The sequence below is a fragment of the Lontra canadensis genome, unplaced genomic scaffold, assembly GCF_010015895.1.
Source record: "Lontra canadensis isolate GAN:19392208 unplaced genomic scaffold, GSC_riverotter_1.0 scaffold168, whole genome shotgun sequence".
Classification (NCBI taxonomy): Eukaryota; Metazoa; Chordata; class Mammalia; order Carnivora; family Mustelidae; genus Lontra; species Lontra canadensis.
The window spans coordinates 330,468-401,233 of record NW_022631162.1 but is presented as its reverse complement, the minus strand read 5'-3'; the positions used below and the strand labels follow the sequence as shown (position 1 = coordinate 401,233).

Genomic DNA, 70,766 nt, shown 5'->3' with positions numbered 1-70,766 from the left:
CTGTTCCCTCTGAGTTTAGGGCTTTCCAGGTTGGGTGAGCAAAATCTCACCCAGACCCAGGAGAGTGAGCAGATGGCAGGGGTAGGGACTAAGGTGTCCTCAGACAATCTGCAGACCTGGAGAGCTCATCCCTGTAGCCTTTGGCAAAAGGGGCTGGACAGACAATGGTCATTGAGGCAGGCATCTGACAGGCTTCTGTCTTATGTAGCCATCTTACCTGGAGGCTCACAGGAACTAAGAGAAGGGGAACCCATGAAGCCGTCCACACTAGGGGATGGAGGTTCTGAGATTAGCACAGGTGGGACTTCTCAAACTTTAAATCTTGTAGCCCTTCCAGAAATTTTGTGAACTTCTACCCTCTCACCTCCATGTCCCCAGGTGGAGGAGATTGCCAGAAGAATAGGAGGAGTCACGAAGGCAATGGGTAGCTTCCCTTGACAGTGGGCCTTATCTGGAGGTCCATCATGCCTGCTGGAATAGAGGGACTCTGGAGCAGATCCAGTTAAATAGGAAATAACCACCCTCTTGGGCTCTTGGGAACTTTGGCAGGGAAAGTCTGTGGGTGGCAGACTTCCTGTCTGATGTGTCGTCCCGACAATGCCCTCCTGCCCTCTACTAACCCAGGTCACTGATGCTGACATAGAAAGATTTTCAAAATCCTCTTTTCTCCTTTTTCTTTGGGGGGTGGTGTTCATGTTTCAAGATCTAGCACAGCCTGTGAAGGGTCAGCCTGGAGTCTGTGGTACATTTGGTCAGTAGATGATGGCCACAAGGAGCATCATTTCCTGGCTATATTCTGGGTCTGGCCATTAGTCTAAAGTGAGTGTGGGGAGAGCCAGGGTATACTCAGGGACTGTGAGAGGGTCCCATTTATAATAATATCCTAAACTCTCAAAGTTCTGATACCACAGGAGTTCCTGTCTCTCTGGGACTGAGATGATCAGGAAGGGCTACAAGGACAAGCACAAAAGCTCTGGTCAGGTTCCAGAAGTGGTGTGTCAGGTGGGTATTGACCAAGAAAACGAGGCCATTTGGGGATGTGGGGTACTGAAGCCCCTGTCCCAAGAGTAGAGATGTCAAGGCAGAGCTGAAGGTTTTAAGCTGATGTCCACGGCCATCACCTGCAACCGAGGAGGAAAAGGGGTTCCTGTCAGCAAGCGGCTGCTGCCCGGGAAACCACCCAGTGGTTGTAAACATAGCCCACATCTGTGTGAGGAAGTCCCCAGGGCCTCGTTTCACCCCGACAATCCAGGCCCCGGCACAACAAAACACAAGGTCAACTCAGATGGCACACGGGAGCATCTCTGCCCCAGGACAGGCAGGCCACAGGCAAAGGTGGTAGCAGAGTTCCAGAAAGCTGTGGCGTTGAAAATGGGGCTCCTACCATTGTCAATGTTCCTTGTCATGAATCTGAGCAGACTCCATTCCGTGGCCTGAGTCTGAGATCTCAGGGGACGGAACACCACGCCCCCCCCCGCCCTCGCCTCCACTGTGGTGCGCTTAGAGGTTGTCAAAGTGAAAGGTGGCGGACAACACCCAGAGGGCACGCTCTGACCAGGGCGAAGAGTCTAGGAGTCTCTGTGAGTTGGGTTCTCTCGGATTCCAAGCACAGATTCTGTGAGATCATACAGTATCGTTCTTTCTCTGTCTGACTTACTTTGCTTAATATCATGCTCTGCAAGTCCATCCATGTGGTTAAAAATAGCAAGATTTCGGGACGCCTGGGTGGCTCAGTTGGTTAAGCGGCTGCCTTCAGCTCAGGTCATGATCCCAGCGTCCTGGGATCGAGTCCCACATCGGGCTCCTTGCTCGGCGGGGAGCCTGCTTCTCTCTCTGCCTCTGCCTGCCTCTCTGTCTGCCTGTGCTCGCTCTCTTTCCCTCTCTCTCTGACAAATAAATAAATAAAATCTTAAAAAAAATAGCAAGATTTCCTTGTTTTATTTCTCTGTTTGTTTGTTCTTTGTTCTTTATGGCTGAGCACTACGGCCTGTATGTACACAGCCGTCTTCATCCACGCAGAAAGCCATGTGCGCCCACGCTGCTTCCGTGTCTTGGCTACTGTGACCAATGCTGCAGTCAATTCGGGGTGTAGACATCTTTTCCAGTCCGTGTTTTCGTTTCCTTTGGATATATTCCCAGGACTGGTTCTATTTTTAGTACGTTGAGGATCCTCTATCCTGTCTTTACCATCGGTCTCCAACAACACTAACATCTTTCGTTACTGTGGGACGTGTTGAACTCAGGACACCGGCACTGGTGCGGTCCTAGAACTTCTTCAGAGTTTACTAGCTGTCATGCATTTATTTGTCTTACTGTGGGTATGTGTCTCTGTGTGTGGCTGTGACTATGTGCAGTTTAATCATGTGTGCGACTTCCTGTAATTATTGCAACAACGAAGGTACTTAGCTGTCCCCACTGCACTGTCCAGCCGTCCACACACCTCCCCAGTCCTAAGCCTCCATTCACCTGGTCTCTACCTGTAAAACTACGCCATTGCACAAGGTGTTATACAAACGGAATTACAAGGCGCATCCCCTTTTGGGGCTGGCATTTTTTTGTTCGGCCCAACTCCTTGAGGATCATCCAAGTTTTTGCCTGCATCAATCGTCTGTTCCTTTTGTATCACAGAATGCAGCACACTTTCCTGAACCATTCAATTGTGGAAGGACGTTTGGGTAGTTTTCAAGTTTGGGTTATTATGAATAAAGCTGCTGTAAGCATTTATGTACAAGTTTCTGCTTAAAAATAAGTCTTCGTTTCTCTGCCCACGAGTGTAAGTGCTGGGGTGTATGGGAAGTCAATTTTTAATATGCACGTTTTAAATCTGCTGAGTTATTCTCTGGCGTGGACCTGCTGTTTCTAGTCCCTGGGCGTGTCCAAGGGACCTTGCCCTCCGCATCAGCAGCAGCACTGAGTGCCAGACTTGGACTTCACTTGTGGTCATTCTGGTTGGTGTGTTGGGACAGCTCACTGGTTTTGTCGGTTTTTCTCCAGTAGCTGGTGTTGTGCTCTCGTCCTGGGCTCCCTTGCCCTGTGTGTGTCCTCTCTGTTGGATGTCTTCTGTCTTACATCGGGTCTTCAGTTTTTCTAACGGTTAGTTTTGACATCTTTAAAAAACAGGGCCTAGGTACCAGTAAATTGTTAGCTATGTGGTTTGAAAATATGTTCTCCCAACCCATAGCTTAGATGTTAGGAGGATGAAGGGGCACTTGCACCCCTGCGTTCACAGCAGCAATGTCCACCATAGCCAAACTTGGGAAGCCAAACTGTTATCCTTCAGTCTTATGGAGCCATCTTACCTAATAGGGGTCTCTGCAAAGCAAATGTTTTAACTTTTTATGAGGTCTGATTTATCTATTTTCCTTCTCATGAATTTTTTTTAGTGTTTAATCTAATACATCTTTGCTTAGGAGGAGGCCCTGAAGAGTTTGTCCTTCTTTTGTAGAAGGTGTATAGCTATACCTTTTATATTTAAGTCCATGATCCGTCTTCAGTAATTTCTGTATGAGGCACGTGACTTGGGTTGAGAGTTCTGTTTTCATTTTGGTTTTGCCTATAAATATCCAATGTGCCAATGCCATTTGTTTAAAATGCTACTTTTCCCCATTGGCTGGTTTTTGCCCCTTTATCAGATGTTAACTGGATATATTTGTGTGGTTCTCTGCGTTCTTTATTCTGTTCCGCTGGTCTTTGTGTCTGTCCCTCTGACAACCCCGCGCAGTCTTGCTTACTGTAGCTACTCAGTAACTCCGAACACTGGGGAGAGAGATCACGGCCACTCTATTCTTTCCCAAAACTGTTTTGCCTATTCTAGAGCCTTTCCCTCTCCACGTACATTTAGGGTAAGCTTGTTTATGTCTACAGAAAGCTTGCTGAGCTTCTGATAGCAATTTTGTTAAACCTACAGATCAGTGTAGGAGGAATGAAATGTGTACTATACTGAATCTCCTAATCCATAAACACAATATGTCTCTCCAAGTGTGTGGGTCTTCTTGGATTCCTTTCCTTTGCGTCTTGTAATTTTTAGCATGCAGATGGTGCACCTAATTTTGTTGGATTAATATCTAAGCCTTTCACTTCTCTTTGAGGGTATTATAAATAGCATGTGCCTTATTTTTATTTCCACTTGTTTGCTGTCAGTATACAGAAATACGGTTGATTTTTGTGTGTCAGTCTTGAATCCCTCGACTGGATAGAGCTCACGTTTTATTTCTAGGAAGGGTTTTTTCTTTGTTTTTGGTGGATTCTTAGGGGGTTCTTGTATAGACAATCACGCCACCTACAGATACAGGCAGTTTTATTTCTTCCCCTTCATTCATGTGCCTTTTTATTGCTCTTGTCCTATTGTAGTGGTTATAACATCCTGTCTTATTGAACAAGAGTGCTGAGAACAGATTATCTTTGTTTTGTTCTTAATCTTAGGGAAGAAATACTTGGTACCTCACTGTTAAGTATGATGGGACCTCTCGAGTTCCCATAGATGCTCTTTACGAGGTTGGGTCTTGATTTCCACTTGTTTGAAATATATTTTGCTTTTTTTTCCTAGTTTATTCATTTTCTAATTTAAGTTCAATTAGCCAACATACAGTACAGCATTGGTTTTTGATATAAGGTTCAGTGATTCATTAGTTGCATGTAACACCGAGTGCTCATCACATCACCTACCCTCCTTAGTGCCCATCACCCAGTTGCTCCATCCCTCCACCCACCACTCTGTCTGCAACCCTTAGTTTGTTTCCTGGAGTCAGGAGTTCCTCATGGTTTGTCTCCCTCTATGATTTCTTCCCATTCAGTTTTCCCTCCCTTTCCCTATGGTCCTCTGTCCTATTCCTTATGTTTCACATAGGAGTGAAACCATCTGATACTTGTCATCCTCTGCTTGACGTATTTCACTTAACATAATCCCCTCCAGTTCCATCCATGTCGATGAAAATGGTAGGTATCCATCCTTCCTGATGGCAGAGGAATATTCCTTTGTATATGTGGACCACATCTTCTTTATCCATTCATCTGTTGAAGGACATCTCAGCTCCTTCCCCAGGTTGACTATTGTGGACATTGTTCCTATGAACATGGGGGTGAAAGTACCCCTTCATTCCACTACATCTGTATCTTTGGGGTAAATACTCAGTAGTACAATTGCTGGGCCATAGGGTAGCTCTATTTTTAACTTCTTAAGGAACTTCCATACTGTTTTCGAGGGTGACTCTACCAGCTTGCATTCCTACCCATAGGCCAAGAGGGGTTCCCTTTCTCCACATCCTCACCAACATTTGTTGCTTCCTGTCTTGTTGATTTTAGCCATTCTAAATGGTGTGAGGTGATATCTCATTGTGCTTTTGATTTGTATTTCCTTGATGGCAAGTGATGTGGAGCATTTTTACCTGTGTTTGTTGGCCTTTCGTATGTTTTCCCTGAGAAATGTCTCTTCATGTCTTCTGCCCATTTCTTGACTGGATTATTTATTTTTAGGGTGTTGAGTTGGCACGTGCTTTGTAGATCTTGGATACCAGCCCTTTATCTGAAATGTCATTTTCAAATATCTTCTCCCATTCAGTAGGTTGTCTTTTGGTTTTGTTGACTGTTTCCTTTGCTGTGCAGAAGCTGTTAATCTTGATGAAGTCCCAATAGATCATTTTTTGTTTTGTTTCCCTTGTTTTTAGAGACGTGTCTAGCAAGAAGTTGCTGCAGCAAGGATGAAGAGGTTGCTGCCTGTGTTCTCCTCTAGGATTTTGATGGATTCCTGTCTCACATTTAGGTTTTCAACCATTCTAAGTTTCTCTTTGAATATGGTATAAGAGAATGGTCCAGTTTTATTCTTCTGCATGTGGCTGTCTGATTTTCCCAGCACCATTTATTGAAGAGATGTTCTTTTCTTCCATTGGTTGTTCTTTCTCGCTTTGTTGAAGATTAGTTGACAATAGATTTGAGGGTCCATTTCTGGGCTCTCTATTCTATTCCATTGATCTATGTTTCTGTTCTTGTGCCAGCACCATACTGTCTTGATGACAACAGCTTTGTAATATAGCTTGAAATCAGGCCTTGTGATGCCCATCTTTGGTTTTCTTTCTCAACGTTCCCCTGGTGATTCAGTTTCTTTCTGGTTCCATAGAGATTTTAGGATTGTTTGCTCCAGCTCTGTGAAAAAAGTTGATGGTATTTTGATAAGGATTGCTTTGAATGTATAAATTTTATTGTTTCTTTTCTGGAAATTCATTTCTAGTTTTATTACATTATGATTGGAAAATATATTCTGTGTGACTTCAGCTATTTTATTCTTATTAAGTTTTGACTCATCATCCAGGAAAGAGTCTGGAAATAGTCTGTCATGGGAATGTTCCATGCACACTTGGAAAGACGGCACAGGCTGCTGTTGGGTGGAGGGACCTGGGAACGTCCCTCGGTCCTAGTGCTCGATGGTGTGTCCAGCGGTTCCGTATTCGCCTTTGCTCTATCAGTTGCTCAGAGTGGGGTACTGGACTCTCCAACTCGTATTGTGGATTGATTTCCATGGATTTCATTTTTTCCCTCAGCTTTGTGATTCTCGTGGTTTTAAGATACAATTTCAGATACCATGGAGCTTGTACCCTTTAGTGCTCTTTCAAAATTTCTCTGATCGTCCTTATTACCCTAGGCTTATTTCCTCAGGTGAGCTTTAAAATGAGCTTATCTTGGGACGCCTAGGCGGCTCAGTTGGTTAAGCGGCTGCCTTTGCCTCAGGTCATGATCCCAGCGTCCTGGGATCGAGTCCCACATCGGGCTCCTTGCTCAGCAGGGAGCCTGCTTCTCTCTCTGCCTCTGCCTGCCACTCTGTCTGCCTGTGCTCACTCTCCCTCTCTCTCTCTCTGACTAATAAATAAATAAAATCTTTTAAAATTTTTAAAAAAAATAAATAAAATGAGCTTATCTGGTTAAAAAGACCAAAAACAGAATTCTGCATTTTAGCAAAAACTATATCAAACTTATAGACATAAATAATTAACAAATAATTACATAAATAGCATTCATGAACAATAAATATATAAATATTTACAGTACTCAGAGTCTGAGAACAAGGTTTGCACTGCAGTGTTATTGAAGTCTTCGGTTATCTTATTCATTAGAGTTTAAAAATGTCTTATCTAAGTTGTACAATGTTTTACTTGGCTTATTGTGAGGTGAATAAGTGAGGTACCTCATCCTCACTTTTTTTTTCTGTTTACAAATGACATCTTTTATTCTATTTTGTTACTAATAGTTGGCTTTAACCCTTTCAAGGCTCTTGATTCATACTGTCAAAGGGCTTACTAGAACCATAGTACAAGGACACGTTCCTTATCCTGCTCTGAACTGACACACAGTCAGCTGAGCACGAATGAAATCCTCAAAACTGCCCCAAGTGACTTTCCATGTTCCGTTAAAAGTAAAAGTCTGGGTGCTCATGATGGCTATAAGGTTCTGGCTATGCTGTCTGACTCCCAGATACACTTTCTGTCTCTGTCTCCTACTGCTTCCCCTCATGCTGCCAGTCAATCACCATAGCTTTCTTTGCATTCCTAGGAAACGCTCAGCACTCCCCTGCCTCAGGGCCTTTGCACTGGCCATTCCTTCTGCTTTGATTACCCCCCCCACCCCCAGCCAGCAGCATGGTTCATCCCTTCATCCGATCCCATGCCGCCTTATCACTGAGGCCTGGCCTTGCCAGCTCACCCAACAAAGCAGCTCTTTCCTCATCTACTTCACCTTCTTTGTAAAACAGCATTTGTCGATATATGAAACACCATGTATTTTATTTATCTTGTTTTTCCCCCACCAGAATGTAAGCTCCATGAGGTCGAAGGCTTCACCTTGTGTTTACCATGACATCACCCATGTCCAATGGTGCCTGATCCAAGGACAAGGTCAATAAGTCTTAGTGGAAAGAATGAGTAGTATCCCTTACTGCACTGGCTTGGAAAGGGATGACCCGACAACATCTGTCAAACTCCATGCTGTCTCAGATGGTCCCTCACGGGATACCTCTGTTTTCCTTCCCATGCAGGGGGTTAGGGGGAGGGTCTGTGCCTCAAGGGGAGAAGAGGACAGTTCATAGAAAGGGACAGCAGAAGACAGTATGGCACATGCAGAGGGCATCAGACTAAATCCCCAGATGTCCAGAAGCACTGGAGAAATCACTTCCTTTTCTATCCCCACAGGAAGCAAATGTCTGGGTCCAGAACCAGCACCCAACTTCTGCATTTCTGAGGGAAGCTGCCATAGCTTCCCAGAAAGGAGAAGGATGTTCCTGTGCTCAGAGAGGCTGTGTGTGATGGGGAAGCTGGGGTCACTGTGGCCCCTCTACTTCTTCCCTCTTTACTAGAATGGAAAGTGGTCCTAGTGGTGATTAACCTGGGCTTGCTCTTTGCTCAGGGTCAGCAAACGTCCTTTTAGGCTGTCGTTCAGGGACAGAAACCACAGGCCATTAGCACTGCTTTCCCATCATGGACAAATACTGACTAAATGTTTGATGTTAAATTCAGGGTCTCTAAGAGTTCCTCACTTAATAAATCTAAACTACCTCTAAGTCCTTCATTCAACCACAAATCAAAATATGCGAAGTAGATCAAGCTAAGGTGGTGATTGTAAAAGAATGTTCATTACTGGAGTATTAATTATGCTGAAAACAAGTCACTCCATTTTAAGGGAGTGGTTAAATTACTTATTGCATATTCACAAAGTGGAATAATGTGTAGTTCCATCTGAAATAGATACATAATTTTTTATGTAGAGAGAGATACATGCTGTGTAGCTAAGTAAACAAAAAGAGATTCTAGGACCATCTGGGTGGCTCAGTTGGTCAAGTGTCTGACTGCAGCTCAAGTCATGATCTTGGAGTCCTGGGATCAGGATCCTTGCCCAGCAGAGTCTGCTTGTCCCTCTTCCTCTGACCCTCCCCAACCCAAGAACTTGCTCTCTCTCTCTCTCTCTCAAATATATAAATAAAATCTTTTAAAAAGAAAGATTACAAATAGTGTTACAGTAGGATCCTACCACATGTTTATAAAGAAATTACTATTTAAAAACCAATATTGGGGCACCTGAATGGCTCAGTCAATTGAGCGCCAACTTTGGTTTTGGTCGAGGTCATGATCTTTGAGTCCTGGGATGGAGCCCCATGTCGGGCTCCAACTCAACGGGGAGCCTGCCTGAGGTTCTCTTTCTTTCTCTCTCTTGGCCCCTCCCCCACTTGCATGCTCTCACTCTCTCTAGTAAATAAGTAAATAAATCTTTAAAAATACCTACTATTGACCAGGGTCAATTAATCTAGACATTGAAAACAAATTTTATCTTAGGAAGAGAACCATTCTTTCAAAGGAGAAGAACACTACAGTATGCTCCTTGGCTCTGTTAGGGAATGTGGCCTCCCCTCTCCCAGCTCAGCACCTCTTCCAGGGAGTGGGTGGTCCACAAGTGTGGTCGAAGTCCTTCTGAGTAATAAAATAAAAGAAGTCATAAACAATATGGAAGAATAATTATCAAAAATACTACACAATTGGGGCACCTGGGAGGCTCAGTGGGTTAAGCCTCTGCCTTCAGCTCAGGTCATGATCCCAGGGTCCTGAGATCGAGTCCCGCATCGGGCTCTCTGCTCGGCAGGGAGCCTGCTTCTCCCTCTCTCTCTGCCTGCCTCTCTGCCTACTTGTGACCTCTGTCTGTTGAATAAATAAATAAAATCTTTTAAAAAATATTATACAGTTGTTTTTCTTATTATTGGGTTACAGTTGTGGATTGTGCCTTTAGGCTGAAAATCCCTTCTGAGGGGATGGCCCTTGGTTGCCTCACTCATGAAAATTGCAGCATGTATCCAGCACTTCACATGTACAAAAAGCATCTTCACATCATTGAAAGTGTTGGGTCCTCAAAACTCCTGTAAGGTGGGCATAGGAAAGCAGTTACAATTATCACTGGGGAGTGAAGAGGTCAGCTCAGGGAGTGTCCAGGACTTACCCCAAACATCAGCATTGGTAAATACTAACCACCATCTGTGTGTGTTTTAGAATTAGTAACTCAGCTTTATTAGTATCATAACTGAACACATAAAGCTCAGTTAATTCTCATGAGCAATGAACTGTCATACCACCCAGGGGTCCCTGAGAGCGAGAAGGGATGGAGCATTTCTCTGCTCTTCCCGCCTGCTCTATGGGGTCTCATCCAACCACTGCAGTATCAGCAGGACACACAGACAGAGGGAAGGGCTCAAACTAAGTCACTCAAATTGCAGTAGATCTTGACCGTGTCTCCCAAAACAGACACTCCCATGTCCTGCTACACTGTGGCTACGGATCCAGATGAGGTACTCATCCCCAAGGCCCTTGGTTGGTGCGTGTGGTGCCTGCGGTTGCTGGAAACCCTGGACTGCCATTTCTTACTGCAGCAGCCCCACTTGAGCCTTCAGATCCCTTCCGATTCATACCATATTGTCACCAAAATAACATGACAGGAAGTACTTCAGGAAGCATTGACTAGAAGTTCACTTTCTTTCTACCTTTGTCTTGTACCAGCATCCTCTCTGCAGATTGTGTCAGTGGCACACACATGTGCATCCCTAACTGCTGGTCCTAGTGCAGGGCAGGGATTCTCCAGGATGAAGCAAGGTGTGCGAAAGACCTGCCAGTGTGTATCGGTAGCTCTGTACAGAATCTGAGGAGAAAGGGGAAGTCTCTGCTGGCACAGGTCTCAAAAGCTCAAGGAGAATAATTTACTCTTTCTTTTCACCCTCCACCTACTACCGACCTTTGTGCATCTAAGTAATTGAGAAAAACTTTTCTAGATCTGGTGATCTAGATCTAGATCTTGATCACATCTTCTGTACCAACTGGTACATATGATCCCCTTTAAAAGTTTTACAGAGGAAAATGGTGGAGAACCATTGAGAGTCACTCCTGGTTTGGGTGCCTGGGTGGTTCAGTTGATTAAGTGTCTTCCTTTGACTCACGCCATGATCTCGGCATCCTGGGACTGAGGCCCACATGGGGCTACTGCTTGTGTGCTCTCTCTCTCTCTCAAAATAAATAGATAAAATATTTAATATTTTAAAATATTGAGAGAGTCAATCCTGGTTCTTCACTTACCATCTTGTTAGAGTTTCCAAGGTGACAGCTCACTCACTGTCACCTGGTGATGCTCTAGGCTGCTCCCTGGGCATTGGGAGCTACCAAGCCTTATCAAAGCGAATCCACAAATAATTCTTTTGAATGGTGACTCTTGTTGGGATGAATTGGTCTGGGGCCTCTCCCTTCTCTCATATGTTGAATCTTGTGTGCCTGCATTTCCCAGAGTGAGCACTTTATTTTTCAAATCCTGGAACTGCATCCTCTACACGCAGCTTTGATCATGATTTTGACTGGAATCAGGTTAGGTATTTATGACATCCTCTGTTACCTCACTTACCCGTGCACTGCTTCAAACAGCTTTGTGTATTTTGACATTTACTTTTCTCTTGGGGGGATATTTCTAAAATGGGATTACTGAACCAGAAAGAATTTGAACAGATCTTTCCACATAGTGTGAAATTATTTTTCTGAGAAACTACCATTTTTCAATGCTACTAGCAATATACTTGTTTCCAAAAGACTTACTATTATTGCAATGTATCCTTTATGTGTATTTTTGTTAATGTAACTGCATTGCCTAAGAAAATACTGAAATATAAATATACATGCCTCCTTGTTCCTCTGCCTAAGTAATTCACAGCCTGCTCTGCTCAGCATCCAGCACTGACAGAGATAATGGAATGGAGAAGCCCAGAGCAGAGGGACTGATTTATAGAGAGAAGGCGCAGAGGTAGCTATAGAAAAAATTTCTCTGAAAAAAAAAAGAGAAGGTTAGAGATAGAAGAGATGAAGAGAGAGGAGAGCCAGGGGAACCAGCATTGGAAGACATATTTGTTCAAGTTTTAGAAGTAATAGATGCTATGCTGAGTGCAATTTTATGGGAAAAAGTTGTAAAAATGAAATATTGAGAAAATTTGGCTTTGTATTTTGGATGCAACTTCTTTTTACATATACTTAGGAAAATGATAAACTTCACCATGACTTCATAGTCTTTGGCCTGTGGTAAAAACAAAAAAGGAATATATCCTTATCAAGTTATAATGATCTTCGAAATACCCACTCAAAATTGAAAGGAAATTCACTGAAAAAGTTAAATTAAATTAAAAAACTAAAAACAAAGCTAAGTTGTATTTATTCTTATCTTTTGAGTTATATCAGCATGACATTCTGTAGAACTGGAAGATACTACTGCAATATATCAATAAAATGAGGGTAAGATTAGAAAAAAAAAAGATACTGTAGAGAACACTGTGATATTAATAACACCCAATGGGGAAATAATAGTTTTGACCCCTTGGTGTATCAGATGGGGAACCAGAGCTATGGTGTTAAGTGAGTTGATTCATATGAAGTCTAAAGTGACTCTTCCATAGGTCAGACTTGGCTTTTTGACTCAGCTTCCAAAGAAATACAAATTTCCTTTTTTAAAAATTTAAATTCAATGAGCCAACATACAGTATACCATCAGTTTCAGATGTAGTATTCAACAACTTATCAGTGAAGCATAACAACCAGGGCTCATCACGTCATGTGCCCTCCTTAATGCCCATCACCCAGTTAACCCATCTCCCCCACTCCCTTTCTGCAACCTTCAGCTTGTTTCCCAGGGTCAGGGTCTCTCATGGCTGTCTCCCTCTCTGATCTCTTCCCATTCAGTTTTCCATCTCTTCCCCTATGGTCCTCTGCACTGTTTCTTATATTCCACATAGGAGTGAAATCATTTGATACTTGTCATCCTCTGCTTGATTTATTTCACTTGGCATAATCCCCTCCAGTTCCACCCATGTCAATGAAAATGGTAGGTATCCATCCTTTCTGATGGCAGAGGACTATTCCTTTGTATATATGGACCACATCTTCTTTATCCATTCATCTGTTGAAGGACATCTCAGCTCCTTCCCCAGGTTGGCTATTGTGGACAGTATTGCTATGAACATGGGGGTGAAAGTACCCCTTCATTCCACTACATCTGTATCTTTGGGGTAAATACCCAGTAGTGCAATTGCTGGACCATAGGGTAGTTCTATTTTTTAACTTCTTAAGGAACCTCCATACTGTTTTCGACGGTGACTCTACCAGCTTGCATTCCTACCGACAGGGCAAGAGGGGTTCCCTTTCTCCACATCCTCACCAACATTTGTTGCTTCCTGTCTTATTGATTTTAGCCATTCCAAATGGCTAAGGTGGTAGCCATTCCTAAGGTAAGGTGGTATCTCGTTGTGCTTTTGATTTGTATTTCCTTGATGGCAAGTGATGTGGAGCATTTTTACCTGTGTTTATTGGCCATTTGTATGTCTTCCCTGAGAAATGTCTCTTCATGTCTTCTGCCCATTTCTTGACTGGATTATTTATTTTTAGGGTGTTAAGTTGGCATGTGCTTTATAGATCTTGGATACCAGCCCTTTATCTGAAATGTCATTTTCAAATATCTTCTCCCATTCAGTAGGTTGTCTTGGTTTTGTTGACTGTTCCCTTTGCTGTGCAGAAGCTGTTAATCTTGATGAAGTCCCAATAGATCATTTTTGGTTTTGTTTCCCTTGTTTTTAGAGATGTGTCTAGCAATATGTTATTGTGGCTGGGTTGAAGAGGTTGCTGCCTGTGTTCTCCTCTAGGATTTTGATGGATTCCTGTCTCACATTTAGGTTTTTCATATATTTTGAGTTTGTGTGTGTGTGTGGTGTAAGAGAATGGTCCAGTTTTATTCTTCTGCATGTGGCTATCTGATTTTCCCAGCACCATTTATTGAAGAGATGGTCTTTTTTTCCATTGGTTGTTCTTTCCTGCTTTGTTGAAGATTAGTTGACAATAGAGTTGAGGGTCCATTTCTGGGCTCTCTAGTCTGTTCCATTGATCTATGTGTCTGTTCTTGTGCCAGTACCATGCTGTCTTGATGACAACAGCTTTGTAATAGAGCTTGAAGTCAGGCATTGTGATGCCACCAGCTTTGGTTCTCTTTTTTAACATTCCTCTGGCTATTCAGTGTCTTGTTCCATATAAATTTTAGGATTATTTGTTCCAGCTCTTGAAAAACGCCATTGGTATTTTGATCGGGATAGCATTGAAGGTGTAGATTGCTCTGGGTAGCATAGACATTATAACAATGTTTATTTTTCCAATCCATGAGCACAGAATATTTTTCCATCTCTTTGTGTTTTCCTCAATTTCTTTCATGAGTGTTCTATAGCTTTAGAGTACAGATCCTTTACCTCTTTGGTAAGGTTTATTCTTAAGTATCTGATGGTTTTTGGTGCAATTATAAATGGGATGAGTCCTTAATTTCTCTTTCTTCAGTCTCATGTTTAGTATATGGAAATGCAACAATTTCTGTGCATTGATTTTGTATCCTACCATGTTGCTGAGCTGCTGTATTTTGGGGTGGAGTCTTTTGGGGTTTCCACATAAAGAATCATGTCATCTGAGAAGAATGAGTGCTTGACCTCTTCTTTTCCAATTTGAATGTCCTTTATTTCTTTTTGTTGTCTGATTGCTGAGAGTAGGACTTCTAGTACTGGTTGAATGATAGTGGTAAGAGTAGGCATCCCTGTTGTGTTCTGACCTTAGGGGAAAACCTCTCAGTTTATTCCCTTTGAGAATGATATTCGCTGTGGGATTTTCATAGCTGGCTTTTATGATACTGAGATATGTTCCCTCTATCTCTACACTTCAAAGAGTTTTAATCAAGAAAGGATGTAATATTTTGTCAAATGCTTTTTCTGCTTCAATGGAGAGCATTATAGTGTTCTTGTCTTTTCTTTTATTGACGTAATCTATCACATTGATTGATGTGCAAATGTTGAACCACCCTTCCATCCCCAGAATAAACCCCACCTGGTCTTGGTGAATAATCCTTCTATTGTAGTGTTGGATCCTATTGGCTAGTGTCTTGATGAGTATTTTGGCATCCATGTTCATCAGAGGTGTTGGTCTTAATTATCCTTTTTGAGGAGCCTTTGCCTGCTTTGGGGATCAAGGTAATGCTGTTCTCATAGAATGAGTTTGGAAGTTTTCTTTCCATTTTTATTTTTTGAAAGAGTTTCAGTAGATTTAGTAGTAGGTAGTAGTAGTAGGTACTATTACTTTAGTAGTAGGTATTATTTCTTCTTTAAATGTTTGGTAGATTACCCCTGGAAAGCAATCAGGTCTTGGACCCTTGCTTTTTAAGAGGTTTTTATTACTGATTTAATTTCCTCGCTGGTTATTGGTCTGTTCAGATTTTCTATTTTTTCCTGTTTCAGTTTTGATAGTTTATGAGTTTCCAGGAATGCATCCATTTCTCCCAGATTGCACAATTTCTTAACATATATTTGCTCATAGTATGTTACTAAAATTGTCTGTAGTTCTTGGTATTGATCATGATGTCTCCCCTTTCATTCATGATTTTATCAATTTGGGTCTTTTCTCTTTTCATTTGAATAAGTCTGACCAGAGGTTTATTGATCTTACTAATTCTTTTGAAGTGCCAGCTAGTTTCATTGATCTGTCCTACTGTTCTTCTGGATTCAATTTCATTTTTTTTCCTTTCTAATCTTTCTTATTTCTCTTCTCCTGCTTGGTCTAGGCTTCATTTGCTGTTCTTTCTCCAGCTTCTTTAGGTCTAAGGTTATCTTGTGTATTTGAGATTTTTCTAATTTTTTGAAGGAAGCTTTGCAATGTGCTTCCCTCTTAGGACCATCTTTGCTGTATCCCAAAGGGTTTGAACAGGTGTGTTTTAGTTTCCATGAATTCTTAAAATTCTTCTTCTATTTCCTGGTTGACCCATTCATTCTTTAGTAGGATGTGCTTAACCTCTAACTGAGTTCCTTTCAAATTTCCTCTTGTGATTGAGTTCAAGTTTCACAGCATGGTGGTCTGAAAGTGCAGGGAAAAATCCCAGTCTTTCGATCTCTGTTGAAACCTGATTTGTGACTCAGTATGTGATCTATTCTGGAGAAACTTCCATGTGCATTCAAGAAAGATGAATATTCTGTTGATTTAAGATGGAATGTTGTGTATGTATCTGTGAAGTCCATTTGATCTGGTGTGTTATTCAAAACCTTGTTTTTTTGTTGATCTTCTGCTTAAATGATCTGTCCATTCCTGCGAGTGGGGCATTGTAGTCCCCTACTATTAGTGTATCGTTATCAATGTCTTTCTTCACTTTAGTTATTAATTGGTTTATATAATTGGCTGCTCCCATACTAGGGGCATAAATATTTACAATGCCTAGATCGTCTTGTTGGATAGACCCCTTTAGTATGATATTGTGTTCCTCTTCATCTCTTACTACAGTCTTTGGTTTAAAATCTAATTTGTCTGATAAGAAGATAGCTGCCCCAGCTTTCTTCTGAGGCACATGAGTGTGGTAAATTGTTTTCCATCCCCTGACTTTCACTCTGGAGGTGACTTTGGGTCTAAAATGAGTCTCTTATAGACAGCATATGGATGGATGTTGCTTTTTTATCCAATCTGATAGCTTGTGTCTTTTGATTGAAACATTTAGTCCATTTATATTCCAAGTAAATATTTAAAGATATGAATTTAGTGCCATTGTGTTGCCTGTTAAGTCCCTGTTTCTGTAGATTGTCTCTCTTTCTTTCTGGTCCATGTTATTCTTGGGCTCTTTCTTTACTTACAAGATCTCCCTTAATATTTCTTGCAGGACCAGCTTGGTGGTCACATATTGTTTCAGTTCCCATTGTCCTGGAAGCTCATTGTCTCTCCTTCCATTCTAAATGACAGCCTTGCTGTATAAAGTATTCTAGGATGCATGTTCTTCTCATTTAGTACCCTGAATATATCATGCCAGCCCTTTCTGGCATGACAGTTCTCTGTGGATAAGTCTGATGTTTGTCTGATGTTCCTTCCACTGTAGGTAAGGAGGCTTTTGTGTCAAGCTGCTCCCAGGATTCTCTCTTTTTCTCTAAAATTTTCAAGCTTCCTTATTATATAACAGGTTGTTGAATTATTTTTATTAATTTTGGGAAGGGTCTGCTCTACCTCTTGGACATCAATGCTTATTTCCTTCCTCAGATTAGGGAAGTTTTCAGCTATTATTTGCTCAAATATACTTTCTGGCCTTCTCTCTCTCTCTCTCTCTCTCTCTCTCTCTTCACCCTCAGGCACCCAAATAATTCTGACATCGGCATATTTCATGGCATCATTAATTTCAGGAAGCCTCTCTTCATAGGCTATTAGTTGTTTTTCTCTCTTTTCCTCAACTTCCTTCCTTTCCATCAGTGTGTCTACTAGATCACTTAGTCTCTCTACTTCCTCATTCACCCTATTAGAACATCTAATTTAGACTGCCTCAGTTATAACATTTTTTTTAATTATGGCCTGATTAGAGCTCATTTCTGCCCTAAGAGATTCTCTAGTGTCTTTGCTTTTTCAAGCCCTTCTATTAACTTTACAATTGTTATCCTGAATTCCATCTCCAACATCTTACTTATATCCATATTGATTAGATCTGTAGCAGGGAACATTAACTCTGGTTCTTTCTTTTGTTGTGAATTCCTCCTTCTAGTAATTTTGCCCAGAGAATAAAGGGTGAGCAAATGAGCAGAATCAAAAATATCAAGCATGACCCAAGCAATACACACTAGACAAATCTGAAGCAGTCAGATACCAAAATGGAAAAGTAAACAGAAACAAAATAAAACAAAAAAGGGGGAGGGGAGAAGAGAATATAATCTGACAGGATGGAGAAAACAGGGTGATCCACTTGTTCTTGAGTGTATTTTGGTCTCTGTGTTAAAAGACAGTAAATCCCAAAATTGCAAAGAAAGCATAACTTATGTATATATAAAAATAAAATTGGGTAGATTTTAAAAATGCCAAAAATGAAGCATATATCTATAAATGTAGATGTAAAAAATAAAAGTTAAAAAGCGGCTCAAAAACAAAGAGCTGTTAAAATAAGAAACTAGTTGAAAAGGGTAAAAGGAAAAAAAAAAGAAATGGAAAATTTGAGACTGAAAGATAAACGAATCATGAGAAAAGTGGTGTCTGTACCCGCTCTGCTTCTTAAAGGGGATTGCTGCATGTCACTCAGTAGTGTCTTTTACAGGGTCACTCCCCTAAGAGCTAGTACTGGGTCGTGGGCTCCCCGTACTACCCCTCCTGGGTGATGGTGGATTGTCCCTGCATTCCAGATGTTGCAAAGTGCCCCGGCAATGAGCAGTCACCTGATCCGGCCCAGCTCATAGTTTATGGCTAACTGAGCTGAGAGCCCTCCTATGCTCATTGACTGTAAACTAGTTTTCCTGTTCCACTGCTTGGAACCTCTACCAGTTCAGGCATCCCCATCATTTCTGTGATTCCTGGGATCCTGAGACCACACTGACCCATCCAGAATTCTGTGCATTTCATCCCCTTCGGCCCCTTTCAGGCAGGGATGTCTCTCACTGAAGCAGATTTCTAAGGGTTCAGATTTGCCTTCCAGGGCTATATCACTTTCCAGTAGCTGGCTTATGGAGGTTACCTCTCCCCTCTGTTTAACTTCTGACGTCTCCTGTCAGATTCACTTCTGTGTCTCCTATCTTGCAGAAAGGGGTCGCTTTTCTACTTGTAGAGTTTCAGATATTTCCTTTTCTTATATCTCATGCTGAATTCACAGGTGTTCAGAATGGTTTAACAGTTTCCTGGCTAAATTAGAGGGGCCAGATGAAATGAGATCCCCTACTCTTCAGCCATCTTGCCTCCTCCCCCAAAAAATACTATTTTCTAATTAATTAGAGCCTTTCCTAGAAAGAGAGATGTTTTTGGTAGCCTTTCACTCTTCCTGTCATGTAAAACAGGGCCTCCTGGGGGACTGTGTGGCCCTTGTGTGCACCATCAAACAAGTTTCAAACCTCAGTTCCAGGTCATGCGCTGCCAGCAACAAAAGAAATTCATGGTGGGGAGATGGTAGAGATAGAACATGAGCTATTGTAAGATCCCTCCCTGCTTCCCCAAGCTTCCAGGTTGAGCAACCTGGGAGGTAAAGATATATTAGGGATTAAGTGAGGCTCTGCAAGTTCTAGTTGATGCCCACAAAGTCCCCCATGAGTGTCAAAGACTTGGTAACAAAGAGAGAGTTCCCAGGATGTGGGAAGGGAAGGAGACCCTAGCAAAGATCAGAGAAGAGCGACATCTGGTGGCACCAGGATTGGAAGAGGAAATGGACCCTCTTCCTCACTCTTCAAGAGAGAGTCAATTATCATATGGTTTCACTTATTTGTGGTGCATAACAAATAGCATGGAGGACAAGGGGAGTTAGAGAGGAGAAGGGAGTTGAGGGAAATTGGAAGGGGAGGTGAACCATGAGAGACTATGGACTCTGAAAAACAATCTGAGGGTTTGAAGGGGCGGGGGGTGGGAGGTTGGGGGAACCAGGTGGTGGGTATTGGAGAGGGCACAGATTGCATAGAGCACTGGGTGTGGTGCAAAAACAATGAATACTGTTACACTGAAAATAAACAAACAAACAAAAAAGAGGCAAACAGAGTCAGACACCCACAACACAGCAGCCAGCTAGTCCTCTTAACATATTTCCCATCAGGACTGTTACAAACTTCCAAAATATAAGGTTCCCTAAACCAAATTTTGGCCAACAATTGTGCTCAGCCAGAGAACACCAACCTGAAGAGTGGCAGAGAGCAGCCGTGAGAAACCAGTCAGAGCAAGGTAACATCAAGGACAAGGATGAACTTTGAAGTTGAAGGGACCCTGAGAGACCCAATTAAATGTTTTAAACCTTGATAAATGATCACAATAATTTCCCTGAGTAAAAATTTGGCAGGGACTAAAGCTAAAGTGTTAAGTATTCAGTCTCTGCCTCATCCTTGCCCTCTGTGGGAAATCCCTTGTTTGTGCTGCTCAGTTGTACGGATCATATAATCCAAGAAGATTATATTAGATCAGTATGATCCAACGTGAGTTTTGGAGTGTATTTGAAGGTGGATTGAGGACACATAAAAGACTTTGCAGATACTTATGGTTAAATATTGTTAATGTATTTGGTAACAACGTCAACAAATACTAAAAAAGCAAAAAACAATACAAGTTTTTGCTAATGAAAGTTTATCACATATTTTTAAAGGGAGGATTAGAGCTTAATTAAATTTTCTACACACTTCCAACTGTGCTTATATATGTAAGTTCCAGTAAACTGTCTGACTAATGAATTTTTTCATGTACTTAAGTAATCACAAATCAAATAAATTACACTTAGAAATATGATGCCTATTATGCTCTCTGCAGTGTTTACAAACAGTACCATTCTCTTACAACTTTCAACTTAAAGCCACCATCCTATGGGGCAAATTCCTCCTCCATAATTGAGTGGTCTGGTTGATTTAATCGATCACGCAAGAAAAAAGATGGGGTGTTATGATTTCTCTAAATGAATAGTTTGGGAAGTATCCAGAGTATCATCAAGATGGGCTAGCAGGATCCCATGCTGCCGCTTATAATGCTTGCCCTGTGTTTACTCAAAGAAGTTTCCTGTCAAAGGTTTAGAGCTCTGACTCACTTATTTAGGACACTTGGTTCTCTAGAGTCCCTGCTCCCTGGTGTTTAATGCGTCTGGCAAGGTGGCTGCTGATTGCACATCACTGGCCACGCTTATAAGTGCAGAGATACTGTTTATGCTCTGAATTGAATTAGGTGATCCTATGGATTCCATTTTTATATTATCAGACAGAAAAATGAGAGCTTGTGTACATCATTAAATGGAGGGAAATTGAGGACCATAATGAGGAGATAAACAACACACTATGAGGCATCACTTCAAGATTATCAGATTTAACCCATGGAATATTAGGGAAAAGGTGTTGTTTTCAAGAAAAAATGCCAGTAATTTAAAATATTTGGAGTTCTTTCCTTAGAATATAATGAAAATTCTTCTTTCCCAATTAGAAAAAATTTTAGAGAATTATGTGCCAAACACATACTAGAGCTCAAATAAATGTTGACTTTTTTTCCTCAAAACACCTCACACAATTCTATATCAATTATTGATTACACATTTTAAAAGTGGCACTCTTGTGGTTAATTTACTAGGGACTTAAATATCCAAATTATCTTAAAATTACAAATATTCAAAGTACCAAATATACAATGATGATTTCTCAACATAGTAGAGAAATATTAAAAATATGCATTTTCTTTATTTTGCCATATCAGTTCTTACTTCTTTTTTTAAAAAACAGAGCTAAATCCCCTGATTCATGAAAAAAACAATTTTAGCATTTTGATGTAATTTGAAGTTGCTAAATATTAGGAATTTGATTAATTGCTAGTTACAGAAACCTGAATGATGGTGGCTTTACGGTGTTAAGAATTTGTTTTCACTTCACTTGAAAAACATCTATTCCTGCAAAAATGGAATCTTCACAAAGAGGGTCCCAAAGTCCGATCAGTCACGCAGGGTCCCTTCCACTCCAGGTTTCACCTTTCACCCACGGTGTTATCTTCCTCCTACTGAATTTGACACTTTTGTCATTTTCATTGTCCTGGGCTCTTCCCACCTTTCTTTTCTGTTATTCTTAGCACATGGTTTCCATCCTAAAGGCTGTCTCCTCAAGATTGCAGCCACAATATTCCTGTGGGAAGTAGGAAGAAGGAAGAAGAACAGCAAGGCTTCCATGTTGGGTTAGCCTCATCCCTGTTGAAGGTTATTCTAAACAGCTTCTGTCTACACACTATCACCTGGAATGCAACCACATGGCCACTCCTACCTGCAAATGAGCAGGAGGGAAACCAATGTTCATCTGTTACATCACTGCCCCCTGCTGTTACTAGACAGGCAGGGGATAGACTCTTTGGTGGACACACCTGCCTTTGCCACACCTGCCGACCACCTTGGCTTTATGGCATGGGGGTACTGATTATGTATGTCAAACACCTGAGGTTACAGACATCTAGGGTTATCTTTTTCAAAACTGTGAAAACTGAGTTGATCTCTGTTTTGTAGTCTCCATGACAGTAAAGACTTCTATTCACACCCTATAAATGGGTTAGTCTTGCTACTCACTGTCCCCAGATGCAAATTACATCTTGACAAATTTTTCAAGCCTGGTTTGAGCCTATGACCCTTTCCTCGTCAGGTCTCCATCATGTGTCATTGCCAGTAGATAGGCTTTAGTTATTTGTATTCCAAAACCTCTTCGTAGTGTTAGGTGGCAGGAGCACAGCAGGCATAGATATTTGTATAGCATTGATTGTTATCAGCATATCTTTTATTTTTAAAGATCTTTTTCCTTTTTTATTTTTTTAAAGATTATTTATTTATTTATTTATTTGAGAGAGAGAGAGAGATCACAAGTAGGCAGAGAGGCAGGCAGAGAGAGAGGAGGAAGCAGGCTCCCTGCTGAGCAGAGAGCCCGATGCGGGGCTCGATCCCAGGACCCTGAGATCATGACCTGAGCTGAAGGCAGAGGCTTAACCCACTGAGCCACCCAGGTGCCCCAAAGATCTTTTTCCTTTTTTAAATGTTGGCTCCAACAAACCATAAGAGATTCTTAATCTCACAAAACAAACTGAGGGTTGCCAGGAGGAGGGTGGTAGGGAGAGCGTGGTGGGGTTATGGACATTGGGGAAGGTATGTGCTATGGTGAGTGCTATGAAGTGTGTAAACCTGGCGATTCACAGACCTGTACTCCTGGAGCTAATAATACATTATATGTTAATAAAAATTTAAAAAAAAATTTTAAAGGAGAAAAAAATGTTGGCTCTGTGCCCAGGGTAAAGTCCAACACAGGGCTTGAACTCATGACCGTGAGATCAAAACCTGAGCTGAGATCAAGTGTTGGATGCTTAACCAAATGAGCCACCCATGCATTCCTGTAATCAGCATATCTTACACACCAGCTTCTGGATCTGAAGTCAGAGCTTCTAAGTTTTTTCTAATGAAGACAGGGGATTTGAAAGTACCCAAAGGTAAGATACAGAAGAGCGCTCTGGAAGGTAAGAGGAGGGACAAAGAGAATTAAGAAATTGGGATAGGAAGGCTTCAGTGAAATCAGAAAACTGAAGATTGGTGAAACAACTGAAAGAGTTTGGGGTAAAAAGATGCTATGATAAATTTTCAAGAGTGATCTCTAAGGTAGAATTTCAGGGAAAGTTTTACTGTGTGCTCTATGTTGCAATATCCATCACATCTTACCACTCTGGTCACCTCCTCCAGAGATGGTCAATAAGGTTTGTGCTACTGTTCAATTCTTCTGAATTTCTATATTTTTTGCAAGTGCCACATTGCCAGAATGGGTATTGAGAGAAAGCAGAGATCTAATCTATTGGAATTCAGTAATGTCATGAATTATGATACTCAATATCTGCTCTAGGGAATTCAGTGAGAACACAGTTGTAGGTGGTGGACCCTACACTTCCAGATAAGTTGTGGGAAATTCAAGACTCATGCCTGCTTTGTGGTCAGAGCTCTGGGAACACTAGGTTGACAGAAATTCTCCATTCCACCAATGCGTAGAAGTAGGTTAGACATGGCCACATGGGGAATGGAGAAACAAAAAGTCCATCCACCAGCAAGCATTTATTGAGGATGTATTATAGTTCAGGTATTCTGTACACTGAGAACAGAGGTGAGCAAGATAGATAACATGCCTTCTCCTAAGGAACTTGTATTTAGTGAGCTCGAGGAAGCGTATCACATCTCCTGCAGGGGCTACATTTGAGACAGGGAGGCGAAGTGCATGGAATGATAACCTCAGACTATTAGAGGTATGGACACATTAAGAGACACCAATATGGAGGGATGACCTTGCCTGAAGGTCAAATGGCATGATCCAGACATCTACAAAGACAGAAAGTCTCTACTGAGAACCAGATCCCCACCATGTGCCTTTCTGCCCTCTGTCCTGCACACACATCATCCCGGCATCCTTCTCAGGGATCAGGGGGGAGGGGGAAACTGGATCAATGAGAAAACTCTGAAAGACCCGAAATTAACCTGCATTGGCAAGATTGAAGTCTATTTGTTGATTTGGCAATAGGCAGAATGGAGACTAGAGATGGAAATTAAATTTAATTATAAAACTTATGAGAAAATTGTCATTGTTGTATACCTGGTTTCTGACTTATTATATTTCCATTCAGTATATTTGGTTACAAATATAATTGAATCAGGATCATCTAAAAATCTCTTTGGTGTCAGTATGTGGCATGGTAATTAAGATTAGTTTTTGATTGGCATTAAAATATATTCTAGGAGGGTCACCTGGGTGGCTCAGTTAGTTGGGTGCTTGCCTTTGGCTCAGGGTATGATCCTAGGGTCCTGAGATTGAGCCCTACGTTGGGCTCCTTGTTCAAACGGGGAACCTGCTTCTCCTTCTCCCTCCCCTTCTGGTTGCTGCTCTGTCTGTTTGTGATCTATCAAATAAATAAATAAAATCTTTAAAAATATATATATTCTAGGAGATACTGATGATTTGGATCACTAGGTTTTTCATGCGATTTTAGACTGAATACACCCAGTATTAAAATAAACTCACTTCCATGTTTGACAACTTAACGATCACTGCAGATGTGAGAATGTATTAATTTTTCAGTGAGATTCAGGTAAATTTTAATAATAGAGCAAGGATTACATTTTAGGGATTTTTAGAGGAAGTGTTACAATCAAAGTAGGTAGAGAAAGTATCAATTACGCTCTTGCTTCAGGATTGATATCTTGAGTTGAGAATCTATGAAACACATGGCTTCAGTTTAAGGTTAGGAATGATGAGTAGATGCCAGTGATGGGCTTTATCAGGGTTTGCATTGAGATTAAAAGAGTCCAGATACATATGTTCACTTCTTTGCCTTCCTGAGGATATATTGAGGCAAAGAGAGTCAAAACACAGATTGTCACATAATCAAATACTTTGAGATCAGTTGAGGGAGAAACTCAAGTTATCTACCATGGGTTCAGGCTTAAAGAAAACCAGGAGATGGGTTGACAAAAAAATAGAAATAGAAACAAGTCATGGGATAAGACCTGGAGGAAAAGAGAGTGTTAGAAAGTTCAAGGAAAGAGAAGCTGCATTTAGAGGTTTGGATGGTGGCATTTAAAGTTTTAGAGAGGCAGTTCTTGGTGGTTACGAGGCCCAAGCCATAGGGCTGTGAGGGAGTGAAGGTGGGAGTTTCAAAAGCTGGAAGTATAAGGGATTAAGAAGAGGCTGTCGATAAGACGTTATCTAGATGAGGGAGTTGGGGTGGGAGGCGAGGTCAGGGAAATCCAAACCTGTGTGAAAGTAGAGTTAGTTGGAGAATATTTACTTCTGACACAGATCAGAGGTGAGAAGCCATCAATATCAAGGAGCTTACCTAGTATGTTTTCTTCTTGGAGTTTTGTGACTTCAGGTCTTGCATTCGAATCTTTCATCCATTTTGAGTTTACTCTTTTGTGGAGTGTAGGATAGGCATCCTGTTTCATGCTTTTGCCTTTGGCTGTCCAGTTTTCCCAACACCATTTATTTAAGAGACTGTTTTTTCCCTGTTGTGTATTCTTGGCACCTTTGATGAAAATTAATTGACTATATATGCATGTGCTTATTCTTGGGCTCTGCTCTGTTCCATTGATCTATGTGTTTATTTTTGTGCCTGTACAATACTGTTTTGATTACTACAGCTTTGTAATATAACTTGAAATCTGGAATTGTGATACCTCCAGTTTTGCTTTTCTTTTTCAAGATTGCTTTGGCTATTTAGGCTCTTTTGTGGTTCCATACAAATTTTAGGATTCTTCATTGCTGTTCTGTGAAAAATACTATTGGTATTTTTATAAGGATTGCCTTAAATCTATAGATTGCTTAGTTTGTTCTTCCATTCTGTAAGCACAGAATGTCTTTTCATTTGTTCATATCTTCTTCAGTTTCTTTCTTCAGTGTCTTATCATGTTCAGAGTCTAAGTCTTTCACCTTCTTAGTAAAATTTATTCCTAGGGTGTTTTGTTTTGTTTTGTTTTTAGTGCAGTTGTAAATGGAAATGTTTTCTTAAATTTTCTTTCTTCTACTTTGTTATTAGTGCATGGAAACAGCAGATTTCTGTATATTAATTTTATATCTTGCAACTTTACTGTATTCAGTTATAGTTCTAATAGTCCGGTGTTGGTTTTTGGGTTTTTTTGTTGCTGTTGTTGTTTTTGGTTTTTTGGTTTTTTTGCTGGCGTGTTTTTTTAAGATTATTTATTTATTTGACAGAGAGAGAGAGAGAGAGAGGTCACAAGTAGGCAAAGAGGCAGGCAGAGAGAGGGGGGAAGCAGGCTCCCCGCCGAGTGGAGAGCCCGATGCGGGGCTTGATCCCAGGACCATGAGACCATTACCTGAGCTGAAGGCAGAGGCTTAAACCACTGAGCCACCCAGGTGCCCCTTTGCTGGCGTATTTAAGTTTCTCTATATATGGAATTACAACATCTCCAAATAGTGTAACAGTTTTACTTCTTCCTTTCCAATTTGGATGACTTTTATTTTCTTTTTCTTGCCTAATTGCTCTATAAGACTGTGGGATTTCCAGAACTATGTTGAATAAAAGTGGTGAGCGTGGACATCCTTGTTTTGTTCCTGATTTTAGAGGAAAATTTTTCAGTTTTTTACCATTAAGGATGATGTAAGCTAAGGGTTTATCATAAATGGCCTTTATTATGTTGAGGTATATTCCTTTTAAACCCACTTTGTTGATAGTTTTTATGATGTTGATAGTTTTATGAGCAGAAGCTGAATTTTGTCAAATGCTTTTCTGCATCTGTAGAGATGATCCTGTGGTTTTTATCCTTCATTTTACTAATGTGGTGTATCCTGTTGCTGGGTTTGTAGATATTGAACCATCCTTGTGTTCCTGGAGTAAATCCCGCTTGATGGTGGTGAATGATCCTTTTAATGTATTGTTGAATTTGTTTTGCTTATTTTTTTTTCTTTAAGGACTTTTGCATCTATGTTCATCAGGAATATTTACCTGTACTTTTCTTTTCTTGGAAGTATCTTTGTCTGGTTTTGGTATCAGAGTAATGCTGGCTTCATTGAATATATTTGAAAGCTTTTCTTCTTCTATTTTTTGGAATAGTTTGAGAAGAATAGGTATTAACTCTTCCTTAAATGTCTAGTAGAGTCCACCTCTGAAGCTGTCTGGTCCTGGATTTTGTTAATTGGGGAGGCAGGAGGCTCCTGCACAGAACCTGTGGTGGGAGGAGACAGCTGCAGAAAGTGCTAGTGTACCAATTTAGCAACTGCTTCTTTGTTTGCTATGGTCCTGTGGGTCTTGTGAATTATGGCCCTGTTGGCTCTCAGAGCTCATTGATTTGGATGCACACCCCTTGGGTGGAAGCCATAGTTTGAAGAGTTAGATATGTAGTCCAAACACTTTCCTGCTCGGGGAGAAGCTGGAAGTTGAAGGTTCCCCCTTGAATGTGGGTGCTGTGCCACAGGAGGGGTTTGTGGTGAGTGTGTCTCAGCTTCTTCTATCCATATTAGTGTGGGTATTTTCTGAATTGCATAATGTGTGGGAACCACCGACTTGTTTCTGAATTTCTCTCAGAGGGAATCTATCCACATAGAGTTGTATACTTGCTGTGTCCATGGGAGGAGGGAAATTCAGGAGCCTCTTATGTTGCCATCTTGGTGATGCTCAAAAAGGATTTTAAGTCAAGTTGGCCTGCAGCACCTGCACAGTTGATTACAAACTCCAGTCCACTGGTTTCACAGTCTTTGAACATGTCCTGAACAGATGGTCTAGCATTTATGTTTCCACGCCTTAGGGCCTCTGCCTATAATGTGACCCTATGAAAAATCAGATTTACGAGCAAAAGAGGCACTACTAATGATTTTGTATGGGAGCTATGAAAGAAGTTAGAGAATTTACAGTACTCTCATACAACAAATAATAAAATCAAGTAAGTTCCAGTTAAACATTTTAGTTCTTCCTATTGTGTTTCTTCTCAGTCTCACATGAGGTGATTCTTGGTTCTACCTCCACAGGTATAAGATATGTGTGTCTGTGTGTGTGCCTATGTATCACTCTGTACCTGCATTAATATACATCTACATAGAGTTTTCTCCATTTATACAGTGAGAGTTTTTAGCCAACTTCCTTATTATCCACACTTACTGATATTTTTAGGTATCACGGTTAATGTTAAATTAATTGTTTAAAATATTAATCAGTTATGAATTATAACTTATATTATTTTAGTGATTATTAATATTATTATAAAGAATTATTAGTCAAAATATTAATTAATTACATAACCAAAGAGAAAGGACAAATACTCTAATAGTTACGAGAATATGCTAGAGCTATGAATTTAAAATGTTATTCTGGAAATATTACTCTTACACAGTAGCATTCAAGGTATACTGTCTTTTAATATGGCATTTATGTCTTTATGTAAATAATTGTCTTGAACCCATCACTGACTCCTGTCCTCCTCCTTCTAGAGTCTCAAACATGCCTGTACACAAGAAATAATCACTGAATGTTTCTAGTTAATAAGATTTTTGTTTAAAATTTTGTCACCAGCTTCAAGGGCACTGAGAGAGCAATGACAGAGAATGTCCACAGTCTGTTCCTCCTGGTCTGCTTTTCCTTCTCTGTGCCCTCAGCCCTACCCTCAGGTTACTGTCATCTCCGCATTCCATTCCCACCCTGTTTTGGGGAACGGGTGACGTGCTCCAGAAAATAAAAAGAACAAGAAAATAAGGGAAACAGACACCCCACCCAGATCCCATGGAACTGGAGGGTGTGGACACTCAGAAGAGGATCCAGAGACTCTGGAGAAGAGACATCTGGGCTGGACAGAACAGAAATAGTTCCTCTTGGTCACACAAATTAAGGAAGATTGTCCCCTTCTGGGTGAGGAAGAACTGGCATTTTACAGTGCAGCATTCCCACAACTGAGTAGGAAGCCCAGCAGACTGTGCGTGTCACTTGTTCCCGACTGCTCGTTTCACCAGTAAGATTATGTCCTCTATGGTGAGGCAGGATAGTAACCCCTGGGACACTTCCCAGTCCAAGGCTGGACCATCAGACTGATCCTCCTGCCCTCTTTTCCTGGCCCTGTGTTGGAATATTTATTCTTACATTACCAGAATAGGGGCTTTTTAACATGGGAATGTCTGTCTTTCATAGGAACTACGTTTAGGATCAAGGGTGTTCAAGGAATGAGCTTTGGGTCAGAGGAGCTAATGAGGGCTACTTAGCACTAGGAGGCAAACTGGCCTTCCCTGATGGGTGTCTCTCTGAGGTGTAACCCCATAAACTACTTGCTTTGCTGTCATTTTTTATTTCCCATTTAAAAGAGGAACTCGAAAGTGGATTAAGCAAGATTAAATTAAATATTTATTCAATAAAAGGCAGAAACGAAAATGGATCATTCTAGCAAAAAATAAAATAAAATAAAATAAAAGAAGGTCTAAACCCTTATCAAGAAAGCTACTTTCAAAGGGCCAAAGTATCTTGCCGGAGGTCGCAGAGTTATTGACCAAGTACATTAGCATACTCAGGAGTACTGTCACTTGCCGGTTACATCCACATTACCTTGTACAGGCTGGGGGATAGGGGCCATGTAGTCTCAGGAGGAAAAACTGGTGGGAAATAAGTATCCTGTCCATGTGGGGTTTGCATGATCAAAGGAAGATCTGAAGCGCTAACAGCATACTGAGGTTCACGTGCCTCCCAAACACATGCTCTAAGCCTCTGCACTGTGATACCTCTTTGTAAGGATGGTTCTGGGCAAGTGGAGAAGAGCATGGGCCCACATTCCAGGCAGAGCACGCCAGAGACATCAGGACAGCCTGGGTCTGTTGTCTTGCCAGCAGGACATGGACAGCCAGGCAGGATACATGGGAAGGGGGTGGCAGCCAGGTTTACAAGGCTTCCTCTCTGTGGGCCACAATTTTCTGACCACCAGCCCTGTCCTCCCTCTCTTGGATTTCTCATTTCAGGTGCCTGAAGAATGAGAGGACTCTATGGCTTCTCTGTTCTCCTGTGGGGGGCTACAGCGCAGGTGTCCTGCCTGCCCCTCAGCACGCACACTGGCCCCCAGACTCACAGGTTGTAGCTTGTTTTCAAAGAAGTTTTTAGGAACTTTTTCCTGACACTGATTAGAATGTTTTTGTAGTCCTGAGACTTGGGGACAAAAAAAAAAATCATTATTAATGATCAACAAACGTTAATAATGGAGTATCTATTGACAGGCTGTGTGACTAAATACCTGTGATTATGGACAGCTCATGTTCTCTGGGATGATCTATTCTGTCTTTAGATTTTTTTCATGATGAATTGCAAACAAATATTTTCCTATAGTTTCCACATATAGGTCTCCTTATCTCTTCAGGAATCTCACAGAATGATTTTACTCTAAATGACTGAAGACTGTGCTTACACTCCCTCAACCCCAAGTCTCAGATGTATTCCTCACTTTGAGTTCCTTCTCAATCCTGGACACTATAGGGGAAGGGAGGCAGAGAAACATACGAGAGGAGCAGAAGGAGATCAGTGGCACTAGTTAACAGGCATTGACAGTTATACACAGGGAGGAGCGGCCAAAACCCACCAGAAACCTGTGTCCTAGATCAATTACTTTTGGAAAACCAGCCCAAGAGCAACCTAGTCATTCTGGCAACCACCTCAGAATACTAGTTCTTGCCTTCTCCACCCAGAAAGTACACCCCAGTGACTCTCACCTGTGGGCTCAGTCCCACCTGTCCCAATGCCAGACCTATGTAAGATAGGAGCACATTAAAGCCTTGTCTCCCAAAGAGTGACTGCAGTGAGTCTCCTGGAGAAATAATGTAGCCATGATTTTGGTGGTAGACTTCTGTAGACTTGGTATCCGGTTAGAGTTTCAGATTTTCCTTTGATTATGCAAACCTTACAAGGACAAATTACTTATTTCCTGTCAGTTTTTCCTCCTCGACACCCCATGACCTTTATCCCCTAGCCCATACAAGGCAATGTGGGCATAGTGGGAAAGACATGCTTCTCATGGTTCTAAAGACTCAGTGATGTTCTCTGGCTGCCAATAGTCATTCACTCATTCACAGAGTCAACAATCATTTATTGCCTGCCAAGCTCTGGAAATATGAGGGGGGACAACTCAGGTAGTTTCCTGCTCTTCTAGAGATCACTCATAATTGGCATACTCATTACTTATGGACGGGTTTCACCTTGGCACTAAGACAGCGGAACAGGTAGTTCATCCCTCAGCAGAGTTCCCCAGAGAGCATCTTCTGTTCTCTGATGTATGTCATGGATCACCGTCCTCCAGACAACGATCCACTCTCACACAGCCTTGGGCTTCCCCACTCCTCACACCCCAACCCATCTCCCTATCAGGACAAGCCTCTTACTGATAGCCTCTTCTCAATCCCCCAAACTCCCAGCTCCTGAAGCTCTCACCTGTGCTTCCTCCCAGTCCCCTGACCTGGGCCTTGTTATTGTCCAGAAGTGCTTCTCCTCTAAGACCTTAATCACCAAATCTCCCAAACTTTCCCATCTCCGTCCTTCCTTAATGACATCCCTTTTCCCATGGCTCATTTCTCTTTTCACTTTTCCTCAGCCCATCTCCTGGCCTCCTCATGTCTCGCAGGCCCCTTAGCTTGCTCTCCGGGCCTGCACCCAAGCTTGATCACCACCCAGCTTTCCTTAAGAGCCTCCAAGTCCAGATCTGTGAGGTCCACATCTCATCCTGACCCTGTGACTGCAGCTGGAGAGGGCATCATGGCCAGGTTTATGGTGCCCCTCATACAGTGGGTTTCCAGCCCCCTGCTGAAAACAGTCACACTGATTGCCCTTACCTGTGTCCCCTTCTTCTCCATGACAGTTTCACCTTTCACCACTCTTCAGAGGCCCCTGTCCAATCTGGCCTCTCTGGCTCCCCAGTAGCAATGTATCCCCCATGACACCCCCAGACACTGTGCGCATGACATCCAGTCCCCTACTTGCCACCTGTGGTTGCTAGCATTTACCTGTATTCTGTCAAATTTTTCCCTTGTAGAAATCTGAGAATTACCTGAAACCACTAATTACCCTCATGTTCATATCCAAAGAGCAAAGTCTTCTTATGGATTCTACCATTAAATAGGTCTGGCAGCCCTCACCCCTAACCCGACAGCCCTCACTGGCTCCCCCCGGACATGGTTTCTTCTCCAGCTTCCCTGGGGCCAGACTTCAAGCTCCCCTTGAAGCTGCAGTTGGAACTCGAGCTCCCTGTGGTCACATCCCGCTGTGGCTCCCTATGCCTTTGGGGTAATGCTCTCTCCCTTCCTCGCTTCACACTCCTGACTTCGGTGGTAAAATATCATATTGGTGAGAAAGCTTTTGTCTTTATTTTTTCTTCCTTTTCTTTCATCCAGTCTTCCCATGGGTGGGAGACATAAATCTGAACCAGGAGGTTGGATCTCCCTGCTGCTTGGTGGGCCAAGGGCCACAGGGAGTCCTTTCTCCTCCAAGTGCAAACTCAGTAGGGTGAGACTAACTCCTATAGCTGAACGTAAATGCACAGGATCTGGGATCCTAGTCACAATCTAACCATGATTCATCAACAGGAAAGCTGGTGTTTTGAGCCTTTTCTGCATTCTGAGTCTGTTACTGCATCATTTCAGAATACAGAGAGTGAAAGTATAAGGAATTAGTCTTTAAAACCCATTTGTAATAGACCTTCCACTATGTGTACCTTTATTTAGTTAGTTAGTTAGTTAAAGTTAGCCACCATACAGTACATCATTAGTTTTTAATGTAGTGTTCAATGATTCATTAATTAGGTAAAACACCCAGTGTTCACTATAACACCTCAAAACATCATGCAATCCTTAATACCCATCACCCTATTACTCCCCCCACCCTCTTCCACTCTGAAACCCTCAGTTTGTTTCCCAGGGCCCATAGTCCCTCATGGTCTGTCTACCTCTCTGATTTCTCCCGCTTCGGATTTCCCTCCCTTCCCCCATGGTCCTCTGTGCTATTGCTTATGTCCCACATATGAGTGAAACTATATGAAAATTGTCTTTCTTTTCTTGACTTATTTCACTTCACATAATCCCCTCCAGTTCCATCCATTTTGATGGAAATGGTGGCTATTCATCCTTTCTGAGGTTGAGTAATATTCCATTGTCTACATGGACCACATATTTTTTATCCATTTATCTGCTGAAGGGCATCTCAGCTCCTTCCACACTTTGGCTATTGTAGACATTGCTGCTATGAACATTGAGGTGTGTGTGCCCCTTTTTTCCCACTACCTCTGTATCCTTGAAATAAATATGTTGCCTGACTTCAAGCTATATTACAAAGCTGTGGTCACCAAGACAGCATGGTATTGGCACAAAAACAGACACATAGACCAATGAAACAGAATAAAGACTCCAGAAATGGACCCTCGACTCTGTGGTCAACTAATCTTTGACAAATCAGGAAAAAATATCCGATGGAAAAAAGACAAGTCTCTTCAATAAGTGGTGCTGGGAAAAATAAACAGCCACATATAGAAGAATGAGACTGGACCATTCCCTTACACCACACACAAACATAAATTCAAAATGGATGAAAGACCTCAATGTAATAAGGAATCCATCAAAATCCTAGAGGAGAACATAGGCACTAACCTCTTCAACATCCACCAGAGCAACTTCTTTCAAGAAACATCCCTAAAGGCAAGGTAAACAAAAGTGAAACTGAACTTTTGGGACTTCATCAAGATAGAAAGCTTCTGCACAACAAAGGAAATAGTCAACAAAACAAAGAGGCAATCCACAGAATGGGAGAAGATATTTGCAAATGACACTTCAGATAAAGGGCTGATATCAAAGATCTATAAAGAACTTCTCAAACTCAACACCCAAAAAACAAATAACCCCAGTCAAAAAATGAACCGAAGACATGAACAGACACTTCTCCAAAGAAGACACAAATGGCTAACGGACACATGAAAAAGCGTTCAAATCATTAGCCATCAGGGAAATACAAATCAAAACGACAATGAGATACCACCTTACACCTGTTAGAATGGCTAAAATTAACAAGACAGAAAACAACAAATGATAGTGAGGATGTGGAGAAAGGGAACCCCTCTTACCCTGTCAGTGGGAATGCAAGCTAGTACAGTAACCCTCGAAAATAGTGGTTCCTCAAGATGTTAAAAATAGAGCTACCCTATGACCCAGCAATTGCACTACTAGGTATGTGTACTTTAAGACACTGGTATCCCTGACACCTGACCACCAAGCAGGCTGAGACCCAGCCCATCCAGACCAGCCTTCATCTCTGAGATGGATGACACCATTTTATTCATCTCCATCCTCAGAGCAAAGCCTTTCCTGCTCCAAATCCCCAGGCCACTCACCCTTCACTTCCCGCTCAAATGTCATCACTTCTGTAAAGTCCCTGATTAACCCCAAGTAGAAGTAACAATTTCCTCCACTGTGTTCCCAAAGTGTCATATATTTTCCTCTCTCACAGCTGCCCCCACACGCTGACACAGCCATGGGACCATGTCCCATGGAGCGCCAACTCCTCCATTCATGGGTGTGTTCCCTGCACCCCTCACATTCCCCTAGCACTCAGGCTGCTCCGAACTCTTTCCTGAAAACAATAATAAGTAGGTGAAGAAAGACAGGACTAAACAGAGAGGTCTGTAATGAACCAATCTTCATGCAGAGTGACCTGAATATTACAGAGAAGTGAAAATGTGTAGTAGTGGAAGGAAAACTACCTGTGGGGAGCGCAGGAGCATTGTCAGTGGATATAATTGAGTATTCCCAGAGTCTAGTGCTGAATAGCTCTTGAAACACAGTGGTGCTTAATAAGTAGGTGGGAGGGGTTTGGAGGGCTGGGAAAACTGGGGGTCTTACTGCTCAACCATTGTCCATCAGATACTGGTCCTAAGAATGACTTGATTTCATTACCACAGGGACCTCTTTCCACTTAGCTTCCAAAGATGGGCATAAACCAGGACAAGGACAGGAGAAGAGCAGATCCATGGGCTAAGCCCTCTGCTTTGTGCTAGAAAAGCTGGCTTGAAGGAAAATCCAGCCCTAGATGCAGAGATTGATACCTTGACTCTGGATTATGGTGCCTCCAAGGGCAAGCTAGATGTATTCTACAGTCTCTGGCTTTTCTCTTGTCCAGAGGTGGATGGAGCTGGGATATAGCAGAACCCAGGCAGAACAGCTTGGGGTTTTTTGTAGTTTCCTTTCTTTTTCTGTGTTTTTCTGTCATTTCTGGCCACCTCCCTTCCTCTGGGGATATGCTGAACTCAGCAAGTCCAGGTCCACCAGCTCTGCCCCCTGTGCCCATTGGCTTCCGGTCATCTGGTCATCTGATAAGGCTTCTGATAATGCTTCTGGTGCAGACAGGACCTGCCCTGCTCTGTCCTGCTGGCACACTTGGTGGCCAAAGCTGACTATTGCTGCTCCTGGGCCTCCTCCCAGCCTCAGACTTCAGCTCAGCATCTCCAGCAGCGTGGCTCATGGCCCTGTTCTTCTCCTTGATCCTTGGTGAGTACCTCTGTCCCTGCTGGCTGAGACTTCAAAGTCTCCCCAGAGCTCTGATCAGGAGTGTGCTCTCCCTGCCCAGTTGGTACAGATCCTGCTACCTTTCCAGGAGAGGATTCACCTGCTCTCCTGCCTTCTCTGTGTCTGGTTAAGTTCCAAACTCAAGCCACTTAATCCATACCTGATTTATAATCCACTTTGATCACCAAAGCTTTTTCTGTTTCCCTGTATTTGCACCAACAAATTTATAATAGTTTATCCCATTTCCCTTTTTACAAAAATTTCCGTAATCCTTTTCTTTATAAGAAGACAACTGAACCATGGGTAACAGCAGGTAGAGCAAGAAGAGGAAGAGAACTGCCAGACAGACACCTTCACAGGTTATACTGTCCAGTTTCCCCTCAAAGGTGTTCCATATAACGTTTCTCTAGTGTTCCCCAGTTTCTTATCACCCAGATTAAGGTATTGTAAATGGGGATTTTGGAGTCAAAGGGACCTGAGTTTCAATCCTCGTTCTTAAATTTCTTAGCTGTCTGAATTGTTAAATTACCCTCTCTCTCTCTGGTATCCTACCTTCGTCTGTGAAGTGAAGTTAATAGCATGTTCTTTGGAGGTTTGTTAGGAGACTTTTCATGAGATAATGAACTTGAGGCATCTAACAATCCTACAAGGTCTCTTCCCTAATCAGTCACATCCATTTTATTGTCTTGATGATCCCATGCATCACCAAGGCTCACACTGGCATTTATGTGCTCTCTGTAGGGTGCTGCCAAGTTCCCAAACACCAGTACATTCCCTGTTATCACCTGACAGCTAGTTCTACCAGGTCAGGAGCATCCTATCACCTCTCCCCACTTTCCTTCAGCCCCATCTCCTTCACGAAGCCTCTCTGGCCTGGCTACCCATCATCACCCTGCCCCAGAATTTTCAAGTTCCCTTGGGCTCTATCACTTTCAGACCCGCATACCAGGCATGACACATTTGGTTTCCATTGTGTATATTCAGGTTTTGTGCTCCTTACTAGATGTGTGGGGTGCAATATAATCTTGAGTTTTAGATGGTTACAGACAAGGTCATACTGAGTCTGAGAGAGGTCACGTCCTGAAGATTAAGGGCTTAGAGTTACTTAGAAATTATTGGGAAATGAAGAAAATATTCCAGAATAAAAAACTGAAATTTTTGCATCTGCCTGAAAGGCTCTAGACCAAAGATATTAGCTCCTTCAGAAACATTTCATAAGGTGCTGGGGGGTGAGGAGCACGACTGTTCTGCAATTCAGAATGCCTAGGACCTTGGGGACCACTGATGGGCACAGGGCTCAGGACTCTCGGTGGCTGAGAAGGGAGCCTAATGCATAGAGGAGCCTGATTGCCCAGGGGTCGTATAGGGAGAAATTATGATGTCCTTATGATGTGCTGATGCCTAAACTTTTGAGTTTGGAACCAAATTTAGAGCTGCTTTCTGACCTGTTGAACCCACAAGCTAACAATGGTTTTCATGTTTTTAAACAATGGGGAAAATCAAAAGAAGAATACTGTTTTGTGAAAGGGAAATTGAAATTTCAGTGTGTATAAACAAAGGTTTATTGTAGCGTGGCCATGCTTATTCGTACACATGTACACACGTGGTTGCTCTCATGCTGCCGTGACAGAGCCGTTGGGTAGCAATAGACCAGGTAGCTACAAAGCCCAAATTGTTTGTGATCTGGCCCTTTACAGGAAAAGTGTGCTGGCAGTGGCCTGAGCACAGTGCCAGTAACACAGACAAAACCTTCGGTTTTCCTGCTTTTCGCTGCCCCCATAGCGTCGCTGTCTTCTTCATGAGAGCCTTCCCAGTGGCCTCCAGCATGACTTGCTGGGGAGCCCAGAGGCTGCACACCACCTGTCCACTCCAGGCAGTAATCAGTTAACATAATTGACTAGAATAGAAAGTGAATCTATCCGTGCCTGGGGCAGAGCTACATCACATGTACAGAGAATAGGTTGGGCTTTGGTAGAATTGGTCTCTGTGGTTCCCAGTCAGTGTCCCTGTGTCCTCTGGGGCTGGTCATTGCAGGAGGTTTTTCTAGGACTGACTTTGGAAGCTCTGTACCCAGTACTCTAGCTGCCCCACAAAGTCTACCAAAGACTTTCTAGAGAGTTGTGTTATTTGAACAAAGCCTTGGGATTAATTATATGATCTCACTCGCTTCCTTCTTCTCTCCTCAGCCATTTGCACCGGACCTGGTCTCTTAGGTAAGACTTTTTGGGTTCCTGAGAGGGAGGCCTCCAAGTTCTTGAGATGGAAATCTTGATGCTTACTCAGGACATGGGTAGAGGTTCTAGTTCCTCTCTGGTATCTCAATCCATCCACTCTGTGGATGGGTTTCCACCTCTTGAAACTGGAAGGGATTTGGGTGGTGTTTCCTGCAAGGGGATTCCCTCCCACTTGGACTCTGTGACCTAAAACTCTTGGCCACCTCCAAGTAACAGATGGTTTTGTTTGGGGACTCAGAAGTTACCTCTCACTTGCTGGTGTATCTGGGAGAGGAAATTCCTTTTGCCCTGCTTGGCTCTACCACTTCCAGGTCCCTATGCCAACCTGCATGGCTCCTTTGAACTAGAAATGCATTTACTTGTGTGCAGCGTGTGGTTTGCCCAGCAGCAGGCAGGCTAGATTTCAGCCTCCACTGGCCACCTGAGTTAAGGGGTCCTTGGAGCATGCATAAGCTGCACAGAGAATGGGTCTGTGGAGAGGAAAGCTGTGATCTCCAGACTCAAGGTGGTTGGTCGTGGACCATCAGCCTCTTATACATTATTCCATTGGTCTTTTTCTCTTGATGGTAGAGGCTTTACCAGAGAGAGAGACAGCCATAGACTCTGCAGTGGACATGGGGGACCCCACACCAGCAGGATGTAATTCAGTTCTTTCAACATTGCTGGCTTGGGTTCTCAGTGCATCAATCAGATTTCATGGTCTTTTTCCCGTGGCGTCCAGGGCTGTCCTAACTGTCGGTACAGGGACCACAGCTCTACAGCTTTCCCACAGCCCAGGTCACTGCTTCTCTACCCCCAGCCCTGCTCTCGAGCTGTCAGCCAACAAAGTGGGCTGAAGACACTGCCCAGGAGGCAGCTGTCCCAATGACCCCTCTGCCCTTCTCTCTGGATTTCAAATCTCTTCTCAGCTGGGTTTCTTTGACACTTAGGCTGTTTCTTTCTTATATGTTTCTCCTTTCTAAGGATGTCTTCTAATCCTACTTTCCCTGGAAAATAAAACTCATTTAAAGCCAGAATTTTACAATTCAAAACCAGATAACATGTGCATCATCATGATAGCTAGAGTTTCCTGGGGTACAACACAATAATGCCTGTCTAAACTCAAATCTTGCAATGACCCAAATGCTATTTCTGGATGATTCTTCTTGAGTTATATTTGTACCCTATAAATGTAGGTGTGCAAAAATGAAAACTTTTCTTAGTTTTCTGTAGTTAAAATTTAAAATCTATTTCTAGTTTCCATTCCTCTCATTGCTTCCCTCAGAAAATACACGGAAGAAAAGGAGACACAAACAGATGAACGACCCAAATGTCAACTTCCAATGCACTCTAAAATCAACCAAGGTCTTCTCACTCAGAAGCTTCTTCTGGGGTGGATTCCAGGTTTAGGGCGTTTGTGCAGAGCTGAGGCAGGATAGATGGTGGAAGATCTGGTGCTCCAAATTCATGTCCCATTTGTGCAGGTGCCTGCGTCACCTACATGTCCTACGTGGTCATAGGTGACACCGCTCAAAATAGGGTAGGCTACAGACCAGCAGTCGCATGTGGCCCCACCATGTACCCCAGACCTGTCTATGTCAACTACCCCACTGCATGGAGGCATGGACCATTCAGCTCCTCTGTAACATGCTGTCACCCAGGGACTACTGGAGTCCTTGTGGGTTTGCTCCCAGACCTCTTAAATATAATGTCCTGGAGGGAAGCACTGCTCTGAGTTCATAAACCAATACCTGGAATATAGTATATATATGCTCAACAAGTGTGTTGCCTGCTAGGCTCTTTTCTGCTCTCCCACAGACCTCTCCACTCTATGTCCATCTCTTGGTGGAAGAAGGAAAAAGATTTCCATTAGCCTTTCCACCCTCAGAGTTATGGTTGGGAAGCAGAATCATGTCCTGGATTCCTCAGAACTTATCTGGAGGCTCTGGAGAGACTGTCTTCTACCCTAAGCCCTAGAACCCTCTAGACTAAGAATCTGACTGGTCAAGGCTCTGACCTTTCCTTCACCCACTGCTCTCTGCATTCCTCTGAGCTGGGTTCTTGGGCATGGGAAGATGTCATGAGAAGCAGCAAGGATGGGTAACGGGGGATCATGGATATTGGGAGAGAAAGAGAGTGAGGTTGTTCAGCCCAAATTATATCTAGAGAGCCTGCCTCAGTCTGGCTGCCATGGGGAGAGACAGAGTCAAGAAAAGACAACACAACAGACCACATCTCTACACTCGTGTTCTGACCCAGGGCTCCCACTGCTTAGCGGTGTGAGCATATATACCTAGGTGTCTTGAAGCAGAGTTTCTCGGCAGGGTAAGTTAGGAGTGGAGCAGAATCAGAACTTAGGGATGGGGTCCTGAAGATCCTCTCCCTCCACTTCCCTTTCAAGCCCTCCTTTCTCAGCCCCCAGCATCCCACACCCTCTGGGAGTGGTGGAAGTGTTCTGAGATGCCTGAGTCCTCTCTCATCCTCCAGATGCCCAGCCAAGCTCTCATCCCTTTGGAGGGTCTTTGTCCAGAGTGCGGCTCGTGGGAGGTGACCACCGCTGTGAAGGGCGGGTGGAGGTACAGCGGGCCGACGAGTGGGGCACGGTGTGTGATGACGGCTGGGACGAGAACGACGCAGCTGTGGTGTGCCGGGAGCTGGGTTGTGGAGCGGTCAGGAAGGCAATCAGCGGTACTGCATATGGGCCACTGACACAAGAAGATCAAAAAATCTTCGTCCAAGAATTCAAATGCAATGGCATGGAAGAGAGCCTGTCTCAGTGTGAAAGGGAAGATTTTTTTGACTGCAGCCACAAGGAGGACGCAGGAGCTGTATGTGGGCGTGAGTACTGTAGCCCCGCACCCTGTTCCACCCAACCCGTGGGCCATGCTCGCCTGTCTTAACCCCCTGTGGACTTCACAGGTGGCTAACTAGCTCCTCACCCTTCTCAACTGCGGGCCCTGCAGAGTCGATATTTTTCCCGCTCTTTGATTGAGGTAATGAATTCAGCTTAGTTTCAACTACATGAGAGCCTGCTTCTCTCCTTCACACACACACACACACACACACACACACACACACACACAGAGGCACACCCAGACCCATCCACCACTAAGTGTTTGTTAAAGAGTGTAGCCTGTGTCGTGAGCTCAGGGGAATTTGTGGGGAAGAAAAGAGCTGGCAACGTATGATATATGTTTCCTGGGTTTCACTCCTAAGAAAACCAAGGACAGTGCACGCTTTTCCAGCTCCCAAAGATTCCACCAACGAAAGAGCAGGCAAGAGAAGCTTTTAGGAAACCAACACAACACTTTGCCTTCTGTGCATTAATAATCGCTTCTCTGCATGCACTTCCCATTAGACTGTGATTTGCCTGAGGAGCTGGTCCCTGTTTTCTCTTTGTCACCAAGCAGACTGTTACCAGGGAGACGGCCAACAAATCTTTGGGCCTGATGCTGAGATCTCATTCCTACCTGTTAGAGAGATTGAAGGTTGGGGGCACTAATCCACAATACTCGGGTGATAATGATGAAAATGAACCAGGACATTTTGGGGCTCGGACACATTGTGTCTGTCACTATTGCATTTTATTGTTTAAAAATCTATGCAATCCATCTATGTGCCCCTTATGAGGAACAAATGAGAATACAAATGTGAAAATAATTTGAAAAACTAAAAATGTTACAGAAATAATTAATTCACTTGGAACTGAAAAATGACATTCATTCTGTCGATCCACTCATCCAACCCTTCCAACAAGCATCTGCTGGACAATGCCAAGCGCTCTAGAACATTGGACTAGACACCGAGAGCAGAGGGGTGTGCCCATGGGGCTCTATTCTGGGAAGACCGTGTTCTTGCTTGAACAGACACCCCCCCTTTCCTTTCCCACAGTCCCAGAGGACGTGCGGCTGGTTGACGGCCCCAAGCACTGCCAGGGCCGGGTAGAGGTGAAGCACGAAGGGCAGTGGGGCACCGTGTGCAAAGCAAGCTGGAGCTTTGCAGCCACCAAGGTCGTGTGCCGGCAGCTGGGATGTGGACGGGCCATGCTGACCCGGAAATGCTGCAACAAAGCCACCCAGGGCCAAGGGCCCATCTGGCTGAGAAAAGCGTCATGTTCGGGAAAAGAAAGCAGCCTTGAGGAGTGCCCTGCTGGGGTCTGGGAGAGGAGCAACTGCACCCACAATGACGACATGTGGGTGGAATGTGAAGGTAAAGCCCACAAGGTTGGACACTAGATTCATTCAAATCCAGTTTGGCCACACTGGATTCCGTCCAACCGGCATCCACAGAGAGCTAGCCACACGCTAGCCACGCGTCAAGAGACAGGGACAGACTCGCTTAGTTGTGCTGCACGCCAATTCTCATCTATGCTTTTATTTTTAAGATTTTAATTTATTTATTTGAGAGAGAGAGAGAGAGAGAGAGAGAGAGAGCGCGCACCCGTGGGAGGAGGGGGAGATAGTCCCAAGGAGGCTCCTCTCCGAGTGTGGAGTCTGATGAAATCAAGAGTTGGGCACTTGACCGACTGAGCCACCCAGGCGCCCGCTGGGGCTTTTACAAACACTGACACGAACGCCTCCCTTCGTGCAGGAACGTGGTTTCGGCAGAAGTAAGCCCAGAGTATTGTGGACTATTAGCACACGGAACTCACGTACCAGGGATGGGGCACGTCCTCCATTGTTGAGCTCTCTGATTTTAAAAGCGATCAGAAAGTCATTATTAATATTAGAGTTTTATGAATTAGACAGAGAAGTGGAAAATCCTGGTTAAGGAAGGGACTTGGGACACTGGGTCAGGCCAGGAGAAGCGGACATAGGCACGGGAGCTGGGCGGAGGGTCTCACGTGCCGGTGGGATCTGAATGTAGAGCAGTTCCTCTGTCTGTCCCCCTGCTTGCCTCCACCTTTCCTCCCTCCTGTACCTGCAGATCCCTTTGAGCTGCAGCTGGTAGGAGGAGACAGCCACTGTGCCGGGAGGCTGGAGGTGCTGCACAAGGGCCAGTGGGGCACCGTCTGTGACGATGGCTGGGGAGAAACAGCAGACCAAGTGGTATGCAGGCAGCTGGGCTGTGGGCCGTCCCTCTCTCCACCTACTAAATTCCGGAGAAGATTTGGCCCCGGGGCCGGCCGCATCTGGCTGGACGATGTGGCTTGCTCAGGGAAGGAGAGGTCCCTGGAGGAGTGTCCACACAGGTTTTGGGGCCGACACAATTGCAACCATGCAGAGGACGTGGCTGTGGTCTGTGCAGGTAAGTCCTGGAGCAGAGTTCATGGGGACGTCATGGGCGAAGGGGAGGGATGGCGGCTCCCGCCGCGGTGCTCACCTGCTCTACACGTACTTGAGGGGATACTAGTGAGGCATTTCAGCAATAAATAGAAATAAGGATGAAACAAATAATGAGTCCCATATCACAGACTTACTGATGTGAGGGCAAGAGAGATTTTAGAAACTACACCCTTATATGAAAACATGAACAAAAGTGAGAATTAGAGAAAATAAACAATTTTCCAAAATCATAAAAAATTGCTTTGAAATGATAGAACATAACTAAAGTGACCAGTCCTGACTCTGAACTCAGGGGTTGTTCATCCGGAAGACCCCAACCCTCACATCCAGAGTTTAAACCACGGGAGACGGTCCCGCCTCATTCTACCTGACATCTCTCCGCCGATTTTACGTGAACCTGTGGGACTGGGGCTGGGGTGGAGGGGCTCTTTGGAAATGCCCAGGAGACAGTCTTTCCGGACAGTGGGGGGACTGTAGGGCTCTTCAAGGGACGGGAGGAGGAAGCCCTGCCCCAACCTGAACCAGGAAATGCAAGCTCAGTCCCTGGGGGCTGAAGCCCAGCTCGGCGATCGGGGTGGGAATGCAGGGCTGCGTGGTTTAAGCACCCTGCTGCGGAGTCCGGTGAGGGCAGAGGCTGACCAAGGGCCGGATGAACAGCTAGTGCCCAGGAGAGGAGGGGTTGAGTCCTGGAAGGCTGCAGGTTGAGTGCTGATGCTGCCATTCTGAGGCTCTGTTAACTTAGACAGTCACTTAACTACTCAGGACCCCATTGTTTTCATCTGTAAAATGGGAAGACCCTGGTGCCATTGACCGTGAAGAGTTCCGTGATCATGTGAGGGCGAGACGTGTTCACATGTGGGAACACTGTGGCCGCTGGCTGAGTGAGCCCTGGGGAGGCTGTACCCGACTCCACCTTGGTCCACATCCGTGCAGGACGTGTGTATGATTAGGGTCTGGGAGGGCTTCTCTTTCCTGTTCTGGGCCCAATATTCTTTCCTAGCCTCATTGAGCTTGAATGAGATCATCCTTTCTGACGTGTCCCATCCTTACTGTACATCCTTTTCTCTTTGCAGAATAGTAGCCTGGCCTGCCTGATGGTCGACCAGAAGCCCACAGGTCCTAAGTGTCCCCTACTTCTCATGGACCCTGATTGGTCTGGCCTGAGCCCCGGGCCGCAGGCTGTACCTGCCTCCCTCTTTGCCCCCAGCAAGCACCTGAGCCCTGTGCCCTGCCGTGCTCTAGAGCCAAGCACTCCCATCACCGCCTGGAGACAGGAGCTGTTGAATGCCCTCTGCCGGGAAGACAAGCTCACGGTCCCCCTCTCCTCGCTGTGGACCCTCCACACTGGCTCTGGCCTGTGCTGCCTCTTCTCACCCCGCCTGGGATCCCCAGCCCTGTGCTCTGACCACTATGGGCCATCGCTGGGCGTCATCTGTGTCTGTAGAGAGCATGAGAGGAAGCAGACCACTACATGGAACTTGGGGAAAGCTTGGAGGCATTTCGCCCTCTTTCTCATGCTTCAGGTGATTGCAGCCACGGCTGGCACCTCACTGCCCTTCTGATTCTCGGTGACAGCACGTTCTTATGGGAGGAGGGCAGTGTCCTGTAATTCCGGATGCTGCCATGGTACCTGGAAGCCACGGCACGCCCCCTCCCAGTATCTGCAATAAAGCCCCTCTGGGGACCGTCTGCCACAGCCATCAGGGTTGCTCTTTACCAAGGAGAATCGCGCAAGTGTTTTCTAACGGATCCAGGGAAATGTGTGTTGGCAGCGGGGCTGCCTCTGGAAGGAGGGGAGGCTGGGGGGGTGGGAGTTGGGCCCCCTGCCGATCAGATGATACCACTTTCACTGCACCAGCCGCCCTGGACACTGGCACTTGCACGCGTGAGGTAAGGCACAGTGGTGCCACGCTCAGGACTTGAGTCTACAGCGAGGCAGCCTTGGACTCAGGCGAAGCTGAGCCCCCGCTGCAGGCCTGCGTTTCTGCTCCCTAAAGAAGCAGACTCTGCCTCTGCGGCGGCTCCCGTGCTGTGTGCTTTCCCTGCCGCCAGGAAGCAGGTGTGTCAGCTCCTCCGAGACGGCCTCAGGGGCTCCACTGGGCAGAAGAGAACGTGCCTGCCGACAGGACCAGGCGTGTTACAGAGCCCTCTCCTCCTGGCTCTTCCCTGGCAGGGGAATTAGAGCCATCGGGCTCCCCAGTAGAGAAGACAAGGCCTTGGAAAACATTTTGGGATCTACCCTAGATACGCGAAGAGATTCCGCCCTTATCTGATCAGCTCTCTTTAACTGATGAGTTCCTCCTGATTTTCCCTACAGATGAGGGTCCTGTTCCCTTCACCCCATTGTAGCTGGAAACTGGAGGGCCACTGGCGGCCAGAACCGAGTGCCTAAAAAGCCATTTTATCCTCAGTAGAGTGGACAGGTTTGGAGTGTCACAAAGGGACTTCAAATCTCCCTCAGTTTCTGTATTAAAGTTTCATTTGCTTCCATTCCAATAAGTCCCCTGAGAACCAATCAGACAAAAGGAAGAGCCCTTGGGAGAGATGGAGAATCCATCCTGGAAGCAAGAGCTGACAGTAGTTTGAATAATGTCCCTGAAGGACAGCAAGCCGAGAAGCCGACCCCGGCCTGTTGTCAGGGCTGAGGGCATGTCAGCAGCGGGCTCAGAGGAACCCGGGCAGGCCAGCATGTGACCCTGGCTGCCAGCGCTCAGACACCGCTGCGTCCCCCCAGACACACCCCTTGTCTCCTCCAGGGGTCTCTTACCAGGAGGTATGCCAGCCCACACCCCCAGCCAGGCCCGGGCCAGTGGGGCGCTCACCTGGAGCTCTGCATTTGGGGGGGTACATCCTGGGTAGGATGGGGATTGTGAGCTGGTTTAAACCTTCTCCCGCAAGAGACCCTCCTGACACCCTTGCGAGGGTCCAGGTCCTTAGGCACCCCACGCTCCTGGGCCCACACCTGTGCAGTGTGCACCCATTCCTCTGGCCTGGGGCCGATGGGGCCCTTGTAGGCCTGTGGGGCTGAGGACTAGCCACAGCCTTCCGCAGATTCCTCAATACACAGACAGCCCCCACCCTGAAAACCCCCCGAGGAGCAGCGACACACTGGCCACAATCAGGGCCCACCTGGACTTGCTCTTTGGCAGGGTCTGGGGCCTCGCCAGCACACAGGGAGATCTGTCTTAGTAGAAGACGCTGTGGGCAACCCCCTCGTTCTGTCATCAGTGGAATACTGTCCCCTGGGTGGGCAGGTAGGGCTCGCAAGCCGCATGTGCCTTGTGACCCTGCTTGTCCTGCCCCTCGTCACAGCACACACGTCGTCCCGCAGCCTGGGGCAGCTGGGGCGCCATCCCCAGTAGAAGGGGACCAGCCCCTGAAGTCACCGTGAGGCAGCTAGAGTCGCCACCCTCAGCCCCCACTGGCACCTGCTGCCTTACGGTGCCCGGCTCCTCCAAGCGTCCAGGGCTCCCAGAGGTCTCTCCCATGTAGATGGGGTCATGAGGCCAGTTCTCAGAATGGACGTGACACCTTCGCATCAAGGCCATTGGCAGAGCTTGGCTCCTTCATGCTCTCTCTCCCCGTCCGCCGGCTCATCAGGGAAGACCCCAGCGACACAGGGGCAGGCGGGGCCCTCTGAATGATTGGCTGGTGGGCCCTCACCCAGTCTCTGCTGACTGAGAGACAGGGGAGACCTGTGTCAAGCCAGGGAGATGTTTGGAGGGCTTATTAAAAGCACACAGCTTACCCCAACTCACACAGACATAAACAGTTTTTTCAAAATCAGTCCCATTTCTTCAGAGCTCTCCGACCAGCGCCCGGATGCACTCTCTGCTTCCATGGGCGCCTCTGCTATCTCGTATTTGGTGCTGATCAGGGGTTGGGCCCCCTGGGCCACTCACAATTGTATTTTTAGTATGAAGGAATCATATTTTGTTTTTGACGGCCTCCTAAGCCTTGGTTTTTTAACCCAGCATGTCCGTTGTGGACATTGCTTGTGTGCGTTTTGGGACTTTTTTTTTTTTTTTTTTTTGAAGTGCAGTTTTAGGCTCCCAGCAAGCTAGAGAGGAAGATACAGAGAGTTCCCACACACCTGCTGCCTCCACATGTGCGCAGACCCCCCCCCCATTGTCAACATTCCTCACTGGGGAGTGTGTATGCTACAGTCAAATTTCTTTGACACATCATCACCCAAATTCCATAGTTTACACTGGAGTTCACTCTAGGTGTCGTTCTGTGGGTTTGGGCAAATTTATAAACATGTATCCAGCATGATAATGTCACACACAGTAAGTTTATTTCCCTAGAACTCGTCTAAAGTCCTCTGTGCTTGCCTGTTCCTTCCTCTCGCCCCCAAAGTCCTGACAACCGCCAATCCTTCTACGGTCTCTCACCCTTTCTCCTTTTCCAGAACGTCACGGAATTGGAGTCAACTGTATGTAGCCTTCACGGACTGGCTCCTTTCGCTCAGTGGTACGCGTTTGCGTTTCCTCCGTGTCTTTTCATGGCTTGAAGGCTCGTTTCTTTTCAGCACCAAGCGGTATCCCATTGCCTGGATGGGCCACAGTTTATTTGCCCACCAACCTCCGGAAGAACATCTCAGTTGCTTCCCAGTTTTGAAAACCATGAGTAAACTTGCTGTGAATATCCACGGGCAGACTTTTGTGTGGACGTGTTCTCAACTCTTTTGGGTAAAAACTAAGGAGCATTTTTAAACAACACCGTCCTGCCCTCCTGGCCACAGTTAGCTGGTACAGCGAGCAGGTATCTGTCCCAAGCCGGGTGGGCCAGCCCTTCCTGGGAGATGGGAACTGCGGCTGAGAGTAGCTGGACCTGTAGCAAGTTAGCCCAGGAGCTGCAGGTGGCCGTTTTCCACACCAGGAGGACCAGAGAATGAGAAGCAGTCCTTCCACAGAGACACGCTGGATGTCTGAAACACAGAGGAACAGAGTTGAGAGACGGGGAGAATCCAGACAGCATCTTCTGGTTCTAGTTCTTGTCTCTTTCTCTTTTGTGTCCAACTGCATTCTTAGTTTTCGGTTCTGGGACACATGATTGTATACTTTTAATATACATTTTATGTATATTAAATATATGTAAATATACATATACAGATATATATGCAAATTTTTTCTTCCAAATTTTTATTTAAATTCTAGTTAGCTGACATACAGGACAACGTTGGTTTCAGGAGTAGAACCCAGTGATTCATCACTTACATACAAGACCCAGTGCTTGTCATTAAGTCCCCTCCTTAATGCCCCTCCCCCATCTAGCCCAGCCCCCACCACCTCCCTCCATCATCCGTCAGTTTGTTCTCTGTCATTAGGACTCCCTTGTGGTTTTCTATGTGTATTATATATTTAAAATTCAGATTGAATTAGCTCACTGGTCTTGGTACTGCTAACCAAAATAACCCTAACCAAATTTCTGGTTTAAAATTAAGAGAGTGACAATTTATTCATTTTGTGTGAGGTTAGATAAGCCCGTTTATTATTTATGAATCAGTTCTCACTGCACTTACAGCATCAGGATATGGATCTGAAAAGACGAGGGCCAGGACCTATAGGAGAGTCTCCACTATGACATGTAGTTGGCTGCATATCCCTGAATTCTAGTCCTTAGTCCAGCTCGAGGTCACGGCCTCTCTTAAATCATCAGAAGCTGATGGCCCTCCAGCCATGTCCTGTCCAGGCTGCGCTCTCAGCCTCTTCCCAGGGACGTCTGAAGTTGATCTGCTCTTGACTGACTTGGCATACCCAAGCCACACCAATGTCCCTGGTGAGTGGGTGGATAGTCAGTGTGGACAAGGCACTGTGACAGCCTGGAAAGAAGCTTGGTCTTGCTAACTCTGGGAAGAGAGAGGCAAACATCGGTCTCTGAGTGACCCTTCTGTTGGACTCCCTCTCTGTGAGAAATTCCACAGGAATTTTGACCTGATGCATTTCATCGGTAGCAGTGACAAGACTTATCCACAGTGGTTATCCCAGAGACACAGGAGGGGAGCCCTGTCGTGTCAGAAAAGCAGGAGGGGAAACACTGGGGGGTGATCCTTGGTTATCTGAGGAGAGAGGGAAAGCCTGAAAGCACGAATGTAGAGGAAGGCTTTCTGGTGAAGTCATAAAAAGCATTGGTCCCTGTTTTCTTAGGACAGGAGGGTTGATGTCTGCTGAGGGCCAGCTAATCTGATAACAATTTTTAGTAGACATTTCCTCTCCCAAAAGTGTCCTGGTTTGGATGATAAAATTCTGTGTCCATTTTAGCACTGAGGGATGGTTAATACTTGAGAACTGTATTTGGCAAGACGGAGAGGTATGGAAAGTGGGATGTTGTTGCCCACAGAGCAACACTCTCTTCCCCAGAAAAGCAAACTCCCAAGGTCCCAGGGTCTGATTCCAACTCACTCTGCTGGGCGTTTCCCCACCACTTGTTCAGCAGGACCAGCCAGTAGCCTGCTCTGGGGGAAGACGACCTAGACCATGAGTTTTCTATAGGACGGGCCCACAGTGTGATCTGAATTCATGGCAACGCTCTGAAAATTGCAAGAATGTCCTCATCTCTGATCTGCTCCTGATATGGGACCCCAGACCCAGCACGTTCTGAGGAGATGCTGCCATTTCTGCTCTTCCCCGAACTCGGACTTTCCCTCTCAGTGTTTTTCTTCTACTCTGACATGGGGCATCACATCTTGTGGGAGCTTGACACAGGCAATGGCCCAGGCCAGTGTTGCCTGCCTTCTGGCTGTGGGCTGAGCGAGAAAGCCTCTTCCTCCTGGGCACCAGGGCTGCACCGCTCCATCCAGCAGACGTAAGAGGGGCCGCACACAGAATGTAGAATTTGCTAGTATGTAGAATTTGCTAATTTACTGGAAAAGAGTAAAAAGAAAAGGAAACAGGTGGAATTAATACTTTAATTTTAACATTTTTAAACCTATTACATATAAAGTGTTATCATTTAACATATAATTGATGTAAAATTATTAATGAGACACTTCAAGTTCTTTTGGTTTTTTTCTCAAGTTTTTAAAACGTAGCATGTGAACTGTGCTCACAGGGCCTCTCAGCTTGGACTAGCTCGGCTTCAAGTGCTCAGGGGCCACGTGTGGTCAGGGGCTGCTGTCTTGGCCAGCGGACACAATCAAGGGTAAGGTGAGGTCAGGGGGTCACACCAGCCCTAGTTCTCACCACCGGTAAAGCCTTGAAAATTGCCCAACATCTTTGAGTTGCAGATTCCTAATTTGTAAAATGAGTAAACTTTCTACCTCAAAATGCGCAGACTCAGTATGTCCCTGGATTTTTCATCTTCTGTGGGGTTAGTTGTGTCTTCCCTTACCGTCCCACGTGCCAGCCAGGGTGGAGGTCGCACAGCTGTGCTGCTGTACAGAAATGCTTTGTTTTAAAACAATTTTAAAATATTACTCTCCAGCATGTAGAAGTTAGTAGGTTTTACATAAAATCCCAAAATTCTGGCTTCGGGGAACAATCACATGGTCAAACAGCGTGTCCTTCGAACCTCACGGCAATGGCAGAACGCTGCCTCCAATGGGAGGTTCCTTCTCCAGCCCCTGGTCCCACTAGCCCTTCCCCCTCCTTGAAGAGCCCATGTTCTTAGTGCAGCGCACAGACCTTGCTGTGGCTTCTCCTCCTCCCTCCGTCCCTTTGGCCTCCTGTTGTCGGTACTTCCCATTTTGTTCCAAAAATCAAGCTCCAACTACCCCAGCTGTTTCATGACTTCAAGCCGCACACCCTCTTGGCTCAGCACAGGGCTTCCTCCCCCGCCTGCATGGCTGGCGGAGATCCCAGTCATCCCCGGAAATCACACCCTCTGCAGACCCTCCCCTTTCCCGACACCCGCTCTTGTCCTCGACCAGGACTGGCTCAGTCAGCACGATGTTCGCACTTCCCAGTGTTCGGTTTGCTCCTACATCTTTCTCGCCTGCCGCACTGTGAATTCTCAGCACTCAGGGAACATGCACTTCTCACCTCCAGATCCTCAGACTGTAATACGGTGCAGGGCATACGGTGCGGGGCAGACGCTGCCATCTTCCGGGAACAGGTAACACCCTTCTCTTTCTCGCCCAAGCACAGGACGAGGGGAAGGTAATGGGTGTCATGCAGAAGGAGGCAAACTTCAGATTTCGTACCAGTAAAAATTACTTTGGAGGAAGTGGCTTAGCTGTGTGACCTCCATGGGTTCTCATAAGTCAGCATTATACAAGGCAGGTTTACCATCCGGCCAGGGCGACTGGACAGCCCTGGGCCTGTACAGCAGCAACGGACCCTGGAATTGGAGGGTGAGTGATGACTGCATGGTGAGGCCTGTCTTCTCAAGGAGAAAACCCAGGTGGCACCAAGCCACTCTCGCTCCATTGCTTCTCCTAAATTTATCAAAGAAGTCTTTTCCCCTTGATAATTTTCTTCCTGAGACACGGAGAAGAGAATCTCTTCCGCTATGGGAACAGGAGGAGCACTGGATGTGTACCCCTAACCGTCCATGGCAGAGGCCCTGTAATCGCACGTAATGTTAACGTGAAGATGGGATCAAAGTGATAATGCGTGTGGCTGCCCGGCCACAAATCTGCGGAAACGTGCTCTCTTTTCCCGTGGCTCTTACTACACCAATGCCTCCCGGCTCCCAGCAAACGTTCACCTCTTGCCCAGGCTGACCGAGGGCTGCAGGTCAGTTGAGGTTCTGCTGGGCGCAGCCGGGCTGGGCTCCAGGCTGTGGGCAGGGTTCGAGTTCCCTCTGTCTTCTCACTTTGGAAAGTAGACCAAACGGGCAGCCCAGCCGAACCATGCCAGTGCCGTGAGCGTCTGATGGCGGGCGGCAGCACCTCGTACGCCCACCTCGCTGCCCGAAGCCCGTCGTGGAGCCGAGCCAGAGCCCGCGACTCAGGCACCTCCCCTCCCCACACAAAAGATACTAGAGTGAGTGGCTTGGTCACGAGAGAACATTTCTGACTCCCTTGCAGGAAGGGAGCCGAGAGCCGGAAGCAGTAATCCGATCTGTAAGTGACCGGAAACAGGTTTCTTCTCTGCGGGCCCCGCTGGCTGCACCCGTAATGCGTGGGATGAAGAGTCCTTCTTTCACGCCCGTAGCTGGGCACCGTAGCCTGGCCAAGCTGACCCAAAATTAACCACGCCAGCCTCCCCTACAGAAAGTGAGGCCCTGCTCGCTCAGTACAGCTGGTGAGCCCTGCGGATGCCCCCTCGGCCGCGAGCTCTGGCACCTCTGTGTCCTCCTCACGAGGTACAGATTTCCCAACAGAAGCACCAGATCCTCCTGCGAAAAGGCTTGTCCTGATTTTGGAACCCCGGTGACCCCCTCCGCGTCAGACTCACCCCCACAGACCCCACCAGCATCTCCGTGCGTGGGTTCACGGGCTTGCGTGGCATCAGACTGTCTCACAGTTTCCACACACGCCAGCCTTCTCAGTGTGCGCGCGTGTCAGGAGTGAACAGAGGTAAAAACGTGAGGGAGCTTATCGAATACTGTGCAGCCTTTAAACCAGAGCAGCAGGAGCGGAGAGGCCTTAACCCGAAAGAGCCGTGCAGGGGAGCACGGGAGCACAGACGGAGAGGGGAATGCAGGGTGTACCCACCAGAAGCCTCAGTCCTGAAGTTTAAACAGGGCAAACCCACCCGGGCAGACCTTCCTGAGCCCACTAGCAAAGCCCGGCGCACTGCCTCGTCTTTGGGAACCCCCTGGGGCTTCCAGTCAGTCGCCGGCACTGCTTCCTCCTCCTGCAGCTGGCTCAGCACTGGCCCTGTGGCCCCACGCGTCTCTTCTCGTGCCTTCTCTTGGAGCTCCACACCCGCACTTGAGTGTCACTACCGACCGAATGGCGTCTTGCTGTGTCCCCTATTTTTGCTCACATGCTTTGCTTCCGCACCTTATCGGGTTCTTAATCGTAGATCCTCAAAGACTCAGGAGGTGCTGGAACCTGAGACGGTTTATTCTTTCTGAGCACGGTCTGAATCACACCCAGGCTCCCCATGCCAAGCACCAGGAACCCAAGTGTGCTCCAGTCACCCGATGTGGGGGAGGGGAGGACCGCCATCACACATGCCAGGTGATCATGGCAAACTGTCCCCAACGCCCAGAAGCTAATTTGCATAAGCTTATTTCCTGTATTTCACTTACAAACATCCCCCCAGACCATAATTTCCTGTGATTCTGTTTTTCATCTGTTTCTGCTTCACTGACTGCTACGCCATGAAAGTCTAAATATGGGTGGGAGCCAGTACCTTACAAACAGCTTGACCCTGAGCCCATCACAGTCCGTCAGGTCCTGCCCGTAACCCCGGTGAGAGCCATCAGGCCCCGACTTGGCCATTCGTGCCCAGAGAGACAGCGTGCAGCTGTGGAGAAGCCAGAGCACGTGCAGAGCGGGCGCGGTGGGGGGGGACGGACCTCCCCACGGGGAAAGCACCCACTGCCCTAGGCAGGATTGCAGTCCAGGAGCGCTCATCCATGTCAGAAATCGCCTTTGGGAACCGTCCTTGGAGACAGCCCTGAGCTCTTGAGGAGGCCCTGATGTGCTAACGTGCGCTCTCGTCAAGCTGTGGACATAGAACAAAGCCACAAGAAGGAGTGTCCTTTGCTGTCTCAGGCCCCTGCGGAGAGCAGACAGAGGGTGGGCCCTGGGAGGGCTCTCACTCTTCTACTTCCCATCCCGACTTCCTCAACCCTCTGTCAAACTGGATTCCTCCTTCACGGAGAAAGCATCTCCAGGGACAGTCCCCAACCCGGTCCTCATGCTGCTGGGACTTGTGCTGCTGATGTGCGGTGAGTAGGACGTCCAGGCCGGACCTCCCAAGGTCTCCGGCTGCACCCACAGAGGCCAGGACCTCAGCCTCCAACCTGTGGCTCGGAGTCAGGCAGCAGGTGGGAAAGACTAGAAAGCCTGGCGTTTGAAGAAAACTATCAATTCACTTTTTATCTCATAGGAAGTGTTGAGTGTCTGTTCTTCCTTCCGATGTGAACTCTGTCTCTGTTCTCAATGTTGTGGGTAGCTGCAGGGGTGGTTCACACAACAAACTGGGCTCTTTGTTCCTTGTCCTCATGGTCATCATCCTTTCCTTTGTCTTCTGTCCTTGGACCCTCATCCCTACCTAGAATGGATCATCACCAACAACGCTTGCTTTCAAATCCCTGTTTCTGGCACCCCACCCCTACCCCACCCTAGGACCACAGGGCATTTGCAACTTTCCTTCTCAACCCCATGGATTGGAGTTTTCCACTGCCTGTTCCTGTCCTCCGCGCCCCCCACCTCTCAGCTCAGATGCTGGGGCTGGCCCAGCACTCCCCTGTCTACACCCTCCGTCAGCTTCTCCGTGTGCTTCACACCAGTTCCCAAGCAGCTACGTGTGACTTCACACAAAAGGCCCCATCCTGTTGACTCACATCCTTTAAATGCAGGGCACACATCTATGGTGGCCCCTGTAGGGCCGGAGACCCTCCCACACCTTACCACTCGGTGCCTCCCACTCGGGCCCTCAGACCACTATCTCCCACCTTCTCTGTCTCCTCAAACTCCTTCTTACTCTCGGTTTGTAATCCTGCTGCATGTCACTGAGGAAGTGAAAGCCATCAGAAGACAATGTCCTCACCTTTCTGAGGCTGTATTTGTGAACCTGCCAACCCCCGCCATTTGTCCCCGTTCAGGACAGCACCGTCCCTCCTCCCATGCAGGACAGGACTACCCCCGTATGCACTGGGTTCCCTAATGCTCTTGCTTTCTCAGAACCTTCCCTGTGCCATCACCACATTTCTTCATCCTGGGTTAGTCCTGTAAATACACAATCACGCCACCGTGTCTTTTCCCCTAAGACGATGGAAATGTGCCGTGACCGTGTTCTGCTCCCTTTCACAAAATTTCCAGAGAGCTGCTGGGCTTGCCTCATCGCCTCCCGCCCTTCCTGTTTTAAACTCATTTTTAACTTCCATCACATTAACTTCCACTTTTATGATACAGCAGCTCTGATTTTCCAGAAGGATTTGCAGTCATGTGAGCTCCCATACCATCACGATGCAGAACATTTCCATCTCCTCAAACACTCCCTCCTGGCCTCCATCCTTTCAAGCCCTGGTGACCGTTGGTTGGTTCTCAGTGCTAACAGGTCCTTCTCACCCTTGGCCATGGCTGTCCACCTTTCGTCCCCACCCCTGCCCCTGCTGGCACCACCAACCCCTTCCCTGTCATCCTAGCCAAGGCTCTGTTTTCAGTTTCCTTTAACTTGGACTCTCCCAAGTGGTCCTTCACTCCGTCTTCTGGAAGCACTTCTTCCCTCAGCTTCTGGAACACTACAGGCTGCTGGGTTTCTTTCTAACTCAACACCTGTTGCTTCCTGACCACCAGAGGTTGGAGTTGTCCAAGGCTGGTGCCAGACCTCACACTCCATCCATGTGCACATCCCTACCCGGGTCAGACACTTCCTGCGCTGCTTTGACCTTCAACTCAAGCTTATGTCCCCAGCTCTGGTCTCTCCTCTGAGCGCCGTGCATGCGTTCCGCAGACACTCAGCTGTTACACTCCACGCGGCCAAACACATGTCCTGATCTCCGTGAGTTCCCCCAACTTACCCTGCTTCTCCGGGTGACCATGCCATGCTCACGAATGTCACCTCCACTCTTCCAGCAGCTGCGACCAAGAATCTAGGACTTACACTCATTCCTCTCTCTCCTCTACACTTGACCTCCAATACGTAAGGAAGTCTTGATTCTACTTTCAAATTTATACTGGACTCTGGCCCTTCACGGTGGCCCTGCCTAGCCCAAGCTCTTCCAGACTAAATCTTCCAGACTAAACTGCCACTAGTGTCCTCTCTGCTTCTCCTGCATGACGGTGGTCTGCCCTTCTCCCAGGATAAGAGTGATTTTACAAACGTAAGTGGAGTCAGAACTGTCCACAGCTCCCCATCATACCTGGAATGAAATCCAGACCCGGTACCAAGTCCAGGGAGCCCTCCGTGACTGACTGACCATTTCTACCACACCAGTGCCCACCACTGCCCCGCTGTCAGCTCCAAGGGCACCACCTTCTCTTCCCCACCCCACCACAAGCTCATTCCTTCTCACGTCCTTTGCATTGGCTAGTTCTGTGTTGGGGGTGCTCAGCCCCAAACACCCCGAAGGCAGCTGCCCACTTTCATTCTGTTTTCTACTCAGTTGACAGCTGCCCAAAGAGTCCGGACCGTCCTAAGACCCTCGGACTTGTGTCTCGGCCTCATCCCTCCGGTAACACTGATCAATCTCTCAGGTCAGGCTCTTTGGTGATTTTTCGATTGTCTCTCCCGAAATTCCTGGACAGCAGAGCCTGCTGCTTGCACTCGCTCTTGCAACGCCAGTCCATGCACAGGCCCGGGCACGCCGCCGTAAGAACTTGAAACCAGTTGTAGAACGGACGGATAAAAAATGTGATTTTCACGCTAGCCCCATCGATTCCATTCTCCTACCTGAGGCACACATTAGTCACAGCAGCTTTCCAGCTCCAACGGCAGGCTACACAAGTCAGACTAAACACGGGCTCAAATAGGTACTAATAATCAGTAATGTTTGCTGGATGGTAAATAAACCCTAAACACCCTTCTAAGCATTTTATGGGCGTGAACTTATTTAACCCCTGCAGAAACTCTGAGGGAGGTCTATGATTACCTGCATTTCACAGAAAAGGAAAGCGGAGCACAGAGAGGTGAAGCGTTGTCCCTGGGGTAGCACAGCTTGTAAGGGGAAGAGGCAGGCTTCAGGGCTCTGTCTTCTGGCTGCAGAGCCTGCATCTCCCCAGAATGTTCTGTTCTTGAGCATTATGCTGCCATACCACAGTCAGACCCTTGAGGTGTGGGAGAATCTTGGGAGAAATCCGAATTCTTTCTGTGGACCTCCTCCACCGGGACGTTGCTGAATAAAGGGCGTCAAGAGCAGGAGCCTGGCTGCTGTGACTGTGGTGGGCCAGCCCGGGCTGGGGCCACCTGGACATCTGGAGAGGAGGGATGAGAGTCCAGGGCTTGAAGGGGCCGCAGAACGAAGGCACCACCCTAACCATGGATAGGAGCAGTAATTGGGAAGGAGTTCCTGATCACAAAAGGAATTGTGTGGTGTTGGGGAATGTAGGAGAGGGAAAAGAGGTAAAGAAGGATGAAGGGAGGAGAATAGAGGGCAGGGGAGAGGGAAGAGGGAGGACGTGGAGGAGGAGGGAGTGGGGAGGGAGAAAGGGAGGGAAAAGGGAGGAGGGAGAGGGTGAGGAGGAGGGGAGGGGGATGGGGGGGACTGTTGCAGGAGGGCACATGGAGAACCGCACTGGGGATGGTCAGCCAGGCTGCAGGGGCTGCCTGTTTGGAATTCGCACCTGCACTGACCTCTCCTGAATTCTCTCCTAGCTGCCCCCTGCGAACCAGCCAGTGAAGGTGAGTCGGACCTCCTTTTCCTCTTTGCAGCCCAATCCGTGCAGCGGGCCCATGGGTGCTGTCTGCCATCCGGTGACAGCCGCTGAGGCCTACCATGGCAGCGGCTCCCAGGGGACCAGGCTGCTTGTGTTCAGGTCAGTTTCTGCACCTGACACGTGGCCGCTCAGCTAGGGGAGCAGGTCTTCTTGAAACCATAGCCCTTTCTGTGGGAAGTCGCAGCTCGGGAAGGGAGATGCTGTTTCACTGGAAGTCACAGAGTGTGGAAGACGGACGTTAGAAGACTCGTCGTCCTCCCAGACTCGGGGGTGGCAAAGCCCTCGTGTCTTCCCCATGAGGTACTCCCCCAGGAGCGATGGAGGAGACACTGCCATTACACATCCGTAGAGAATGTGACAGTCGGTCCCAGGACCACAGGAAAGCCAAGTAGCTCTCTGTCCCCCTCCCATTTCCAGCCCTGCTCTGTAGCCACAGCCGTTACCCATGCGACTTCTCTCTCACTCTAGTTGGCACAAACCCAGCACTCTGACGCTCATTCGAGGTCTTGCTTCTACCAGATAAAGAGTGGAGGAAGCTTTCTCCCAGAAGGAATCTTCCGCTGAGGTGCATTTCAACCCAGGATACATCAGAACGGCTACCTGTGGGGCTCGAAGAAGCTTCCTGCCCACCACCCCCCCCGAGAACACAGGTCATGCACACAGCCGAGGAGCACGGCTCTGCACAAATACTGGGGACCAGCCCAGGCTTCTGGGATGCTCTCCCAAAGTTCGTCCAAGTGGAACTCAGGCTGTGGGTTAATGCCGACACACTCTGTGCCTGATCCTGCTTCTACCCCTTGAGCGCCCAGTCTGAGCCCAAGCGCAGACCCAAATCCACATCCAGAAGAAACAAAGCTTCCACGACCAGGAACTTGCCAGGTTTGCCTGGGAGTCTGAGAATTCTCTGAAACAAGCTCGGAGCTACAAGACCAAGCTCCAGGCCTTGCAAACTCCCCTGTCCGGTGTCCTCTCCACGCCACCAGCCCCATTCAGAAGAGTGGGGAATGGGTTCCTGGATGCCTTTTTTATTCCTTTCTCTGTCCTCAGTCCTCTGGGGGATTGCAGGATTCCCAGGAGAGTATACCACCCCTGCCAGGAATTCCAGGCCCCAGAGCGAACCTTCTGGTACTAACACTGGACTAGGATTTATAATGTCCCAGGGTAAAGCATCCTAGTAACAAGGCTTGAGGCTGAGAGGTGTGGCAGCAGCAGCCCCCTCTCGGGATCCAGAACACTTGACATTTTTATCTGAGCAGAGCCTCTGATGCTGGGTAAACAAATATTTCGAGAGCTGGCGTCCTCCGGGATCCGATGTCTTGCTGGGCACTGCCGCCAGGCAGACGGAGAGGAGGGGAGGCTGGACCCAGCTTTGCCCATCTGTAGTGCATCCATAGAAGAGCCCCTATGGCCAAAAAGGGAGACATCCCTGGGGCTCAGGGTATGGAATGAAACTGCCCCTGATGGCCGTGGTTTGCACGAGGTTTGCACAGAGTCTCAGAGCAGGGGAGCTGCGCGTGTGCGGGTGGCATTTCCAGGCACGCGTACGCCTGTTCCTTCCATTGGGAGCAGTAGTAACAGGCAGGAGAGGTTCAGTAAAGAAGGCACTAAATTCCACTAATCTTTCCCCCACTGGCCCCATGTCCCATGTCACGTTCTGTCCTTGAAAGACAGTGTGTGGCTCTGGGATGCCGGGGGGAGTGAGCAGAAGAAGATAACCGACAAGGTTTATGACAAGGATGAATGAAACACACTCACTTTTCCTGAAACGTCAGGCTTCACCAGCTCCGGTAACAGTGGTCGGCGCCCTGCCCTGTGTCCAGAAAAGGTGTAGTTTGTGGACAGAAACGTCAAAGAGTGGGAGCCAAGCGGGAGGTAGAGGTTGCCTTGTGGGGGGCGGAGACGTGGCCCAGGGTCAGGTCATGCTGGAGTGGAGGGCGGTCTCTGCACCCAACTCGCCTTCTTCCAAACACAGAGAGCTCAGTGTGCCTCTGACAGGAACTCTGAAACCCATGGCCCCAGCATTTGTCTTTCATCCCTCTCTCTAGTGCTGCTTCTGACAGCCAGGCCCTCTCGGCCCAAGGAGGGGGGCTCGATGACTCTGACCTGTGAGATGCGGGCCACTTCTCAGAAGCTGGACGCCCCAGTCCAGTTCTGCTTCTTCACAGATAGTCAAACCCTGGGGCAGGGCTGCAGCCGCTCCCCAGAGCTCCAGCTCCCAACCGTGTGGAGGGAAGACTCGGGCTCCTACTGGTGTGAAGCAAAGACCTCGACCATCAGAGTCACTTGGAGCCCCAGGATCCAGATACAGGTGCAAGGTGAGCCCGGGGCTTGCACAGGGAACTTACACAGGGCCGGGGGCCTGTGGCTGCTCTCCCCTGGGGGGAAGGAGCTGGTGGACACATGCTGGAGCTTCTCTCCTTCTCAAAGTCCTTAAGGGATCTGCTCCTGTTCTCCCTAATCCCGCTCAAGTGCCCAGGAGAGTACTTAGGAGCCCCTCACGGCACCCTCCCTGTGCTGGAGAGTGGGAGCAAATCACTGCAAAATCCCAACCCTTGGCAGCATCCTCCCCAGGGGGGACACATGTGGCCGTGGTGGGGAGTCATGGGAGCGACAGAGAAGGGAGAACTCAGACCCGCACGGTAAGGGCCCGCTTTGGGCCCGAGGCTATGGGAGGCGAAGCTGGGGCTTGGTTTTGAAAGAAAGGAGGAGAAAGGGGCGTTCTGTGACTGACCCGTGTCACTCTGTGTTCCGGGGGGCACGCTAACGTCCTCCCCCATTCTCAGACAATGATGCATCCACGGTGCTGGGAAGAGGATGTGGAATACCTCCAGAAGGTTGGCTTCCCCACCCTTGCTCAAAACTCAACACTGGTGAGGCTGGACAGGAGCAAAAAACCACCGGGCAGCCGGCCCGGCTCCAGGCCCCACGTGTGCTAGGTCATGGGACCGTCCCAACTGTAGGAGATAGCTAGTATCCCCCTCTGCATTGTACAGATGGGAGACTGAGTCTGAGAAGTGAAGTGGTTGTATCAAGCACCCACAGTAAGACGTGGGGCCAGCATTTGAGGCCAGAAAGCTCGATCGGCCGTCTCTCCTGTGGCCGCCATCGTCCCATGCCCTGCAGAGCATGGGCTGGAGAGGCCCGGGCCCTGGAAGCCCCACTGCCCCGGGAAGGGAGGGAGCTGCAGCCACCATGTAACAGTATGGCCTTCTCACCCCCACACTGTCCACCTGACCGAGGCTGCCCCCAGCCAGCAGCAACCCCACCCCCCCGAATACCACCCACCACCACGGAGCAACATCAGTTATTGACTTGACCCAAGGCCTGTGCTTGCAGGACTGTCACATCCCCAGTGCCTCCTTGTGTTTGTGTAGGAGTCCCCGTCTGGAACGTGAGCTTGGAGACACAGCCTCCAGGGGGACAAGTGCAGAAGGGAAAGAAGCTGGTTCTCATCTGCTTGGCCACCCAGGGCACAGGAGACATCACCTTCTCCTGGTACAAAGGGGCCCTGGGTTTGACCCTGAAAACAAAGACCCAGCGTTCACTCACCGCCACGTTCGAGATCCCGGCGGTGACAGACAGTGACGCAGAGAAATACTACTGCACGGCCGACAACGGCTACCGCCCCAGCATCAGCGAGCTGGTGAGCGTCACTGTCAGAAGTAAGTTCCGGAGCTTCTGTCCCACCAGCACCCCCACTCGCTGGGCTCCACGTTCCCCCGGGCACCGTGCGGATGACCAACGGGGCTGAGCCTCTGTGGGCAGGGATAACGAGTCTGTCACGGTATGGAGACCCTCTCCAATAGCCCCTTGTCTCCCTCAGGTCCAGTGTCCCATCCCGTCCTCACCCTCAGGGTGCCCGGGGCCCAGGCCTTCCCTGGGGACGTGGTGGAGCTTTGCTGTGAGGCCCAGAGCGGCTCTCCCCCGATCCAGTACTGGTTTTACCATGAGGACGTCATCCTGGGGAGCATCTTGGCCCCCTCTGGAGGAGGAGCCTCCTTCAACCTCTCTCTGACCACAGAACATTCTGGAAACTACTCCTGTGAGGCCGACAATGGCCTGGGGGCCCAGCGCAGCGAGGTGGTGACCCTCAGCATCACAGGTATGGCTCAGGCCATTGAACTGTCTTGGCCAATGTCCCTCTCTGATATCCCGGAGAGTTTTACACAGCATTTCTGGTGCTGCGTTACCTATGACAGAGCGTCTGAGGGTGGTGCTGTCCCGGGAGGTGTGTTTGAGGGGCACAGAGGACGTGAAGGCTGTGCCTCCCTCCTGCCATGAGGGTGATGAGCTGCAAATCACATAAGTCAGTCCTGCTACCCCCGCCCCTGGCCCAGGAAGAGCAGACTTTGGCTTCAGCCCTCACCCGAGATGTCTGCTCTCCAAAGGCCAGCCCTGCTGCAGGCTGGCTCACGGGCAGACCTCTCCCCTCAGTGCCTGTGGAGGACAAAAAGGAACTTCTCGCCTCAGGAGTCCTGGAGGGGCTGCTTGGCACCCTTGGTCCCACCGTTATGGCCTTATCGCTCTGCTGTTGGCTCAAGAAAAGAATGGGTTAGTATTTATAGATTCTGGTATTTTGTTACTGTGAACTTTGTTTTCACAGAAATAGGCGGGACTGGGGACAGACAGGAACGCTGTGGGGGAGGGATACGTCCTGCCAGCCCCCAGCCTGCAGATCCGCTCCCAACCCCCAGCCTGGGAGCGGTACCCGTGTCTGTGGTCGAGTCCCTCTACCCCCGTGTGTGATCCGTCGGGGCTCAACTGATGTCCGGTGTGTCCGGGATCTAATTTTCACCCAAAACTCTGACTCTATTAAAAACAACAGGTCAGCTACTAGAAGAGAAACACAGTTAGCAACTCCAGCTTTGCTGACCACCCCCCAGTTAAACTCAGTGCCTCCGTTCTCATCCCCCCAGAGCACCGTCACGAGCTCTTCCCGTGTTCTGGAACACTCACCTACGCACCCGCTCGTCTGCTCATGGCGGGATCTCTCCTACTTCTCAGCCTGACTGCCTTTTCCCCCAGAGGCTTCAGCCAGCCACACGGCCTACAATTCTCTCCTTTTATTCTTTCCTCAGAGCCCTAAGTTGTTTAGCTTCGCCCCGGCTCGCAGCTGGTAATTACATATTATTCAGGTGTTTAATCCTGGACTCCTGTTCTCCCCTGAGCAAGATGGAGACCATGTGAGATTCTCACTGAAATTCTAAACTTGTCCTGCCGCTTGGGGCCCCTCACCTCACCTGTAACGCGGCTGTGGCTGTGCCTGTGGTGCTTCTGAGGGCTCTTGTCATGACAAGAGTAGGTGGTGTGTTGTCAAAACCCAAAGCCAAAAAGACAATAGGTGTTCGGGTTCAGAGGCTCGGGCTCAGGTCCTTGCCGTGGGATGAACCGTCTGGAAGCTCACCGGCTGCTCCGCACTGAGTGTCTTCACCTGAGAGTGAAGGATCTGAGCAAACGACGCCCTCCGGCACGCGGTGACAGGCCTGGGGAGCAGCCCCCGCAGAAGGGCCATCTGATTCCCTCCTGACGTGTTTGCTCATCTGCTTGACTTGTAGGAAGACCAGCGGCTGCAGACCCGGGCAGGTGAGGCTCTGCTGCCTCTGCGTGTGCTGAAGATGCAGGAAAGCCCACCTTCCCCGCTCCAAGTTGTCCTCTCTCATGTGCTTGTTGTGGATCTTATTATCTGGAGTTCTCCCACCGCTAACAGGGTCTGTTTGCTGCTCCTCCTCATTTGTACACGGACTAATTGATTCAAATCCTTTTTCCGTCATTCTTCCTGATTCACCTCCCTCACGAAACTGACCCATTTCACACATTACCAGTGAGTTGATTTATCCAATCAATTAACCAATACCTGAGCATCTGTGAGTCATTCTGATGAGGCAGGAAAACAGGATCCTGAGAGCCTGAAAGTATCTCAAAGGCATGAAGATACAAGCACATTTCCGTCATTCAGGCCAGAGAGTGATAACCATCCCGAAAACTTGCTGGCAAAGTTCTTTAGTTTAGAGGAGGAAAATATTTTTAAAACATCAAAGTTTAGTTGACATATTTTTGTACCATGTTGTTGTTTATGCCAACAAAAATCAGATTATTTTCCCAAATCAGAGTAGCAGTCTTCCAGGGGTACAGAGCCCTGTACATGCAAGTTCACTTTCTGCTGCTTGTTCTGCCTAAAAACTTGTTCTCCATAGGGGGGGAATCAATATTCTCACTTAGTATTCGCCGAGCACTTGTGATGGGAGGGGCCCTGTTCTAGGTGTGGGCAACACCGCACTGACCCATCACGTAAGGACCTGCTCTCACCTCGGGCTGTGCACTCCATGGCTGCTCTGCCGTGCCTTGCTCAGCCCAGGTTCAGAGTTTGTAACACACAGTGGAGCTCACTGCGGATCTTCCCAGAAGTCAGTATTCTGCTCAGGACCCTTGTTAACAGGCTTCTCTCCTTCGATGTCTCGCTCACAAACCTGGACAGTAATGTCTGGGGTATCTGGGATGTTTTCCCACAGAGTTATCTTGTGTTTCTGTGTCTGCAGGAGCCCTCCCAGCCCCGTGCCACAGGTGTCCAACTACATCAACTCAGCTGCCCCACTGCAGGAACAGTTTATATACGAGAATGGTGAGGTTTCCCAAAGGTTCTGGCCCAAGCAGCTAGAGGGGGCCAGGGAAGGGGTGGAGTCTGCTAGCCCACCAGTGCCTGCTGTGCCCCAGCCACCCCCAACAACAGACGGCACATTTGTCTTCATGGTGACAGATGGTAGGCATGGAATGAGGTAAGTGGTAGGAAGAAAGGACTGTGTCACTATGCCTCCTTTCTTCTCTTCAGTGAATGTCGTAAGCGGGGACGAGGTCTACTCTTTGGTGTACCACAGGCAGCAAGAGCGGCAAGCAGCAGGTGAGACGTGAGGGAGTGTATGTGTCTCTGACTTTTGTCTTTTCTGGAACCAAGTGGACAATCAGTGCCTGCAAATGGCATATGGAAGTGTTCTTCAGCACTGCAGCTCTGCCTTGGAGTTGGCTGTGGGCTTTGCTCTACCTTCCTGAGCACTGGCCTTGGGTCTGGAAGCCACCCCCAGGAGAGTCCAGTTCTGGTGCTAGCTCAGCACAGCCTGGTCAGAGGAAGATTGGGGTGGTGGTGTCTGCCTGCCCTCCTTGTGTGGCCCCACTTGCTGCTGTTGTCCCATCCATACCTCAAGGGTCCAGAAATGTGAAGAGTGTAAATGCCCAGAGGGACTTCTTACACGTCCACCTCTAGGCTGCCCATTGTCCTCCGTACAGCAAGGAAATCATGTTTGTAAGAGATAAAAAAAGCAAGAATGAAATTGCTGACAGAAATCAATACATGGGAAGTAGATAGGAGGAGAAGAAGCCTTTATTAGCATGACTTTAGGGAAGGACTTCAAATAGAAGTGAAATCTTACAGCACACATCTTTTGTTCCACAGTAGACCCCCGAAGGACACATACCACAGACCAGGTGAGTTAGAAGACTTACAGACTTTCTTTCCTGCTCTTCTTTCTTTCTTCTAGTGGCTCGTTCTCAAACTCTTAAAACTATGGCCACTTAGGAAAAATAAAAGCTTCTCAGGGTCTATCTCTTCCCTTATGTCCCCACACAGCGGGAAAAACATTTGGTCATAACAATAAAGCCTCACCATGCAAGGGAATGTGGGAGCCTTGCACAGATGTTTCCTTTAGCAATGACACATGGATGATCTGTAGGTACAGTGTAGCACACGGCAAGTCTAAAAATTCTATACCTTTAAAATCTTTATCCTGAAATACTGTTGAACCACACACACACCACTTTGTGCTGTGAGGTTAATCACACAATCTGTGGAAAACTAAATTAATATTGAACAAAGCTAAACTAATAGTGATTTGTGTCAACTCAGTAATTTGCAAACCTTGAACAATCCAGGAGATCACTGGTAATACAAAGATTCTTTCAGAAAATTACAGGAATTCCAGCTCTACATGGGTGCAAGGATAGTAGGTGCTTTGTACATTTGTCTAGTATGGAAGGGGGGAGTAGCCAGAGGTCTCAGGACAGAATTTGTGTTTAGTTTAATGTAGTTTATGAGTACAAAACTCTGACATCCTTAAGAAAAAATGATAGCCTGTGGAAATGCCTAATGGTGGTCCATTAGAATGGGAGTTTGCACATTTGGATGAACTTATGGCTCATCAGAAACACCTCTGCAGCCCACTCGTGGGACACAGGCCTTTGAAAATGCTCACCTATGGTCGGTCTTCGAAGAGGCTCTACTTTCTGGGCTGTGTGGCGTGCTGTGATAGGACTCATCCAGGGTGGTTGAGGAAGAGAACCACGTGTCTTCCCTGCTCTGGTCCTATCCATGTGCCTTTGCTTTTAGGATGCCTCAGCCATCTATTTTAAGCTGAAGAAGGCAAGTCCTGCAGATGTGGACTATGAAGATGCCATGTAAAGTCCTGGAAGATTCTGCTCTTTGGAAACCATCCATGACCCCAAGCCTCAGAACTGATATGTTCTTCAGAGATCCTGGAGTAGTCAGCTTTCCAGGACTTCTCATCTAGGTGCTTCCCCTCACCCTCCAGAGTCTATTCCTGCATCAGGCCAAAAGCCCTGAAGAAACCATCCAAAAGACCCAACATGAACGTAGGGGTGGGGCATCACTCCTACTGGTTCTTTTAGGCACAGGTCAAATTGTGCTCTAACTTCATTCTATAAGAGGAAACGGGTTGGGTGACCTTGGGATGGAAGGACAGTGAAGCTCACTTGGAGTGCGTGGACATGAGGTTAACGATTCTGCAGGCAGCTATGCAGAGGTGAGCGCCCATCCTCTTGTCCAAGTGCAGATGCCCTCTGTGTTGAACTCCAGAATAACCCTGACACATACATGACTCTTCCTCTTTCTGCATGAAATATGTGACTTGGTGCACTTGGAGTCACTATATCATTATCCACAGTGACTATGGGTACATTCAATTTCAGTGACATGTTTTGTATTCACAGACTCATCTAGATGCCCCCATATTTATCATGACATACAATCATTGTGTCACCACACCCAAAGTTCTGCATTTGCTGCACCTCTAGAAGCTTATGAATATAATTTTTCCTCTTTTATTTACGAACTTCAAAAAAAATGTGACAATACAATTTGGAGTCCATGTTTTCATTTTAAAACAGTTAATTATACACCAACTCTTACAAATTAAAACAATTTAGAAGTATATAATATAAAATGTTGGAGGCTTCCCTATATCTAACACCACAAGTGGTACCCCTGTGTTTAATAACAGCATTGATGGGGCGCCTGGGTGGCTCAGTTGTTAAGTATCTGCCTTCAGCTTGGGTTGTAATCCCAGAGGCCTGGGACCAAGCCCTGCCTGGGTCTCCCTGCTCAGCGGGAAACCTGACTCTTCATCTCCCACTCCCCCTGCTTGTGTTCCCTCTCTCGCTGTGTCTCTCTCGGTCAAATAAATAAAGTATTAACGAATAAATAAACAAAAAACTTAGCATTGTTAATCAAATACTATCATAATATATTTTAATCTTTTCTTTTTTTTTACCATTATTAAGGAGTCTTTTATTTTGAATAAAGCTGTAGTAAAAACCATAAGGAAGCCCTCAGAATCCTTTTCAATCACTGATGCACATTAGGCGGATTCCAAAAATTTTCTATTATTAGAAAAATACTAAAACAAATGTCCTCATACAAACGTATTTCTGTGTTCCCACTAATCCATCTGAAGGAATAATGTGTAAAGCAGGGACTCGGGCATTTTAGGCCATTCAAGAGTATTCAGCACAAACACAGAGTTTTTCCCTAACAGGCCACTCTTTTCTTAAAAAGAAAGTCTTCTGTACCCCAATGTTTATAGCAGCAATCGCCACGGTCGCCAAACTGTGGAAAGAACCAAGATGCCCTTCAAGGGACGAATGGATAAGGAAGATGTGGTCCATATACACTATGGAGTATTATGCCTCCATCAGAAAGGATAGATACCCAACTTTTATTGGACGGGACTGGAAGAGATTATGCTGAGTGAAATAAGTCAAGCAGAGAGAGTCAATTATCATATGGTTTCACTTATTTGTGGAGCATAACAAATAGCATGGAGGACAAGGGGAGTTAGAGAGGAGAAGGGAGTTGGGGGAAATTGGAAGGGGAGGTGAGCCATGAGAGACTATGGACTCTGAAAAACAATCTGAGGATTTTGAAGGGGTGGGGGGTGGGAGGTTGGGGGAACCAGGTGGTGGATATTAGAGAGGGCATGGATTGCATGGAGCACTGGGTGTGGTGCGAAAACAATGAATACTGTTATGCTGAAAATTTAAAAAAAATGTTAGCAAAAAAAAAAAGAAAGAAACTGAGGGTTGCTGAAGGGGTTGTGAGTTGGGTGATGAGCAATAGAGAGGACATGCTCTGTGATGAGCACTGGGCACTGTATACCACTGAATTATTGAACTCTACATCTGAGACTGACATACTACATGTTGGCTAATTAAATTGAAATTAAAAAAAAAAAAAGAAAGTCTTCTGATGGTCCAGATTTTATGTGTCTTGGTTTCAACCTTCTATCATTTGTAGACATGGGGTTTTGCTTCTGAGTTCCAGATGAACTAAATACTGAGCTCATAAAAATCATCTAGTGTAGTATTTTCTCCTCAGGGCACCAGTAACATCAATTTATACGTGTTAACACTCTGTTTTCACTTCCTTTTTTTTTTTTTTTCTTATCTGTAATGGTGGAAATTTCCCTTCTTTTTTACCTGTTTAATAGAACATTTAAAAAGTTATGTAATATTCCCATCACTGAGTGAATGAATGCATGCTTCCTCTGACTGGTGAATTACCACCTCCTGAACCAGGAAGGAGTCGTTAGCAGAGCAGGCTAGAAAGAATGGGCAAATCCCTTGAAGGAAAATCAAAACCAAAAGCCAGAAGCACAGTCTGGATCTCAGTTCTTGGTCTTCTACCACCAACAGCCAATATTCTATTGCTGGGAAGACGCCCAAGGAAGCTGCCTTGGGTGGCTCTACTAAGGGTCAGTGTTCTCAATGCCCCAAGGGTCCCCTCCACCCAGCTCACACATATAAAATTAGAATGGAAAATAGAAAGCTTCAGATTGAATTGTGTTTGATCCCTTGGGGCCCCCACCATGACTGCCATCCCCAGGGAGCCTGGCCTCTCGTCAGGAGGTTCTCACAGACCATGGGTGGTCTGCTTCCTATTGCAGATTCTGCTCAGATATCTACCCAAAGCCTCACTAAGTCTCCCTGCACCCCTCCCCACCTCAGACTTCAAGACTGGGATCCCCTCTACCTCCCACCACGGGAATGGCAATGCCTTCTTCAAAAGGGATTAGCAATAATTTCTAGTGACACTGAAGAAAGTGATCCTCCTCATGAAGAAGAACAATTTGAGGGCCGCCTGGGTGGCTCAGTGGGTTAAAGCCTCTGCCTTCGGCTCAGGTCATGATCTTAGGTCATGATCTCAGGATCCTGGGATCAAGCCCCGCATCAGGCTCTCTGCTCAGCAGGGAGCCTGCTTCCTCCTCTCTCTCTCTGCCTGCCTCTCTGCCTACTGGTGATCTGTCTGTCAAATAAATAAATAAATAAATCTTTTTAAAAAAATCCCTTAAAAAATAAAAGGAAGAAGAAGAAGAAAAATTTGAGATCTGTAAAACTCCAGGCTCCTAAAACCATCACTACCTGAGTCGAATATTATTCCTATCCTTCTCAGATTGCCTGGAGTAGATATGTGGATAATTCTCAGAGAAACTGGGTCTCTCAACCATCTTTATCTTCACAACTACTAGGGAGGAAATGGACAGAAGTTTCCAGATATTCTTGGTCGAAATTCCCTGCCATGTTGTCTGGACTATGGAGAGCCCATCAGAATTCTTGGAATTAATGAAATGCTTTGTAGAGAGTCTTCTGGGCAGAAGGTCTGGCTCTGCCTACATAATACTTAGAGAGTGTCTATTGACACAACATCAAGATTCCCGCCACCCAGCTCTGCTCCAACAAACATTAGCATCTCCAGAAGAATGTATTTCTCACCCTAGATATAAAATGTCATTTGTTGAATATCTAGGTCAAACCTCATTCAACAAAGACCTACCATGTTGTTCAAGATAACTACAGTAACAACTGAAATTACTACCATAGCTGCTCCCACACCAGGGTGGTGGCAGTGACAGGACCATATCCACAGCACGTATGCACCAATTCCTGTGGGAAGGGGCCGCACACATTATGACATTTAATTCTGTCATTGCAGCCTTGCAGCCCCAAATTCAACCAAATACAACCAAATACACCCAGTGGCCCACCCAGTGGCCCACCTACCCACCCTGTGGCCACTCATTTCTCTTCCCCTGCAGCACTCACTTTCACACAAACCACACCTCCCACCATTTGGTAACGCCGTGGGAAAAAGCTAATTGTGACTTTCCTGGTAATCAACTTCCTCAAGTGGGAGATGGTATTTATTTTTTTGTAGCTGTAGTTCATGAAGACTCTGTCTCTCTCAATCCTAACACACACACACCCCTAGCCTTGCATCTTGGGTCCCTTCCAAGACACTGAATGGAGTTGGCAGGACACTGCTGCCCCCGTGTCTGACAGGTGTCCTTGTGTATACTGCCACCTGCAGAGTCTCCGAGTCAAGGGTCTACCTGGTCTGTCCCAGAAGCTTTTGTGTCTACAGGTAACTCTGCTTCTTTCTGGCACCTGCGACTCCCTCCTGCTGGTGGCCAAATATCCCAGCACACGTCTCTCACTTTGGCCAGTGCACCCCGCCCTACAGTTTCACTTCCACCACTGTAACCTTGAACATAAGTTACTTTGTCCTCCAATGAACTGCTGAGCTTCTGGTCTCTGGCCGTGGCCCCTACTTTGCATCCGAGTTTGTGGGCTTGCAAGTTGTGTCCGTCCACATGTGAATGTCTGCCATCAGTCAGGTGTGACCAGCATCCAGATGGAGCGTGCTGGTCACCTCAAGGACTCGCTGCCACCCCAGTGGCCCACCTACCCACCCTGTGGCCACTCATTTCTCTTCTCCTGCAGCACTCACTTTCACACAAACCACACATCCCACCATTTGGTAACACCATGGGAAAAAGCTAATTCTCAACTCAAGAGCCACATGTCCGTACAGGACAGGATGAAACCACAAGTAGTTTGAAAAATCGGCTCAGATATCTATGAAAAACCAACACCTACCACCAGCTCTACCTCCACATTTTGCTTATGCCTTTTTCTGTATTTTCTCCCTTGACTCACTGTCCTCCATCAGAATCCTGTGC

General features: G+C 46.7%; 2 protein-coding genes across 14 annotated transcripts; both read left to right on the top strand.

Annotated features, from left to right (window-relative positions):
* The first annotated feature begins 35,347 nt into the window (after positions 1-35,347).
* Positions 35,348-59,389, top strand: CD5L (CD5 molecule like). 2 transcript variants are annotated; one of them, XR_004381238.1, is made up of 7 exons: positions 35,348-35,512; positions 37,717-37,743; positions 40,231-40,581; positions 41,635-41,952; positions 42,670-42,990; positions 44,102-44,468; positions 59,379-59,389. XR_004381238.1 is itself a non-coding variant. In XM_032845648.1 (6 exons), the coding sequence occupies exons 1-6, from the start codon at positions 35,485-35,487 to the stop codon at positions 44,104-44,106; spliced, it is 1,050 nt and encodes a 349-aa protein (XP_032701539.1). In that variant the 5' UTR covers positions 35,348-35,484; the 3' UTR covers positions 44,107-44,513. The 2 variants fall into 2 exon arrangements, 1 of the variants encoding a protein (XP_032701539.1); XM_032845648.1 differs by lacking the exon at positions 59,379-59,389 and having other exon boundaries at positions 44,102-44,513.
* FCRL1 (Fc receptor like 1) lies at positions 53,604-66,804 on the top strand. Of its 12 annotated transcripts, XM_032845646.1 has the most exons (11): positions 53,604-53,816; positions 57,407-57,433; positions 59,514-59,783; positions 60,843-61,130; positions 61,292-61,570; positions 61,903-62,019; positions 63,024-63,051; positions 64,005-64,087; positions 64,295-64,363; positions 64,913-64,944; positions 65,843-66,804. In XM_032845646.1, the coding sequence occupies exons 1-11, from the start codon at positions 53,786-53,788 to the stop codon at positions 65,912-65,914; spliced, it is 1,296 nt and encodes a 431-aa protein (XP_032701537.1). In that variant the 5' UTR covers positions 53,604-53,785; the 3' UTR covers positions 65,915-66,804. The 12 variants fall into 12 exon arrangements, 6 of the variants coding, with proteins under 6 accessions (XP_032701537.1, XP_032701532.1, XP_032701534.1 ...); XM_032845641.1 differs by lacking the exon at positions 64,913-64,944 and having other exon boundaries at positions 53,717-53,816; XR_004381232.1 differs by lacking the exon at positions 64,913-64,944 and having other exon boundaries at positions 53,717-53,816; positions 64,005-64,363; positions 65,843-65,873.
* The last annotated feature ends 3,962 nt before the right edge of the window (positions 66,805-70,766 follow it).

Bases quoted from the DNA above. Each gene is read 5' to 3' on its own strand.
- CD5L (XM_032845648.1), top strand. From the start codon at position 35,485: ATGGCCCTGTTCTTCTCCTTGATCCTTG. The intron at 35,513-37,716 runs GTGAGTACCTCT...TTCTCTCCTCAG, and splicing joins GTTCTTCTCCTTGATCCTTG to CCATTTGCACCGGACCTGGT. The intron at 37,744-40,230 runs GTAAGACTTTTT...CTCATCCTCCAG, and splicing joins CACCGGACCTGGTCTCTTAG to ATGCCCAGCCAAGCTCTCAT.
- FCRL1 (XM_032845646.1), top strand. From the start codon at position 53,786: ATGCTGCTGGGACTTGTGCTGCTGATGTGCG. The intron at 61,131-61,291 runs GTAAGTTCCGGA...TGTCTCCCTCAG, and splicing joins GGTGAGCGTCACTGTCAGAA to GTCCAGTGTCCCATCCCGTC. The intron at 62,020-63,023 runs GTTAGTATTTAT...CTTGACTTGTAG, and splicing joins TTGGCTCAAGAAAAGAATGG to GAAGACCAGCGGCTGCAGAC.